This window comes from Bos mutus, chromosome 15 (genome assembly GCF_027580195.1).
Source record: "Bos mutus isolate GX-2022 chromosome 15, NWIPB_WYAK_1.1, whole genome shotgun sequence".
Taxonomy (NCBI): domain Eukaryota; kingdom Metazoa; phylum Chordata; class Mammalia; order Artiodactyla; family Bovidae; genus Bos; species Bos mutus.
In genome coordinates this window covers 66,627,653-66,699,741 of record NC_091631.1, presented here as the reverse complement: position 1 = coordinate 66,699,741, position 72,089 = coordinate 66,627,653, and positions in this window count along the sequence as shown.

The window sequence follows — 72,089 nt, the reverse complement described above, 5'->3', positions numbered from 1 at the left end:
CCCTTGGACTGAAAAGAGATCAAATCAGTCAGCCCTAAAGGAAATCAATCCTAAATTTTCATTAGAAAGACTGATGCTGAAGCTCTAATACTTTGGCCACCTGATGGGAAGTGCCAACTCATTGGAAAGACCCTGATGCTGGGAAAGATTGAAGGCAGGAGGAGAAGGGGAGAACAGAAGATGAGATGGTTGGATGGCATAACCACCTCAATGTACATAAGTTTGACCAAACTCTGGGAGATGGTGAAGGACAGGAAAAGCTTGGAGTACTGCAGTCCATGGGGTTGCAAAGAGTCGGGCATGATGAGTGACTGAACATGAGTAAATTAGGCTAGGAGGTGTTAACTGTCCATTCTCTGTGTCTATCCCCCACTACTACCCTGCCAATCAATACTAGTAATACTCTTAAGAAATAATAGTAAATACTCTTCAGAAACACTATTGCTTATCATTCTCTTGTCAACTCAATAAAACAAAAAGGTAAATTAAAATTTAATTAAGCACTCTGGGTGAAAGGAGAAAGTATACTAAGTCACTTCAGTCGTTTCCGACTCTGTGCGACCCCATAGACGGCAGCCCACCAGGCTCCCCCGTCCCTGGGATTCTCCAGGCAAGAACACTGGAGTGGGCTGTCATTTCCTTCTCCAATGCATGAAAGTGAAAAGTGAAAGTGAAGTTGCTCAGTCGTGTCCGACTCTTAGCGACCCCATGGATTGCAGCCTAACAGGCTCCTCCGTCCATGGGATTTTCCAAGCAAGAGGACTAGAGTGGGGTGCCATTGTCTTCTCCACGAAAGAGAAAGTAGGAAGGTCTTAACTTGCATATTTTCAACAAATTTTTCACAAGAAATAATTAAAAGTCTCTCTGTGGGTCACTTAAAATAGTGGTAGGGCAGAAAACAAAAAGAGAATGGATATACATTGTGATCTAAACATCTTTGTATATTTCTCTATTTATATTATGTGACATAAATAAGCTTTTGCCATATATGCATTCATAATATCAGCTAATGGCTAGCCTAATGAAACAACAGCCTGATGAATTATGAATTTATTTCCATTTTAGAAAGCTTCTCTATCTCTTAATGTTTGAGGTTTTTAAAAATTAATTACCACAATAGTTGATTTACACATGGTGACTTGAGCACCTAACTTAGTCTTAAATTTATTTTAAAATACCAAAAATAGACTATAATATAAAATAGGTAGACAAGCTTGCACAAGAGGTGTCAGAGTAAATAATTTTTATCATTCCCCACTCTGAAGCCCTTTGAGATGAAGAAAAATAAACAAATAAAAGAAAACATAACGGAACTACAGGACACTTCCACACCTATTGCTCCAAGTCCATAAATAAATCTCACTTTCAATTCTAATACTGTGACAATAGTGTCATATTAAGTGAAAACACTGGTAAGTGGTATACATCTCTTTTTGTTGAGATGCACCTACAAAAGTACCTGGCACATAATATATGAAATCTAAATGCTTAGTAATAAATAGCACTATTTAAATGTTAAAAGCTAAAACTTAAAAAATATATAAAGATGAAAATTATAGCATTGCAATGGTACTTGTAGGTGTAATATTCATCATACCACCATTAGAATGTTCTTTATTTTTGATAGTACCAAGAATACTTTTGGGGTTCCCTGGTGGCTGAGATGGTAATGAATCTGCCTGCAATGCAGGAGATACAGGTTCCATGCCTAGGTCAGGAAGATACCCTGGAGAAGGGAATAGCAACCCACTCCAGTACTCTTGCCTGGAGATTTATGTATAAAGGAGCCTAGCGCGCTATAGTCCATGGAGTTGCAAGGAGTTGGACACAACTAACACACACACCCAAGAATATTTTTAAAGCTGTAAACATATCAGTCTCTGAAAAAAATGTGAAAGATATAAAAAAGTCTTTAAATAATATAAAATTTTATTAACACAACAATAAACTGGAATTAAATAACAAAAGTACTAATAACAACAAAATAGAAATATTTTTAAAGAAACCACTAGACCAAGGATATTCATATAACAATTACAAGAGTAACTGAAAAATAGCGATGAAAATGTTATATATCTAAACCTGTGGGGTAGCTAAACTGAGGAGTTATCCATAGATCAAGAATGTTATTGCAAAATAATAAAATCTGGATTTCCTGTATTAGTAAAAGAAAATCAATAAAATGATAGGCAAATTCTAGAACAAATTCTTTGAATAAGAAAATATATTCATAAGAAAGATATTTGGCAAAACTAATACAATTATGTAAAGTTTAAAAATAAAATAAAATTAAAGCTTGAAGAAAAAAAAAAAAATATATTCATAAGAAAGATAAATCAGAAGACATTTTAATAAAGATAAATAGAAAATCATAAATACATAAAATTAGTCAGGACATTAAAAAGTCACAGCTACAGATGACCTTTTATTATTTTAATTGCTCATTAAATATGTTTGTTTTTTTTTATAACTAAGAGAATGTATTTTACCAGTAGCTTCCTTTGGCTACTGGAGCAATATAATGAATAGAAATAGCAGTAAAGACTATTGACACACACAGCCTCAGGATCTCTCAGCCACTTGAGATTTATGTCAAGGACACCATAAATATTAAGCAATGTCTTGATCCATGCAAAATTCAAGCAAAGGAATAATCACAAAGACTTTTTAAGTTCCACTCTGTCCCATCATCATCGTTATTCACAAGGGCTAAAATGTTGTTCCCAAAAATGTTGATAATGTTTATCATTGACGACGGGTGATAAAGTTTTTGATCTTTATTTTACTGTACTAGACAAGATTTATGATCTTAATATTAAAAACTAAAAGTTTTTTTTTATTATTTTTACTATTATTATTGCAAACCTAAGGACATTTCTCTGAATGCAAACAAGAAACAGCAAAATAGAAAGGAGTTATTAAAGGCAGGCATTGCTCACATCTTCTTATTGTGGCTTGTATTTGCTGCTGTATGGGAACTTTTGAATTTATTGGAATTTGCAATAATGTTTGCCAACATATGACATGAAAAACTTGGCCAGAATTTTTGCCAAACTCCCTTTTCAGAAGGATAGTTTCTGAATCAAAGTGACAAAAGTATTTTTCGAACTAGGAGTTCATGGGAGGGTATAAGTTAGCAATGCAATATATAATTCTAACAGTATTTGCTATTAAACAACTTTTATGTTAAAATATTAAATGCACTTGGTATCAGTAAATGAACTAATATCTATATAAAGGAAAATTACTGTGTGTGTTGCCATACAGAGCCCATTTGACCATCTTAACTTACTTAACCAGTAAGTTAATTAAATGGAAGTTTAGTCAAGCAAGTGTTAACAGTTCATTTGTGTGCGCGTGTGTGTGTGTGCACATGTGAGCGAGTATTGGAGACTGGGTTCTACTATAAAGCGAAGGGAAAAAAACTAACAGCTGTTTAATATCCAGTAAGAACCTAACATTGTTATAGACCCTTATCACATATTTTATCTCATTTTGTCCTCATAACACAGCTGTTAGGTATTATAATTCCCACTCTATACATGATGAAACTGCAGCTCAGAGAGTTTAAGTAATTTGGCCAAAGCTATAAAGCCAGCAAGGAGCAAAGTCTGAATTCTAATCTAATGTCACTTTGTTACTGATTAGCAAAGAACATTTTCTTTCCATTATACTACTACATTAATAGAGGTAACTAATTTGATTTAATTGTTCAATGACTTTAGAGACACTTCAAATCTGTTACAAATGATACAGCTACTTATAGACACACCTAAAACAAGTAGCTCAAATTAGAAGATATCCAGTCCTCTCAGCAAGATGAACTTTACTTTAAAACACTGTGAAAATTTGCTTTTCACAAAGCAAGCTAAACTAAAGAAAAATTCATTCATGTCTTCAGATTTTAAGTATGGAAACTCATTAAAAAAAAAAAAAGTAGACTAAAATAGTATGAACATCAATCTACCTTGACTAAAAGGTAGAATTAGAAGTTTAATTCCACTGTCCCTTTGTCTCAGGATGACAAAGAACTCAGTTCAATCTCTCAAAACAAGAGTGTTGCACTGAAGAAGCAGTGAATATTAGGTATAAGTCTATAATCTATACTTATCAAAAATCAAAATCTTCAGTTCTCTTTGCATTTGGCTAAAATCCCATGCATAATTCCAATTACCTTTACTTTAGGTGCTCGATGAACTGAGTTTAGAGTAAATGAATCTTTAGTATTTGTTTTCTGAGAGATGGCCATAACCATTAGTTCATCCCTCTGATTATAACTTTAAAGATTTGACAGTCACTGTTATTTATACTTTTTATTGATTTCACAAATGTGAATTGATTTATTCTGCCAAGAAATTTAACTTGCCCAAATTGCATCTTACAACACTTAGAAGATAATATTTCACTTTTTTCATTTTGTTTAGTCTGGAAAGCAGAAGGAATGACAAATGAATAATCCTAAGTAAATAATAAACTTCAAATACTTAAGACTGGAACTCAAAGAATCCATCAGTAATTTTCTACTATACAAAATGTACATGACTCATTTTTTGAATTTGCATAAAAGTTCAAAATGAGATATCCACTTTCATGATACAAGCCGAACTATTAAAAATGTGTTTTGTGAAATCTTATGAAAATCATAAAGAAACATATCTGTTTCCATTTATGCTGTATGCTACCTACCTTTGTTCTATTTGACCTTCATCCATTGCTTTGTATTTTTTAGCTTCGGTGCTTTAAAATTAAGCCAATATAATAATAATTATATTACAAATTCAAATGTTTTTCAATATTTCCATTTCTTTTGCATGTTTCAGTTCTAATCTCCAAGCCATTTACTTAAAAATTTGACTTATCATAAATTAAGTTGCAGTTACAGTAAAAATTGTTTTTAGATAAAAGTTGAATTGAAAGAACTACAATTCTCAGACATCTCTGGACAGCAAGTAAGTTTATTCTCCTCAATAATTAACAATTTTAGAAGTGCCAAAGTTTAAAGGAGGAACCCATGTATCATTTCTTCAAACTAAGCCTCAAGTCTTCAACTTCAAGGACATGCCTATGCATAAATCAGTTTTCCTGAAGGAGTTAAAAATGATTAGATAGTATATATTTCATGTAGAATGACTGGGCAAATGAACTTTATATAATGAGTATTAAATGGTTAAATCATAAATAAGAGGAGCCAGAGGCAGAAAGTATGTGTGATTGCGAAAGAATCATAGAGTTCGATGGTTCCTATAACAAATCATAGCACAGGAACCAGTTTTCTCATCACTAGAAAGCTAGGAGTTTAGAATACCCTCCTGTCACTGTTGTATGTCTCAAAGGCAGTGGAATAATAAAAAGAGGCATAAAAGGTGTATAGAAAGTTACACATGAAAGTTTTAGATATGAAGAGTGCACAGATACATCAAAAGGAATTCAATGACTGGGATTGATATTTCCAGGCACTAAGAAGCTCAGATGGTTTAGTATGACAGTGATTAAGTTACACTGAGTTAAAACAGTCATAACTGGAACTACAGAAATAAAATCAATTCAGATTTTGTGTTTAAATCTGAACTTTGAAGAGTTTCTGAAGAAAAGAATATATAATTCTTGCCTACAAGCATTGAATAATTCAAGTAAAAGGGACTGCTCGTGAGAGCAATATTCTGCAAGAAATATTCTGGAGTCTAAACCCTCTCGGGGGCTCTACTTTGAAAATCATGTATACAATTGAAAGAGGGAGAAGAAGATATGCCTTCAAAGGGAAAGGGGTTAAATTGATAGCTTAGATGGAGCCAATGCTAGAGACATAAATCCTGAGTAAGGTGGAAGCGTATATGGAAGTGAACTGAAAGAGGAGTCATTAAAAGTGACTGAAAGCACCAAGTCATGACATAATGTGGGTGGGTTAAGCTACGAATTTCAAGACCTAAGACAGAAGTTGTGTGGCAGGGGGAGGGGGGCAGGGAGGGTGTTTCTGAGAATTTCCTTTTATAAGGACACTGTACTTGTAACCTTGCATGGCCAAGGCAAACTCTTAAAAAGTGATCAGATTGGGTCAACCAGATGGGAGGGATGGCTGGGGAGACAGACTGATTTAGAATTTTGTTCGATTAGTATAACATATGCTAAGATAGGGGGTTCCCTGATAGCTCAGTTGGTAAAGAATCCACCTGCAATGCAGGAGATTCTCGTTCAATTCCTGGGTTGGGAAGATCCCTGGAGAAGGGATAGGCTACCCACTTCAATATTCTGGCCTGGAGAATTCCATGGACTGTATAAACCATGGTGTTGTAAAGAGTCGGACGTGACTGAGCGACTGTCACTTTCAAATTTTTAAATACTTATTAATTCAACAATATTCAGCAACTATTTTGGGGCCCCTACTATATGATTGTTGTTGTTAAGTCATGTCCGATGTTTTTCCAATCCCTTGGATTGTAACCCACTGGGCTCCTCTGTCTGTGGAATTCTCCAGGCAAGAATATTAGAGTGGGTTGTCATTTCCTTCTTGAGGGAATTTTCCTGATCCATGGATCAAACTTGTATCTCCTATTTTTTAGGCAGATTCTTTACTGGTGAGCCATCAGGGCTACTCATGGTTAGCCCCAAGCCCTATTCTAAGTCCTGCTCGTGAGAGTACTATTCTGCAAGAAATATTCTGGGACCTTAAGTTGGTTTATAGTTTTGAATGAGGGAGAGGAAGATGAGTTTTCAAAGGGAAACTGTTAAAACAGTCATAACTAGAACTACAGAAATAAAGTCAATTCAGGTGTTGTGTTTAAATCTAAACTTTGAAGAGTTTCAGAAGAAAAGAATATGTAGTTCTCACCTACAAGGTTTGAATAGTTCAAGCAAAAGAGGCTGCTCATGAGAGCACTAAACAATTTTTATCTAAGAAATTGGGGGAAAAAATTTTGTTCCTGGAAAAATTAATAGATGCTTCACCACTAACCTCCACACCCTCATCTAGTTTGTGAACACTTGTTTCTACCTTTTCAAGATATTCTGAAATCTCTGTGGCTGCACTGAAAATGAAAAAGGATTTGATAAGCTTGTGTTAGTTGCTCAGTCATGTTGGACTCTTTTGCGACCCCACAGACTATAGCCCACCGTGTTTCTCTGTCCATGGAATTACTCCAAGCAAGAATACTGAAGTGGGAAGCCATCCACTTCTTTTGGGGATCTTCCCAACTCAGAGATAGAACCCAGGTCTCCTGCATTGCAGGCAGATTCTTTACCAGCTGAGCCACAATGGAAGCCCTGGGCTCACATAAAGTATATCTAGTATTTTGACCTTAGATTCTAGGAATATAGTTGCTTATATTAAAAATAAACCAGATTAAAAAAAATTGTGAGGGTACCAGAAAAACTCAAAAGTGCCCACTCCAAAGTGTAACTGGCTCCTGAACATTTATGTTATACATATCTTAATTAGTACTGATTGGCAATGTAAAATTAATTCTGTCATCTATCTTCATTTTTAGAAAGAGCAAAATGATTTTGTCAATGGGTTTTTTCCCATTGTATTTATTATGATTGTGAGAGTCCAAAAATAATAACAAACACCTGACAAATGGTAGATGCCCTGCAAATATTGATAAAATGAATGAAATTAATGAATGAGCCTCTGTTCAAATGCAAAATACTCGTTTAAGTTTGTAACTTAGAGATTCTAACTGCTCCCCTGGAAGCACAGATCAGTAGATCCCATGTTAGAAGACTCAGCTCCCTCACTCCTAATAGGAACTGTAGTTCTAAAGAGCATCTTGACTTTCCCTCAGTTTCCTTTATCTCTCCAGAGGTTTTATTTCCAAATTCTTTACTCACACTTTGCTTTTAGTTTTACCTCCCTTATCTAATTCAATTTATCAGTTTCTTCTTTTTCTAATCATCCAGCATTATGACTCAAAATTAACCTATGCTGATGTTAAGTTGTCAATATTATGGAGAAAGCATAAAGATATAAAACCACATGGTGGCTCAGATGGTAAAGAATCCACCTGCAGTACAGGAGACCTGGGTTTGACCCCTGAATTGGAAAGATCCCCTGAGGGAGGGCATGGCAACACACTCCAGTATTCTTGCCAGTATCACTGCCATGGACAAAGGAGCCTGGCGTCTCAAAGACTAACACACACACACACACAACATACAATTTAACCACAATCAGGGAGGATTTAATCTTGACAACTCTATAGGAATTAAAATCCTTGTAGTTTTTCTAAAGAACTAACTTTATAAACTCAGTCTCTCTTTCCACAATCTGACTGCCTTATTTGGGCCATCTCTTTTATCAGGTGTGATCTCAGGGAACACAAACTAATTGCAATTTAACCAGACATAATTAAAATGGCAATTACTCCCTGCCTCCCTCCCCTTAATACAGAATGTATTTTTAATTGATTTGGGATTATAATTGTCACTTATTTTCCCTTGAGCAGATAGTATGAAGATAAGTATATATGGAAACATAGGAAAGAAGTATGTGTTTATTATTTAGACTCAACCTAAATTGTTTGCAGCAAGTTGAACTTTCTTTCCTATTTGCTTACCATGACACAGATTTACTCTACCCCTGCCAGAAAGCAACTCTGAATTATAAAATAAAGAAAGCAATTTATCTAGTGAAAAGTTAAAGTGTTAGACGCTCAGTTGTGTCTGATTCTCTGTGGCCGGCCAGGCTCCTCTGTCCATGGATTTCTCCAGGCAAGAATACTGGAGTGTGCAGCCATTCCCTTCTCCAGGGGTTGAGCCCAGATCTGCACTGCAGGCAGATTCTTCACCATCTGAGCCACCAATAAGGCTTAGACATTGGGACATCTACCTAGCTCTCAGATCACCTACTCTGGAGGAAGACATGCCTGCAGGACACTCAAGTAAACTTTGGAGATGCCCTTATGGCAAAAATAAAACTATAGCTTCTTGAAAGCATCCAGCATTAATTTGCCAGATGTGTGTGAGCCACTTTGGAAGTATGTCCTCCAGCCCTACTCAACCCTTCAGATGGGCAGCAACCATAAATGCCATCTTATTATCTACAATTGTAAAAGAAACCTTGGGCCCTAACCACCAAATTAACCCACTCTCAAATTCCTGACGGACGGAAACATTTATGTGAGATACAAATGTTTTTAGTTAACCAGTTAAAGGTTGGGGTAACACAGTCATGAATATCTAAAAAAGGTTTTGTTTGAGTTAGGATAACCACTCTGCTATGCATTCTGGGATGTCCTTCTGCACTTTAGTCTTCTTCCTTAACTGTATTCATGTGGGTAATATACATGAGTATTCCTGCCAATAAGGGGACGACATTCGCTGTGTACCCTTCCTCACTGTTTTGACCATTCCAAGAAAACAACTTGAGACAAATCTGCATCTCTATAATTTTTATGCTGTTATAATTTTCCCATTAATGTACTCTGAATTCCTTATTTCAAAAAACCCATAAAAGAGATGCCCAAGGAATTCTGCAATTTATAAATTATATCAGAAGCATATTCCAAAAAATTGTTGTAAAGACATCAAGAAAAGTTATGCAGAACTTCATTCCTCGGAAGAAATGCCATAGGAAATAAGAACAGCTCATTGGGTAAGAGGAAAATCCTTTCTGTTCAATCTAATAAATCCCCATATTCTTTTAGACAAGGACCTTGGGTCATCACATTTTCTTCTTCATAGAGCTCCTCTGTGCAGCCCTGAAGAGGGGAAATAAATCAGTTAACTCAATGGGAACTTAATCTCTTTCTAAGGCCAGGAAACACAGAGAGGAGATTAGGATTCATGGTAACGTCACTGAAAAGATCTAGACCATGTAAGTTTGTAATTTCCTGAGGATGTTTTCATTTATAGCTCTTGTTAGATAAAAACAGCTAAGCTACCTAATAAAAGGTGGAGTTTAAAAAAAAAAAAAAACTCCTAATTTCAAAGGTGAAATATTAGTTTCATTAAATCTTTTGCTTCAGATACTATTCAAGCAATACTTATATTAGATATTGGGCTTCCCTGATGTCTCAGATAGTAAAGAATCTGCCTGCAATACAGGAGACCCAGGTTCAATCCCTAGGTTGGGAAGATCTCCTGGAGAACGAAATGGCTACCCACTGCAGTATTCTTGCCTGGAAAATCCCATGGACAGAGGAGCCCGAGAGCTACAGTTCATAGGGTCTCAAAGAGTCAGACATGGCAGAAGGACTAACACTTTCACTATATTTGGTAAAATAATCTCACTTGACAAATTTTCTTTGGCCACTAATTTACCACCCTTCCACCAACTTTACTAGAGGAAACCTGTTGTTACAGCTTTCCTTGTGAACTTAGGTTTAGTTTTGAGTCTACAGAAAGGAATAATAAAGAAAGTAATAGGAGAATCGGAGAAGGCAATGGCACACCACTCCAGTACTCTTGCCTGGAAAATCCCATGGACGGAGGAGCCTGGTAGGCTGCGGTCCATGGGGTCGCTAGGAGTCAGTCACTACTGAGTGACTTCACTTTCACTTTTCACTTTCATGCATTGGAGAAGGAAACGGCAACTCACTCCAGTGTTCTTGCCTGGAGAATCCCAGGGACAGGGGAGCCTGGTGGGCTACCGTCTATGGGGTCCCACAGAGTCGGACACAACTGAAGCAACTTAGCATAGCATTAGCAATAGGAGAATGTTGGCCTTTCAGGAGGAATATCTGCATTTATTAGTACATACCCAGGTAATGAAGGTGGCAACCAGGTGCTAAGCTCACAGAGAAGCTCAAAGCAGTAACAGCATAAAAGAGGTGAGGAAGACCTAAAAGAGAGGGCATTTTCTCAGCCCTTTTTTTTCAGAGTTTAAACTGATGGATGGGACACTTGGTCATTTTCACAGCAGGCAGCACTTGCCAGTTATTCTCCTGTTACTGACTCCATGAATCAACTTAATGAGAGGAGGTAGAGGTTAGAATTTCATTAAATGCCACTGCACAGCACTTCTGAACATGCCCTATTAGCAATTTAAACCATGCTGAGACTCACTTCCTCTCCTTCCTTTTCCCTCCCCAAAGAGAAAAAAAATACCACCCCCTTTTTGTCCCCATTTTAATCCTACTGCTATTTATTCTTTTACTAATCTACCATTGTTATATCCATAATCTTTTTATGCTTCTTTCACCCCCTATGAATCTATTATCCAGAAATCAAGAGACATAAATACAAAGAATTTTGCTACTTTGCATGTGTTGAAGTTTCATTCAATAGCATTCTCATTTTGGGGAAGAAAAACCCTGCTTTTCCTTATTAGCAAACCAGCAATGTTTTAACCTACTTTCCATCACTAAACACAGCTTTGCTTTTGAAAATGCTAATATTCAATGAAATTAAACCAAGGCATCCTGTCTTTTAAGATATTTTTTCCTTTCACTCATGAAATGCATAATACTAAAGCTGATTGCATGGCTGACTCCATTATTAGATAACCCCAAAATGTCAAATGGTACTGTTTAAATTAGGTGAGCAAAGCAGAATTACTAGTCCCACACAGGAAAATTGTGCACCATTATAGAATCAGTGAAAAGAAGCTTATAGGAATTTCACAGTTTGAAATTAATAATCGAGTTTTAGCTCCTGTATTTTTTTTTTTTTTCACCTCATTTCCATTTGGGTACTGGAAGCCAATACATTCAAAAGGAACAATTAAACTCTCTTGACATCATGAACCTCCTGCAGCTGGGTCAGGACACTGTGGGCAATTAGATGGCCCAATGTAGGTCATTCAAAGCATAATCAGTTTCCTATTGTTTTCTTGCAAGAGACAGTGAGTACCCAAAGCTCATCACCATTGTTACTTGGTTGGGCTTTTGTTCATTTACTTTTGGTTGTTTTTAAATCTTATTCAGGTACATTTCCATTCTTAACTAATTTCGCATGGAAAATGAAAGTTGTTCTGTTCTTTCTATTCACTTGTGACTGGGGCAGAATTCATGTAAACTAGAATCTCTCCATTTGTGCTATACTACTATGGAGATTGTGGGAATTTTTCAAAGAAAGTAAATTGTTGCAATCAGATACTGCTCATTCAAAAAGGTAATACTTCATCAGACACATTCTATTCCAGGTAGTTCTAAAAATGCCTACACCTTAACTGGTCCAACTAATAATAGAAAGTTAATTAGAAAAGTAAGCCTTAAGAGTTCAGTGACTTTGCAGCCATGAATAAGTGCAATTTTCTACCCAAAATAGTTTCCTAAACAATAGAAACTGTTAAGCTGGAAAAGAAAACGTTGGCAAGATAAGAAACCTTAAAAACAGGACTCCAAAGTAACCATAATTTTCCAAGGAAGCTATTCTATAGTCATTTGCCTTTTGGCAATGCTCCCAAATACTGAACATCCTTTCAGAGTGCCAAAATGAAGGGGCATTGTAACGTGAATTTTGACATTTTATATTCTCTAGGTATGAAGTAACCGATTTTCTGGAGAAATTAAAAAGGGAAGGGGCCAGAGAGAGCTCTAAACCAAATATCCTTCTGTCCAGGAAGTTTCCAAATATCTCTACTCAGTGATAGTTTCTACCTTCTCTGGGCCACTTTAGGACTTTTCTCAGACCTCTTTGAAAGTATTTGAATGCTCTAGGACTAAGAAAGTATGTCTTGGCTTTCCCTGCTAGATAGCTGCTCAACTCTTTAAATACAGAAATTGGTATTAGTCAATTTTGTATTTCTAAAGCCTGATTTAGTATCTGGCATTTATTAAATTCAATAGCAATAAATGCACATTTCTCCTAACATGAATTCATAATCTAGCAGAAATTTCCAGAACTTGCTCTAATTTTTCAAGTTCAAAAAAAACAAGTATTGATTTGTACATAATTCTAGGACATAGCTTTTTCTTTAATTATTCTCTTAAGATATTAACTTATCCAAGAATGAACTTAAATGACAATGTAATAATGTAACCAAGCTAACAAAAATTCAAGGGATCTGCTCACAATGAGGGCAAACTTCTCTTATATCTAAAGTATTCATTTTGCTGAAACTACAAATATTCATCATCTGAATATATCTCTTATCAACATTAGAAGCATATCAAATTTGATTTCCATATGATATATAAGAATAATTATGAATAGATTTCTGAGTTCTGGTTCATGATCCCAGGCTTATGACCTAGATTATAAGAGCCTAAATTAACTTACACATCCTTCTTTCTAATATATACATATATATATATATATATATATATATAAAATGAAAGATTCAAAGTACATGGAAGTGATTTGAAAATCATAAAATACCTCACAGCTGGGCCCTCAAAACAGAATGGAAGAGCTAAAATTTAAGTCCTTAAAACTAGACATGAATGATAAAGTTTTCAAATATCAAATCCCAAGAAATAATCAGCTATAAGAGTTGATCTATCACTTCATTTCATTTCACATGTATTGCTATAGATCTTTCACTGAATATATAGCATATTGACCTGAGTTATTGCACTTGTGAGCCCTTGTTTTTCATGAAAGAAATGGCCTACTTTCCAGAAATCATTGAAACATCTCTGGGGAAATTATACAAGATCCCAGCTGTGAGGGGGAAAAAATCTATACGTGATGTAAAGAAGAATAAATATTGTTGATGATGGGTCAGGAAAGGTTAGTAATAAGTTAGAGATCACTATCAGTATACAATAAGGAATCTATGGTATTCTTAAGTAACAAGTGAAAAAATAAATCTCACAATATTTTGTCAATCAATGGCTTCCAAATCAATAGAAGTATACCCACTTGTTCTGCTAAGTTGAAAACTGGTAGTTCGTTTTGTTTTTTTTTTTTAATCAAAAACTGTTGAGGGTTTTGTAGGACTGAAACCAGAATAGAAGGTATCCAGTGTAGTATCTTAAAGTATGTTTATCCAAAACTTCTAATTTTAACAAATTAAATTCACATGTTAAACAATTTAAAAATGCAGAAAAAATTAACAGCTGTTTTTGGAGTGGTTTAGGTTTGAAAAATATCTCACCATGCATGTAGCAGTATATAAGTTCAAGTTTTACTTATTGCTTTTTGATAATTTAATATCCTAGAAATAAAATCTAGCTTTTCCTGTGGTTGGAGTAACTTGCTTGTGTTCCTACAGCAACAAGCTAAAAACATAAGGCAGAACAAGTTCAATTAATAATTCCTCTTCTCATATACCTCAGAGTGGGGGAAAAAAGGATGAGAAATTGATATGCTTTCTGATTCTAGAGATTTATGACACTAAAGATGAAAACAGTCAGTACAGATCAGTCATTTAATGCTACATTATATTAAAACTTTCTAACAGATTGTTACTCTAGATTTTTCAGGTTAGTATGAGATATTTTTCAATAAAACAGTTTTTTATTCTTATTTTATTTTGAAGTAAAGCTAGAATGCTGAATTTTTTGGATTTTTAACAATAATTCTATTAAAATTATTTATTTTCTAATACAAATATCATGCATGCTTCTAATTATGCAATGTGTTGCCTATATAAGATTGTGTGTCATCTCATCACATGTAACTGTATATATAAAATATATATATATATATATATATATATATATATATACTTTGTATAAAACATATTAAGTGCATTGTATTGAATGCATTTATATATTGGGTTGCCCAAAAAGTTCCTTCAGTTTTTAAGCAAAACTACAAGACAAATTTTTCATTTTCACCAAGAACTTTATTGAACAATATATTCACCATTTTGATCTACTACCTTCTGCCATTTTTTGGGCAACTTCATAATTCTTATCTTTCCAAAACTTTTTATCTTTCTGAAAAAAAACTGTTCCAGGTTCCTTTTACAGTCTTCTAATGAATTGAATTATATTTTTCCACTAAGAGAATTTTGTAAAGACCAAAATAATGTCTGGTGATATGGCAGATGTCTGGTGATATGCCTGGTGATATGATGGATGAATAAGACTCTCCCTCCAAGCTGTAACAGTTTGTGCCTGGTCATCAAAGAAAATGCAGTCTTGTGTTATTCTGATGGAAGACTAGGTGTTTTCTGTGGACTAATTCGGGCCACTTTTCACCAAATGCTGCTTTCAATTGGTCTAATTGGAAGCAATACTTATTGGAATTAATTGGTTTTCTGAAAGGAGTTAATAATAGAGGACTCCCTTCCAATCACACCATATATAGAACATCACCTTCTTTGGATGGAGACCAGACTTTCATGTGGTTGGTGGTTGTTCATTTCACTTGCCACACCATCTCTTTCATTCTACATTATTGTACAGTATCCACTTTTCATCATCCCTCACAATTTGCTTTTAAAACATAACAGTTACCAATACAATATTGTAAAGTAATTAGCCTCCAATTAAATTAAATAAACGTATATTAAAAATTAAAAAAAAAAAAAAAAACAGTTTCAGTAGAGAATTCCAGGCAGAAAAATGGTAAAGGAGGGTTTTTGTTTTTTTTTTTTTTTCACTTATGTGGATCCAAACAACAAAATAATTAACATAACCAAGCTGGTGTAAATGATTTTCAGTGCTTGATTTGAATATTTTTAATATATAGGCTATCTCCTATGTGGTGTAACATTGATTGTTCTCAATTCATGTCTGGATTTAATTGTTATCAATTTCCACCAGTCTACCTGACTGTGGAGCATTGTCCAGCAAGAAATCTCCAGCATAAAACTTCACAAACCACTTTTAACATGTTCAATCAGTCACAACACCTTCTTCATACACTACATAAATCTTTTATTTTTTTTACTCCAGTTGCATTTTTACCTTTCTTGAAATAATAAGGCATAATATGCTAAAAATGTTGCTTTTCCTCCTATCTTCAAAATTAAAATGTCTACACAAAAATTCACCAATTTTGATGTTTCTTTTAAAATGCACACTGATATGACAGCTGCGCAAATGCAATCTAACAAGATCATTTCAAATGAAGTCAAAGGCAGCTAAGCACTACTTGAGCCATCTTATGGAAAAAATAGAATGAACGTTTGTCCAACCCAATATAGTTCTGTAATTGTTGGGTTGGCCAACATATACTCTTTTAGAATGCATCTTACTGTCTTGCTCACTGTCATTACTCTTAACATTTATACTTCATACCTCTACTTCTTCTCCTATAATTTTCTCTTGATACTCTAGTCAAGTTTTGACTCTATTATTCTCTATTATCTCACTGAATGTGCTCTGTGCGAGATCACCTTACATTGTTGTCTTTAACCATTGACTATTCCATCTTTCTTAAAATGCTTGCTTTGTTTGCTTTAAGAGCCTCCATACTTGTTCTTATTGCTTTCCCTCCTTGCTGGCCATTCCTTTTTAGTGTCCTTTATAGAAAATTTCACTTTGTTCTGGTCATGTGACCCAGAGCTTGGTTCTTGAATGCAGTTAGTTTTCTATCTGTATTTTGTCTCCAGATTATCTCATTCAGTCCTTCTGGCTACAAATATTATCTATAGTTTGATGTGCTCTTGTGCTCAGTCACTTTAGTCATGCCTGACTCTTTGCTACCCTATGTACTGTAAACTGCCAGGCTCCTCTGTCCATGGGATTCTCCAGACAAGAATACTGGAGTGGGTTGCCATGCCCTCCTCCAGGGGATCTTCTCAACCCAGGGAATGAACCTGCATATCCTGCATTAACAGGTGGATATTTTACCCACTGATCCACCTGGGAAGCCCAGTATAGTTTAATACCCTCAAGTTTATAAACCTCCTGCCCTGCCCTCTCTCCTGAACTTTTGATTTGGATAAGAAAAATAGTTACATGGCATTTCCACTTGATTTCTAAAGGCATCTCAAACTCAACATGCCCCAAACTTAATTCCCTTGTCTTGTTTTCCAATTTTTAGTAATCAACATGTTTATTTATCAACCCCTCTCTTGTCTCTTGGGCTTCCCTGGAAGCTTAGATGGTAAAGAATCCAGCTGCAGTGCACAAGACCTTGGTTCAAATCCTGGAGAATCGAATGGCTACTCACTCCAGTCTACTTGCCTGGAGAATTCCAAACCCAGAAGAGCCTGGTAGACTACAGTCCATGGTGTCACAAAGAGTCAGACATAACTGAGTGACTAACACACACTCTTAACTCTTTTAATTTACATTCAACTCATGAGCACAGCTTCTTGATTCTCCTTTCTCAATAAACCCCATAAGACTAAATGTTCCCAAAGTTTCAGTACAAAGCACATTAGCTTTGGGGAACACTTGTGTAGAATTACCACATGAAGACTGGCTCAGATCATAACAGGGACATATATAAAATCGTAGTAGCATGCACTATCTCTTGAAGGGATGAGCCACTGAGAGTTGCCATCTTCTGTCTCTTCATAGTCCCCTATCTTGACATCTAATAATACATATGAGGAAAATAATAAATAAATATTAGAAATATTAAAAAATGTAGTCCAATAATACTCCTCATGTTTTGAAAAGTGCCATCCCAACTATTATTTTGTTTGACCCAGGAAACAATATTAAAAAGCCACTACCTATGTCAGTTCTGTTCAATTCAGTCACTCAGTCATGTCCGACTGTTTGCGACCCCATGAATCGCAGCACGCCAGGCCTCCCTGTCCATCACCAACTCCCGGAGTTCACTCAGACTCACATCCATCGAGTCGGTGATGCCATCCAGCCATCTCATCCTCCGTTGTCACCTTCTCCTCCTGCCCCCAATCCCTCCCAGCATCAGGGTCTTTTCCAAAGAGTCAACTCTTCTCATGAGGGCTATAATATTTTTAAAGATGAGAAATTTTTATACATTTGAGGTAGAAAATTATTTTCTTAAGTCAAAACCAAGAAATTAGTCAAGTGTAGCTATCAAGTCATGTTTCTGATCCTAAAACCTTAACTACTGACATATTTGAAAGGTGGTAGTATATCAAGACAGACAGAATCTTATTGTCACATTTTGTATTGGTGCTGCTTATTTATTTTTCCCTCCTCTCCAGCCCTTTCTGTGTCATACAACCATAACAACATCATATCCAATCCATTTCAGGCTTTCTAACATACTTGTTTCCCTCACTCTGTAATATTCATTCCTATCTTCTTTGCCAGAAAAATGTATCATCTGCCAGGTCTCAAATTGTAACCTACTCTAGAAAGAGATGCTCTGGAAAATACAAGTTACTTTATTAAGTAGTCTCAAGGTGCACAATATTCAAATAAAAATCAAAATTTGTGTTTTATCTGTAATCTTTCCCACCGGAATCATAAATTCAACAGCAACAGGGTCATGTTTGCAACGGACTTGGTAAATCCCACAGCCTTGAGTTCAGAGAAGCTTTATTAATAATGAAGAATGATGAGTGGTCATAATGTGAATATCAAACCTCAATGAAGTGTATCCCGCTCATATATCTATCCATAATACTTTATAAACAACAACTGTTTTGTTTTGTTTTTCTCTGACACGTTAAAAGCTTGGAAGTCATCAATTCCAATCTTAACATAGGAAAAAGCCAAAGAAACTGAAAATCAATAACTTTTCTCAACCCACCATAGATATGAGATTGCAAGGCAAAGCAAAACCCCCTAATTCTGAATAAGCAGGTTGAGAGAGTTACAGCCAAGATCCATGTTCGTGGGAGTACAGCTGCTAGAGAAACCACGAACAGGAAAAAAGCACTTATTGATGATTATGATAAAATGATGTGGGAGGGGGGTGTAGATAAATTTAAGGTTGAGAAATTCCTGAGGGCTGTAGTCTTAGAGTGGCTTTATACTTTTGTAGCTTTTACCTCTATGAATCCAGAAGCTTCTTGCAATGACCAGCTAATAAAAATCCCCTTGTGACACTGGCAGGGAAAGGAGAAAAGAAACCATTGTGAAATACAGTATAGTGTTCTCTATAACAAAATTATACATTCTAGCGGAAAAGACTTCACTACACCCTTATCCCACCTAGGGAAAAAGGCATTTCCCTAACTCCAGCTCTCTCTATCCTTCCTGTTTCACTCAAGGGGAAAAAATAAAGCTCAGAAATACCTCTGAAAGTCACAGCTCAGGGACAAGGATCCACTAAGATATAGATATTTCATTAATGAAAGTACATAATGCTTCCCTTTACCACATATTATACCAACAACAGTAGTGGATTATAGCTACAAGAGCTTTGAGGCAAACTGTCTCTAGGGAAGAATATTCCGGTTCAGTTCAGTTCAGTTCAGTCACTCAGTCATGTCCGACTCTTTCCAACCCCATGGACGGCAGCACTCCAGGCTTCCCTGTCCATCTCCAACTCCCAGAGTTTACTCAAACTTATGTCCATTGAGTTGGTGATGCCATCCAAACATCTCATACTCTGTCATCCCCTTCTCCTCCCACCTTCAATCTTTCCTAGCATCAGGGTCTTTTCCAATGAGTCAGTTCTCCTCATCAGGTGGCCAAAGTATTGCAGTTTCAGCTTCGACATCAGTCTTTCCAATGAATATTCAGGACTGATTTCCTTTAGGATGGAATGGTTGGATCTCCTTGCAGTCCAAGGGACTTTCAAGAGTCTTCTCCAACACCACAGTTTAAAAACACTGATTCTTTGGTGCTCAACTTTCTTTAAAGTCCAACTCTCACATCCATACATGACTACTGGAAAAAAACATAGCTTTGACTAGATGGACCTTTGGTGGCAAAGTAATGTCTCTGCTTTTTAATATGCTGTCTAGGTTGGTCATAGTGTTTCTTTCAAAGAGCAAGCATCTTTTAATTTCATGACTGCACTCACCACTGAAGTGATTTTGGGGCCCCTCAAAAAATAAAGTCTGTCATTGTTTCCACTGTTTCCCCATTTATTTGCCATGAAATGATGGAACCAGATGCCATGATCTTAGTTTACTGAATGTTGAGTTTTAAGCCAACTTTTTCACTCTCCTCTTTCATTTTCATCAAGAGGCTCTTTAGCTCTTCTTAACTTTCTGCCATAAGGGTAGTGTCATCTACATATCTGAGGTTATTGATATTTTTCCCTGCAGTCTTGATTTCAGCATGTGCTTCATCCAGTCCACCATTTCTCATGATGTACTCTGCATATAAATTAAATAAGCAGAGTGACAATATACAGCCTTGATGTAGTCCATTACTGATTTGGAACCAGTCTGTTGTTTCATGTCCAGTTCTAACTATTGCTTCTTGACCTGCATACAGATTTTTCAGGAGGCAGGTCAGGTGATCTGCTATCTCCATCTGTTTAAGAATTTTCCACAGTTTGTTGTGATCTACACAGTCAAAGGCTTTGGCATAGTCAATAAAGCAGAAGTAGATGTATTTCTGGAACTCTCTTGCTTTTTTGATGATCCAACGTATGTTGGCAATTTGACCTCTGGTTCCTCTGCCCTTTCTAAATCCAGCTTGAGCATCTGGAAGTTCACAGTTCACTTATTGTTGAAGCCTCACTTGGAGAATTTTGAGAATCACTTTGCTAGCCCGTGAGATGCGTGCAATTATGCAGTAGTCTGAACATTTTTTGGCATTGACTTTCTTTGGGACTGGAAAGTAAACTGACCTTTTCCAGTCCTGTGGCCACTTCTGAGTTTTCCAAATTTGCTGGCATATTGAGTGCAACACTGTCACAGCATCATCTTTTAGGATTTGAAATAGCTCAACTGGAATTCCATCACCTGCACTGGCTTTGTTCATAGTGATTCTTCCTAAGGCCCACGTGACTTCACATTCCAGGATGTCTGGCTCTACATGAGTCATCACACTATCATGATTATCTGGGTCATGAAGATATTTTTTGTACTGTTCTTCTGTGTATTCTTGCCACCTCTTTTCAATATCTTCTTCTTCTGATCATACTTAGGGATGATCAAAGTCTATAGAGAAAGCGAGAACAAGGGAAATAGATTGCTGGCTTCTGGTGCCTACAGCTGCAGCAAATAAGACACAGAGCTAAATTCCTAGCCAAATTTTTCAAAAACCTTCAATTATAGTCCTGTTTATCTCAACTCCTATTAACCAATAAACTATATACAGAACAACTCTATTCTGGCTTGATTAGCAATGCAAAGAAAATTATTTTCAAATTAAAAGACCAGTTTACATGTCTACCAAAGTTCTGAGAATTACTAGAAAAACTATTTGTAATTAAAGACTCTAAAACTTGGGCCTATTTTCACATAAAGATCATGAGTGTCTCATTAACTTGCACACTTCTTTGAGATTGTTAAGCAGATTATTTCCATTAATGCTGAATCAAGAGTAGAAATTAAAGTCACCATTGCGGATGTTTAAATAAAATATTTTAATAAATTATTAGTTGCTCAAAAGACAAAAAAAAAAGACATTTTAAATATAAAGTCTTTGACAGGTTAAAAGTAAAGTGGAGAAAGACATACCATACTTATACTAATCAAAAGAAGCTAAATTTGATAATGAATCTCAGATGAAACAGTTCTTAGAACAAGGAAAAATATAAAAAAAAGAGTGGAACTACTGGTTAAAAAGTCAATTCTCAATAGGACACAAAATTTCTAAACATTTATGCACCTAACAACTGAGCATCAATGTAAATGATACAATTGAAAGAGAAATAGAAAAATTAATAATTATAGTATAATATTTCAACAATTCTGTCAGTAATTAATAGATTAAGCAGGCAGAAAAATCAGAAAGACATAGTTGACCTGAAAAGCACTATCCATCATTTTGATTTAATTGACTCTTAGAGAATAATCCATCCAATAACAGCAGAAAACACATGCTTCCCTACCTCACATGAACCACCCACCAAGCTGGACATTGTTCTGGTCCTTAAAACACATGTTCACAAATATAAAACAAAATAAATTGTACAAAGTATATTCTCAGACCACAATGGAATTAAACTATAAAGAAACAATAAAAATATGACTAGAAAATTGCTAAATATTGGGAAATAATACAACACACTTTTGAATAGTACACAAGGCAAATAAGAAGTCTGAAGAGTAATTAAAAATATTTTTTTTCTAATTTTATTTTATTTTTAAACTTTACATAATTGTATTAGCTTTGCCAAATATCAAAATGAATCCGCCACAGGTATACATGTGTTCCCCATCCTGAACCCTCCTCCCTCCTCCCTCCCCATACCATCCCTCTGGGCCGTCCCAGTGCACCAGCCCCAAGCATCCAGCATCGTGCATCGAACCTGGACTGGCAACTCGTTTCCTACATGATATTTTACATGTTTCATTGCCATTCTCCCAAATCTTCCCACCTTCTCCCTCTCCCACAGAGTCCATAAGACTGTTTTATACATCAGTGTCTCTTTTGCTGTCTCGTACACCGGGTTATTGTTACCATCTTTCTAAATTCCATATATATGCGTTAGTATACTGTATTTATGTTTTTCCTTCTGGCTTACTTCACTCTGTATAATAGGCTCCAGTTTCATCCACCTCATTAGAACTGATTCAAATATATTCTTTTTAATGGCTGAGTAATACTCCATTGTGTATATGTACCACAGCTTTCTTATCCATTCATCTGCTGATGGACATCTAGGTTGCTTCCATGTCTTGGCTATTATAAACAGTGCTGCGATGAACATTGGGGTACACGTGTCTCTTTCCCTTCTGGTTTCCTCAGTGTGTATGCCCAGCAGTGGGGTTGCTGGATCATAAGGCAGTTCTATTTCCAGTATTTTAAGGAATCTCCACACTGTTCTCCATAGTGGCTGTACTAGTTTGCATTCCCACCAACAGTGTAAGAGGGTTCCCTTTTCTCCACACCCTCTCTAGCATTTATTATTTGTAGACTTGGATCGCAGCCATTCTGACTGGAAATGGTACCTCATAGTGGTTTTGATTTGCATTTCTCTGATAATGAGTGATGTTGAGCATCTTTTCATGTGTTTGTTAGCCATCTGTATGTCTTCTTTGGAGAAATGTCTATTTAGTTCTTTGGCCCATTTTTTGATTGGGTCGTTTATTTTTCTGGAGTTGAGCTGTGGGAGTTGCTTGTATATTTTTGAGATTAGTTGTTTGTCAGTTGCTTCATTTGCTATTATTTTCTCCCATTCTGAAGGCTGTCTTTTCACCTTGCTAATAGTTTCCTTTGATGTGCAGAAGCTTTTAAGGTTAATTAGGTCCCATTTGTTTATTTTTGCTTTTATTTCCAATATTCTGGGAGGTGTGTCATAGAGGATCCTGCTTTTATTTATGTCGGAGAGTGTTTTGCCTATGTTCTCCTCTAGGAGTTTTATAGTTTCTGGTCTTACATTTAGATCTTTAATCCATTTTGAGTTTATTTTTGTGTATGGTGTTAGAAAGTGGTCCAGTTTCATTCTTTTACAAGTGGTTGACCAGATTTCCCAGCACCACTTGTTAAAGAGATTTTAATTACATATTTTAAACATGCATTTTAGAAAAGAAGAAATTTCTAAAATCAATAATCTAAGCTTTCACATTAGGAAATTAGATTTTTGAAAGTGAAATTGAAGCCTAAAACAAGAAGAAAAAAAGAAATAGCAACAATTAGCAGATAAATCAATGATGCTGAAAGCAAGTACATAATAATTACTTCAGTGATACAAAGCTGATTCAACATTTACAATTTAAACAATTATAATCCACCAAATTAACCAGCTAAAAAAGAAAAATCATATGGTTATATCAACTGATGCAGTAGAAGCACTTGAGATAATCTAACACTTGTTCATGAAAAAAATTCTCAGCAGTCACTCATGATAAAAATTCTCAGTAAACTATAAACAAAGGAGCGTGGCCTTGATTTGATAAAGAATATCTCCACAAAAACTTGCATGTTTATAGCATTTTTATTCACAATCATCAAAAAGTCAAGCAACTAAGATGTCCTTTAATAGATGAATGGACAAACATGTATGGTACTTCTGTACAATGGGAAATCATCCAAGGACAAAAAGAAAAGAACTACAACAGACATGGATAAATGAGGCATATTGCTAAGTGCAAGAAGCCAGTGTGGAAAGGGTAAAAACTATTGAGTCCAATTGCACATTATGAGAAAGTTTAGACAACAGAGGTGGAAAAAGGAGAGATTTAATAGGTGAAGCACAGAGGACATTTTAGGGCAGAGAAAAATATTCTATACAATATTATAATTGTTCTATACAATCCATGGTATTACACATCTTCAAAGCCATAGAACTTTGTACCACAAAGAATGAATCTTAATGAACATAAATTCAAATTTTAATTTTGGAAGACAGAACATCAAGATGAAAAGCAGACAATGACAAAACAATTTATGCTACAAATATATGAAACAATCTCACCAAAAGGGTGATGCATAAGGTGTTGGTCTAAGTAACAAAAAATAGTGGAGACTAAAGTGAAAACTAAAGGTAAAAGGAGCAAGACATGAGCACTGTACTCTTGTTGATAAACCTCTTTCCCACGGGATATAGTAACAGTTCTGATACTACTATACATTTATACTGAAATTGAATTGTTAAGAAAATGTTAGTAAGGGGTGGAAGTCAGACTTCTCACTGTTGAAAAGAAGGTTGCAGACAAATTAGAACAAAAACTGGATTGTGTTGTACTGTGTTGTGCTGCATTAGAGCTGGAGCCATCAGGATGAACCCATATACATCTTAGTATATATGGATGATTAAATATGGAAATAATTATAAATATGTACATATAAATAAATTAGTATGCCCATGATTTCCTTTTGCTGTCTTAGCTGAGAGGACTGAAAGTAAGGATACTTAGGAACAAGGACCATACCTGGGCCCATGTACCAGTTTCTATTTTCTCCAGTTAAAGGAACCAGAGTTCCTTGGAAACATGAATGATTCCAGGACGAAAGCAGGAAATATGGAGGATGAGACTGGAGTTTCTTACAGTGCCAGAAAGTAAGGGTATACTGAATTAAAACACAATGATGGAATATGTCAAAATGACACACAAAAATAACAGAAAGAGATTCTAATCACCAAGACTAGAACAATTTGAACAACATAAAAACATAGTATTGAATTATAAACCAAAGTATAAAATAAATATCTATGTGTTAAGATATAAATGAATGATGTAATAAATAATAAAGTGAGATAATAGACAAATCTTCCATTCAGAGACTTCCAAATGGTTAATGTACTGATCAGATCAGATCAGTCTCTCAGTCGCGTCCGACTCTTTGCGACCCCATGAATCGCAGCACACATAATAATAGTCATTTCACGCTCAGGAGCTAATACATAACTTTCCACTTCACTGTATGAGCTACACATTTTGACTTTCTTCCAAAAGTACAATATGACAGGGAAAAGAGATACTTTAGTGGAGAAACCTGAAAATTGCACCTTAGCCAGGTGATCCAGGTTTACATCAACAGCAATAAGCCATGTCTTTCATATTAATAGTGTACCCTCAATCTGATATGATGAAAATGGCAGTTTATGATCTTCTCCCACCAAAATATGTAACTAAAACACCCAGAAAATTACCAGCTGAGGAATGTTCTACAAAACATTTTTTTGTTGTTTTTTGTTTTTTGACTTCTTTTTTTAAATTTTATTTTATTTTTAAACTTTACATAATTGTGTATTAGTTTTGCCAAATATCAAAATGAATCTGCCACAGGTATACATGTGTTCCCCATCCTGAACCCTCCTCCCTCCTCCCTCCCCACACCATCCCTCTGGGTCGTCCCAGTGCACCAGCCCCAAGCATCCAGTATCACGCATCGAACCTGGACTGGCAACTCGTTTCTTACATGATATTCTACATGTTTCAATGTCACTCTCCCAAATCTTCCCACCCTCTCCCTCTCCCACAGAGTCCATAAGACTGTTCTATACATCAGTGTCTCTTTTGCTGTCTCGTACACCAGGTTATTGTTACCATCTTTCTAAATTCCATATATATGCGTTAGTATACTGTATTTATGTTTTTCCTTCTGGCTTACTTCACTCTGTATAATAGGCTCCAGTTTCATCCACCTCATTAGAACTGATTCAAATGTATTCTTTTTAATGGCTGAGTAATACTCCATTGTGTATATGTACCACAGCTTTCTTATCCATTCATCTGCTGATGGACATCTACAAAACATTTAAACAAGAGTACTTAAACATCTAAATCATCAAAATCATGGAATTTGAGAAATTTCACACAGCCAAAGATACCTATGGAGAAATGGCTGCAAAAATGTAATATGATACTCTGTATGGAATCTATGAATAATAAAAAAAAATGGTAGGTATGAGCTAAGGATATCTGAACGAAGTCTGGAACTTACTAAATGATTTATTAATATTGTTTACTAACTGTAACAAATATATCATACTAATGTAAGCTGGCTTCAACAATACGTGAACCGTGAAATTCCACATGTTCAAGCTGATTTTAGAAAAGGGAGAGGAACCAGATATCAAATTGCCAACATCTGCTGGATCATTGAAAAAGCAAGAGTTCCAGAAAAACATTAATTTCTGTTTTATTGACTATGCCAAATCCTTTGACTGTGTGTATCACAAAGAAAACTGTGGAAAATTCTGAAAGAGATAAGCATACCAGACCACTTTACCTGCCTTTTGAGAAATCTGTATGTAGGTCAAGAAACAATAGTTTCTTGTTTTGGACATGGAACAACAGACTGAATCCAAATCAGGACAGGGGTACGTCAAGGTTGTATTTGTCACCTGCTTATTTAACTTATATTCAGAGTACATCATGAGAAATGCTGGGCTGGATGAAGCACAAGCTAGAATCAAGATTGCAGGGTGAAATATCAATAACCTCAGATATGCAGATGACACCACCTTTATGGCAGAAAGTGAAGAGGAACTCAAAAGCCTCTTGATGATAGTGACAGAGGAGAGTGGAAACGTTGACTTAAAGCTCAACATTCAGAAAACTAAGATCATGGCATCTGGTCTCATCACTTCATGGGAAATAGATGGGGAAACAGTGGAAACAGTGTCAGACTTTATTTTGGGGGGCTCCAAAATCACTTCAGATGCTGACTGCAGCCATGAAATTAAAAGACACTCCTTGGAAGGAAAGTTATGACCAACCTAGACAACATGTTAAAAAGCAGAGACATCACTTTGCAAAAAAGGTCCGTCTAATCAAGGCTATAGTTTTTCCAGTAGTCGTGTATGGATGTGAGAGTTGGACTATAAAGAAAGCTGAGCACCAAAGAATTGATGCTTTTGAACTGTGGTGTTGGAGAAAACTCTTGAGAGTCCCTTGGTCTGCAAGGAGATCAAACCAGTCAATCGAAAAGGAAATCAGTCCTGAATGTTCATTGGAAGGACTGATATTGAAGCTTAAACTGCAATACTTTGGCACCTAATGCGAAGAGCTAACTCATTTGTAAAGACCCTGATGCTGGGAAAGATTGACGGTGGGAGGAGAAGGGGACAACAGAGGATGAGATGGTTGGATGACATCACTGACTCAATGGACATGAGTTTGAGTAAACTCTGGCAGTTGGTGATGGACAGGGAGGCCTGACATGCTGCAGTCCATGGGTTCACAGAGTCAGACAGGACTGAGCGACTGAACTGAACTGAAAGAATGTAAGCTGTGTCAAATGACAATACTTAAAATAATTCAGTAGTGAGTCTGATGTCCATTAGTCAAGGGAAAACAACCCATGAATTGGGGGAAACACAGTGCCTCAGAATCAGTGGAGCACTATCAGTTCAGTTGCTCAGTCAAGTCTGACTGTTTGCCACCCCATGGACTGCAGTACATCAGGATTCCCCATCCATCACCAGCTCATGGAGGTTGCTCAAAATCTTGTCCATTGGCCAAAGTACTGGAACTTTGCTTCAGCGTCAATCCTTCCAATGACTATTCAAGACTGATTTCTTTTAGGATTGACAGGGTTGATCTCTTTGCGGTCCAAGGAACTCTCAAGAGTTTTCTCCAACAACACAGTTAAAAATCATCAATTCTACAGCACCCAGCTTTCTTTATGGTCCATCTCTCACACCCATATATGACTACCAGAAAAATCAGAGCTTTGACTAGACGGGCTTTTGTTGGCAAACTGATGTCTCTGCGTTCTAATATGCTATCTAGGTTTGTTATAGCTTTTCTTCCAAGGAGAAGTGTCTTTTAATTTCATGGCTGCAGTCACCATCAGCAGTGATTTTGAAGCCCAAGAAAATAAATTCTGTCATGGTTTCCATTGTTTCCCCATCTATTTGCCATGAAGTGAAGAGACCAGATGCCATGATCTTTGTTTTCTGAATGTTGAGTTTTAAGACAGCTTTTTCACTCTCCTCAAGAAGTTCCTTAGTTCCTCTTCACTTTCTGCCATAAGGGTGGTGTCATCTACATATCTGAGGGTATTGATATTTCTCCCTGCAATCTTGATTAGCTTGTGCATCATTCAATCAGGCATATTGTATGATGGACAATGCACAGAAGTTATATAAGCAAGGTGGCAATATACGGCCCTTTCTCAATTTGGATTCAGTCCATTTTTCCGTGTCTTGTCTGGACTGTTGCTTCTTGACCTGCATACAGATTTCTCAGGAGGCAGGTAAGGTGGTCTGGTGTTCCCATCTCTTGAAAAATTTTCCATTTTGTTGTGATCCACCTAGTCAAAGGCTGTAGCATAGTCAATGAAGCAGAAGCAGATTTTTTTTTTTTTTTGGAACTCTCTTGCTTTTTCTATGATCCAGTGGATGTTGGTAATTTGATTTCTGGTTCCTCTGTCTTTTCTAAATCCAACTTGAACATTTGGAAATTCTAGATTCATGTACTGTTGAAGCCTGTCTTGGAGAATTCTGAGCATAATTTTGCTACCATATGAGATGAGTGCAATTGTGCAGTAGTTTGAACATTCTTTGGCATTGCTCTTCTTTGGTATTGGAATGAAAACTGACCTTTTCCATCCTGTGGCCACTGCTGAGTTTGACAAATTTGCTGGCATACTGAGTGCAGCATTTTCACAACATCATCTTTTGGATTTGAAGTAGCTCAACTGGAATCCCATTACTTGCACTAGCTTTGTTCACAGTGATGCTTCCTTAGACCCACTTGACTTTGCATGCCAGGATGTCTGTCTCTAGGGGAGTGATCATACCATAGGGTTTATCTGGGTCATTAAGATCATTTTGCACAGTTCATCTGTGTATTCTTGCCACCTCTTCTTAATATTTTATGCTTCTGTTAGGTCCATACCATTTCCGTATTTTACTGTGCCCAGTTGGGCATGAAACATCTTCTTGGTATATCTAATTTTCTTGAATAGATCTCTATTTTTTCCTATTCTGATGTTTCTCTCTCTCTCTCTTTTTTTTTTTTTTTTTTGGCATTGATTACTTAGGAAAACTTTATCATCTCTCCTTGCTATTCTTTGGAACTCTGCATTCAGATGCTTATATCTTTTGCTTTCTCCTTTGCCTTTCACTTCTTTTCTTTTCTGAGCTATTTGTAAGGCCTCTTCAGACAACTATTTGCCTTTTTGCATTTCTTCTTCTTGGGATGGTCTTAATCACTGCCTCCTGTACAATGTTACAAACCTCCATCCATAGTTCTTCAGGCACTCTATCAGATCTAGTCCCTTAAATCTATTTCTCACTTCCACTGTATAATCATAAGGGATTTGACTTAGGTCATACCTGAATGGTCTAGTTTCTTTCACTACTTTCTTCAATTTAAGTCTGAATTTGGCAATAAGGAGTTCATGAGCCACAGTCAGGTCCCAATCTTGTTTTTGCTGACTGTAGAGAACTTCTCCATCTTTGGCTACAAAGAATATAATCAATCTGATTTTGGTATTGACCATCTGGTGATGTCCATGTACAGAGTCATCATTTGTGTTGTTGGAAGAGGGTATTTGCTAGGATCAGTACATTTTCTTGGCAAAATTCTGTTAGCCTTCGCCCTGTCTCATTTGTACTCCACAGCCAAACTTGCCTGTTATCTCAGGTATCTCTTGATTTCCTACTTTGGTATTCCTGCCCTCTATGATGAAAAGGACTTTTTTTTTTTTTTGTTAGTTATACAAGGTCTTGTAGGTCTTCATAAAACCATTCAACTTCAACTTCTTCAGGATTAGTGGTTGGGACATACACCTGATTACTGTGATATTAATGGTTTGCCTTGTAAATGAATAGAGATCATTCTGTCATTTTTGAGATTGCACCCACGTACTGCATTCCAGACTCTTTTGCTAACTATGAGTGCAACCCCATTTATTTTTAAGGATTCTTGCCCACAATAACAGATATAATGTTCATCTGTATTGAATTTGCCCATTCCGGTCCATTTTAGTTCATTGATTCCTAAAATCTTGATGTTCACAATGCCATCTCCTGTTTGACCATTTCTGATTTACTTTGATTCATGGACCTAATATTCCAGGTTTCTATGCAATATTGCTCTTTACAGCATTGGTCTTTACTTCCATCACCAGTCACATTCACAACTGGGCACTGTTTTCACTTTAGCTCAGCCTCTTCATTCTCTCTGGAGCTATTTCTCTACTCTTCTTCATCAGCATATGGTCACCTACCAACCTGGGGAATTCAACTTCAATCTCATATCTTTTTGCTTTTTCATACTGTTCATGGGATTCTCAAGGCAAGAATATGGAAGTAGTTTGCCATTCCCTTCTCCAATGGACCACGTTTTGTAAGAACTGTCCACCATGACCTGTCCATCTTGGGTGGTCCTACATGGCATGGCTCATAATTTCACTGAGTTAGGCCAGGTTGTAATCCATGTGATCAGTTTGGTTAATTTTCTGTAACTAACTATTCACAGCACTATTCCCAAGGATATTGGGCAGGAATGAGTTTTATAGAAGAGTAGCAAAGGCAACATGGAAACAGAAAATGTTTGGCTGGGAGGGCAAGGATTTCCTTATAAGGCTGGCAGGTCCTATTCTCTAGGGAGAGGTCAGGTAGCTGAAACTGAGTTGGAAGATCATGGCATTTGTCAGGTTTCCTTGACAAGTGATTCCCATAAGAGAATGCTGACTTAGGTATAGATCAGTGATCTAGGCTCAGCCACTGGGATGACCTTCACTTTGTGAGCCCCAGTATATCAATGGATTTTATTAGATGTTAAAATAATGAAACTGTATGCAAGGTATATGGGAACTCTTTGAATTATTTTTGTAATTTCTCTGTGTTCTAAAACCATATTTTCTATCATCTAAAATTGTTCCAAAAAAAAAAAAAAATTAAATAACTATCTGTAGGCACAAAAATGATTAGCAAAATGACTAATTTTATGAGATAAGAATAATATGTACTTAGCCATAAAATTATACAGAACAACCTATAAGTTATGTATGTAGAACACAAATCAAACTTCATTTCCTCCTAAATTAAGTGTTAAGACAGTTTGCCTTTGGTTCAATCTGGTGTTGTCTAGGATCCATTAGATTTTTGTGTTTCCCAAGTTCTTATTGTTGCACAGTAATCCACATACGATATAGCACTTTCTTGTGCCACTGCCCATGTTCTCAATCTAAAAATATAGAAAATCTAAAATTTTGTAGAATTCTACACTGGAAACCACATATTGTTATGTATTCTGAAGTTGCATGAGGATACCTTGTTAAGGATAGAAAAAATAGCAAGAATTCAGTCAAAAGCGTTACATTCAGTTTTGGTACCATATCCCCCAGAGGTGGAGGGAAATCTACTAATTAACATAGAGAAACCTTGTTGCCCAATGATGCTTTGAACTGCTCTTTGCTTTATTTATTAGAGCAGGGTGGTCTCTGCTGCATGTTGCAAGTCTGCTCTCAAACACTGTGCCCTCTTTCCTTAATTTTCTTAAAAACTTGATTTATGAATGTTGTATGTAAAAAGAATAAGTAAAACATATATGAAATTATCTCCAAAATCACTGTGGAAGATGCCCATAGTCATGAAATTAAGAGAGACTCCTTGGGAGAGAAGCTATGACAAACCTAGACAGTATATTAAAAAACAGAGACATCAGAGACACATTTGCCAACAAAGGTCCCCATTGTCAAAACTATGGTTTTTCCAGCCTTGATGTTTGGATGTGAGAGCCAGACCATAAAAGAGGCTGAGGACTGAATAATTGATGCTTTCAAATGAGGTGCTGGAGAAGACTCTTGAGAGTCTCTTGGACAGCAAGGAGATCAAACCAGTCAGTCCTAAAGGAATCAACCCTTCTTTGAAAGAACTGATGCTGAAGCTGAAGCCCCAATACTTTGACCACCTGATATGAAGAGCTGACTCATTTGAAAAGATTCTGATGCTGGGAAAGTTTGAGGTCAGGAGGAGAAGAGGGTGACAGAGGATGAGATGGTTTGGTGACATGATCGACTCAATGGACATGAGTTTGAACCAACGCTGGAGGTAGTGAAAGAGAGGCCTGGAATGCTGCAGTCCTTGGAGTTGCAAACAGCGTGACTGAGAGACTGAACAACAACAAAACATATATGTAAATTAGAAAGAATAATAACAAAATTAATAGCTCACTAGCTTGTATAAGCTGAGAAGGCAATGGCACCCCACTCCAGTACTCTTGCCTGGAAAATCCCATGGACGGAGGTGCCTGGTAGGCCACAGTCCATGGGGTCGCTAAGAGTCGGACACGACTGAGCGACTTCACTTTCACCTTTCTCTTTCATGCATTGGAGAGGGAAATGGCAACCCACTCCAGTGTTCTTGCCTGGAGAATCCCAGGGACGGTAGCCTGGTGGGCTTCTGTCTGTGGGCTTCCGTCTTTGGGATCGCATAGAGTCGGACACGGCTGAAGCAACTTAGCAGCAGCAGCAGCAGCTTGTATAAGAAACCAAAAGTTAACAGTTCTGAAAACCACTCCATGCATTTGAAAATTGGATCCCTTCCCTCTTCACAGAAGATACTATTATCTTAAATTTTGTTTCTCTTTCAATTATTTTAATAATTATACTAATGAATGTGTGTGTGTGCATGATCAATATATTGTTTTGCTCATTTACACATTATAAACTTTACCCTATTCTCTATACTTTTGTATATAACTTCATTTATATATTATATTTCTAAAGTACATTATTTTTAGTGCACAGAGCAGTACATTTATTTGTACAACTGGGTCATGTTTCATTGTGATTGTACCTCAGTTTTCATCCAGTCTCCTGTCAGTGAATGAGTTTCCCCTCCTGGTATATTTTTCCTTCCTGATCATGGTTATCAAGAACATTCTTTTCTGTTTCTTTGTTCAAATGGGCAAACATTTCTATTAATCATGTGCTCAAGATTGGAATTATGACATTCTATGCTAGGCTTACTCAACTTTATTAGATGATAGCAAATTGTTTTCTGAAGTGGTTTAGAGGAGAATTCACTTCCAAGTGTTTTGCCAACACTATCTAAATTAGACTTTATATTTGCCAGAAATTTAAGCATAAAATGTTTCTTTGTGATTTTTCCCAATTCATAGTTAGGCTAAAAATATTTATAATTGTTTATTGGACATTTTATAATGGAACGTCTGTTCATAATTATGATTTCTTTTCATTGAAGTTGTTTTTCTTTACTTATAACTTGTATAAAAATATATATAAATGTAAATATATACACGTGTGTATAACAAATGCTATATGGACAAATATAGGTATTAAAAAGCTATCAGCTGTTAGTTTTATAAATTGGAAATTTGTTCTTCAAATTTCAGCTTGTTCTACCACCTACTTAATATTCTATTTGATGAACAGATATTATTTTTAGTAATATAATGAATCACATCTTTCATTTATAGTTTCTGCTGTTTGAATTTTATTGAAAATACTTATTGTTGTAACATATATTCTGTTTTCTAAACTATACAGTCTTTATATTTATATCTAACTCTTTCATCTGTCTTGAATTAATATATTTTGGTATGATTCAAGATAATCATTTAACTTAAAGACATTTATCAAAGAAATATTTTTCTCCTAGATGTCTTCTCATAAGTAAGTTTGGTTTAGGCTTCTGGGATTGCTATTCTGATCTATCCTTTCAAACACACATCCTTGTGCTAATACCTCATTTCTTAGCTCACCTCTAATTAAGTCTAGATATTTTACAAGTAGGTTCCTAATCTTATTAGTTTTTGTCAGATGTATCTTGACAATTCTTTTACTCTTCTGCAAAAGTTTAAGAATTAGCATTATCATGATACTGCAAGAATAATTGAAATAACCATTGGAGGACACTTTATGCCTGACTTGGCCTGAGTTTCTCTTACTTATCTTCCCCTAAGAAGTGCTTTTAAGCTCTAACATTGCAGTTTCTTATCTATGATGTGTGCTATCTAATGACTTCCCTTTTATCTTAAACTATTTTAGTCCCCCTTTGTGATTAGAGAACATCTAGAGTTGATTACTTAAGCTTTCTTTTTATAGATGAAACTTTCTCTTAGCATTTCCGTATATGTCATGTTGGGTTTATTTAATTGTGTATCTGTGTTATCTCTCCCAAAGGCAAAGACTATGCCTAGACCTAAGCATATCCTAATGAGGATTTTTTTTTTTTTTTTTTTAGTGTAGAGAACCAGCAGGCATGTTTTCAGTTACTAATAGTTGAGAAATGGAATGTTTCCTGCCATATCAATAAACAAGGACGGCACAGTCATCAGTGATTCCTGCCCTCCAAATGTGAATTTCTGAGCCCAGAGGAAGGTACCAAGGAAAATAATACCTGCCATCAGGCAGCTATCAGATTGCCACCACTCCCTACAATAAGTAAGGAACTAAGAATGTGAAAAATCAAATCACAGAATACTGGCCCCAGATAGCTGAGATGCATATGAAAGAAACTATTTCAGTAAGCCCAGACTCTTACATCTTCCCATACATAGAAAAGTGCTAAATTTCTTGAGATATCAGTTTTCTTTAATTCACAGAAATACTTGTGATGTTCAGACCTGCCCTTTGTTGCAAACTTCTGTATAACCTGACTTCTCCCTCTTCCTCCTCAGTGAATTTCTCTTAGGTTTACTTGAGATGCTGTCTCCTGGGCTTGAAGTCCTAAAAATTCCCACCAAATAAATCATAACTCTCAAATTTTAGTTGCGTGTATTCTTTAAGTTGATATAGTTGAGCCAGATGTATCAAACTTGTCAATGTTTTTCAGAAATATAACATTCTCCAGGATGGTTAAGGAAAAACAATTTCAAATTAGGAGTGTTGGTCTCATCAGTAGGCTTGAACTTCAAACTTTCCTGGAAACATTCCCATTGCTGATTACTGTATATTGATTGATTTTGTTTCAGGAGAGAGTTCAACTGAAAAAAGCCCATGAAGTTGTTATTACTTGATGACGGGTTTTATCTATTTTTTAAGACTTCATTTGAGGTGCTGCATCACAAAATCACATAATACTAAAGCATATCATGAAGGCTATAAAATTTCCTGGGCTTCCCTGATGGCTCAGAAGGTAAACAATCTGCCTACAATGCAGGAGACCAAGGTCTGATCCCTGGGTCTGGAAGATTTCTTAAGATTCTTTGAGTCATTCTTCTCTTTACTTTCACTGGTTACACTGAAGACCCCAAGGAGGTTATAACTACCCACTGGAAGAGGCGGGAATGGGGGTGGAGACAGAGGGATGGGAACTGGAAGAGAAAAACAACAGCAGTATTCTATTAATAACTATGTGTGATACAGCAAATATGTGCATAATTTATCTAATAACAGGAAATAAAAATAAAGTGTTAATTAATTTGCATGGCTCAATTCAAAGCCTTTTTTTCATGTTTATGATGAAAAGAGGGGTCGATTTTGAAAATTAATTTTATCCATTATAGAGACAGAAAGAAGATAAAACAGAGAAAGAGAGACAAACAGCTAGAGAGAGACAAAGAGAGACGAAAGCACCCTTCTACCAATTAGAAGTTTCAGTGGAAAATTTTTGTGTTCATGACTTTTTTTTATTTTATTGATCTTTTAAAAATAATCATTATTTTGTATTTCTATCAGTTTTATTATGTTTCCTTTCATCTTTCACTGTTCCTAGCATTTATTTTTTGTTTAATTTTCTGCTATTGTTCCAGTTTCTTGAGAAGGATGTCTAATTTATGGATTAATAAACTTTATTTTTTTTCTAAGCTATACATATAAACTTCACCCTATTACATTTTACCTACATCCCACAACTTTTGACATGTTGAATTTTTAATATTTTCAATTCAAAACAGTTTTCTAAATTCAATTTTCATTTCCTCTTTGATAAATGTCATTTATAAATGTTTACTCATTTTTAAACATATGGGGGTTTTAAAAATCTTTCTTATTGACTTCTAGCTTAAGCTCACTATGGTTAGGAAAATGTACCCTTATAATTTAAAACATTTGCATTTAATTGAGAGCAGCTTTCTAACTCAGGATGTAATCAATTTTTACAAAACTTTTGTGTGTACTCAAAGTAATGGGTGGTCTGCAGTTGTGGGGTACAAAGTTCCATATAAGTCAATTATGTCAAGTTTGTTAAATGTGATGGGCAAATTTCCTGTATTCTTATAGCTTTCACATCTGCATTTTTCAGTCAGTTCCTGAGAGAGGTGGTTAAAATCACCCACAATGATTATAGATTTTTCTATTGTTCTTTCAATTCTGTCAATTTTTACTTTATATATTTTGAAAGTATGCAATTGGATAAATAAAACAGTTTTGAAATATTATACCTTCCTAGTGGATTTAGTTATGATCATTCTGATGTATTATTCATTATCTCTAGCAATGCTTTTTGCCTTAAAATCTACAGTTTTTCTGAAACTGATATAACAACATTGGCTTTCATTTGATTAGTCCTTGCATGGCATAAACTTTTCATTCTGTTATAGCCAAATGCTCCAGGAAACAAACTCACTCAGAGGACAGCATGGATAGTGTCCTTGCAGTTTATTACACCAGCGGGTCCGAGGCAGAGTTCCCTTTAGCCAGGGACCCCGACTGACTTTTCTGAAAACCTTATATACCTTAGGTGCATGGGCTCAATCCCCCATCCCCAAATTCCTTAAACCTAGCCTAGAAAATGTTAAATGGAGATACAATCAGGTTACAGCCATGATTCATAATCAGAAGGGTCAGCTGTTTATACATTGCTGCCTACACCAATGGGTGCCATAAAGATTACAAAGATGGTTGGCTACAGGGGGATTATTACATTATTTCTGATGATTGGAAATCTTGGTATGGAATCCAGTATTTAACAGTCTGGGAGGCCTGTTCTGCTATAGATTTGTTATCCCCATGGCTACCAGGCACATAGTCCGAAGTTTACTGAAAATGCAAGCAGGCGTATAGTCCAAAGTTCACTGGGAATGTAAGATGGCATTCTTCCTTTTCAAGATGGAGTCAGCTCAGCCTGTTCCTTTCCCCCTTATTCCTCCATCTTGATGCTCTCAACTTCCAGTGTGAGCATCACTCAACACAATGTACTGCATTTTAGGTTTCCTGGTACATATTTGGGTAAATGAAGTTGGCAAGTCCTTGAAGCAGCAGTTGATTGCAGAGCTTCTTCTCTTCTTCTTATTTAAGATGATCTTGGTTTCACGGGGATCAGTTCAGTTCAGTTCAGTCTCTCAGTCACGTCCAACTCTTTGCAACCCCATGAATCACAGCACACCAGGCCTCCCTGCCCATCACCAACTCCCAGAGTTCACTCAAACTCATGTCCATCGAGTCGCTGATGCCATCCAGCCATCTCATCCTCTGTCATCCCCTTCTCCTCCTGCCCCCAATCCCTCCCAGCATCAGGGTCTTTTCCAATGAGTCAACTCTTCGCATGAGGTGGCCAAAGTATTGGAGTTTCAACTTTAGCATCAGTCCTTCCAATGAACACCCAGGACTGATCTCCTTTAGGATGGACTGGTTGGATCTCCTTGCAGTTCAAGGGACTCTCAAGAGTCTTCTCCAACACCACAATTCAAAAGCATCAATTCTTCAGCGCTCAGCTTTCTTCACAGACCAACTCTCACATCCATACATGGATCAGCGGGGTCCTTTTGTGTAGTCCACTCGGCATCCTCTGGGTCTGCATGGTGTGCTCTTTCCATCCTCATGTAGTGTATCCAGGGAGTGACACCTGAAACTTTAACCACTGTAGGTGTGGTTAGAACAGTATATGGACCCTTCCAATGTGGAGCCAAGGAGTCATGTTTCCAGTCCTTGACCCATACCTGGTCACTGGGCACAAACTCGTGAATAAGTTCCCCAAGGGGGAACAGCACATTTTCTTGTACAAACTTAGTTACCTGATTTATTACCCAGTTGTTCCATCTGTTGTGATATCCCATCCCCCTTTACCTGTGGCAAATTTGCCTACACCTGTCTTACTATGGGAGGGGTCTCCCATAGACAATTTCATAAGGAGAATAACCGTGGTAATGCAGAGTTACCCTTAATTTGAGTAAGGCTGCCGGAAGCAAGTCTATCCATGAACAGTCAGTCTCTATGATCCATTTTGAAAGTGTCTCTTTAAGAGTTCGGTTGGTTCTTTCCACCATTCTGGAACTCTAGGGCCTATATGCCATATGTAATTTCCACGTGATATTTAGAGCTTTACATATTGTTGAATTAAATCAGCTACAAAGGCAGGGCTGTTGTCCGATCCTATACTGGTTGGGAACCTGAATCTGGGGATTATTTCTTGAAGCAGACAGCAAGCCTCTTCATTGCTTTTTCAGTTCGGGTAGGAAAGGCCTCCACCTATCCTGAGAAAGTACATACCACGACCAGTAAATAACGATAGTGTCGGCAGGGTTTCATCTCAGTAAAGTCCACTTCTAAATGTTCAAAAGGTAGAGTGTCTTTTAACTGTATTCCTGAAGGTTTTTGTTTATGTCCAGGGGCAGCATTGACCTGTGAGCAAGCAGAACAGTTCCGGGATTCCATTCTACATAAAGAGAAAAGTCGTGGAATTAAGAAATATTTTTGAATTAATTCTTCCATTTGGTCATACCCCAGGTGAGTTGCCTAGTGAACCTGAGACACCACTGTGGGGGCTAATGGGTGGTGGCCCTTTCTGCTTCAGCCAGCTGTTCTTGGGCTGGGGTATACCGTGGGAGAGTCAAAGTTAACTCAAGCATTTTTGAGAGTACAAAGGTTCTGATAGATCCCCCACCAGCAGCCCCAAATTGCTCAGCCACATGTTTTGTGGGTTTATCTGCTAGTCAGTTTCCCTGTGCTTGTGGGATGTCTTCCTTTTGGTGACCCCAACAGTGCATGACTGCCACCTTTTCAGGTTCCCATACAGCATCTAATAGAGTCAAGATTTCTTTCTTGTTTTTAATGTCCTTTCCGTTGGCTGTCAAAAGACCTCTCTGTTTATATAAAGACACGTGTACATGCAAAGTAGCAAAATCATACCTAGAGTCTGTGTAAATGTTTGTCTTCTTTCCTTTTGAGAGCTCGAGGGCCTGGATTAGAGCATATAGTTCTGCCCTTTGAGCAGACCAGTGAGCTAGCTTCAACAACGGTTTCTTCTGTGACTATTGCATATCCCTACAGTCGTTGTCTTTGTTTCACCAGGCTGGTGCCATCGGTGTACAGGACCCAATCTGGGTCTGAGAATGGCTGGTCTCTCAAGTCAGGTCTGCTGGCATAAACTTCTTCTAGGATTTCCTTGCAATCATATGAGTGCCCACCTTCTCCCACAAGAAGGAGAGTGGCTGGATTCAGGGCCTGACAAGGCTTGATAGTGACATGAGGGTTTTCACGTAACAGTCCCTGGTATTGAGTAATCCGGGATGTTGACAGCCATTTATGGGGGTCCCCTCGCAGGAGAGTGTTGACCTCATGGTGGACTTTTATGATCAAGTCTTGGCCCAAAGTCAGCTTGGTTGCCTCCAAGACCAGTAAGGCAACCACAACAACTGCCTATAAGCATCCCAGCCACCCAGCCACCTGGTAGCAACTTTGTACAGTCGTTTCAAGAGATAAGTCACGGGTCTGTTCCATGTCCCCATATCTGGGTCAACACATCCATAGCCACCTTGTCCTTTTCAGTCATGTAAAGAGTAAATGGCTTAGCAGGGTCTGACAGGCCCAAAGTGGGTGCTGATGTATTTGCCAGCTTTAGTTCCTCAAAGGCCTGTTGCTGTCTCTCAGTCCAATTTAGGGAATCTCCTTCTGGTCCAGTTAGGAGTTCATATAATGACCCATCTGGGAATAGCCCAGAATCCAAATCCTAAAAAACCAAGTGGCTCCCAAGAACTCTCAGACTGTCGTCTGGTTCTTGGTTGTGGGATTCTCAAAATGACCTATTTTCTGGACTGGTTTAACAGCCTTGTGTCTCCTCTCAGAACAAACCCCAAATATCTTACCTCCTCTTTGCAGATCTGTGCCTTCTTTTTCAAGACTCAGTAGCCGGACTCCATCAACAGCTCTAGTAAAGCCTTGGTCCCTTCCCAGCAGTCTACTCCATTATAGACAGCCAAAAGCAAGTCATCCATATATTGTAGCAACCAGGATCTGAACCTCTCTGGATAGAATGAGTCCAGGTCAGAAGCCAAGTCTTCCCCAAGATGGTTGGAGAATTCTTAAATCCTTGTGGGAGGCGAGTCCAGGTGAGCTGTTTTTTGGTGACCCCTGCTGGGTCTTCCCATTCAAAAGCAAAAATGGGTTGAGACACCAGAGAGAGGAGTATACAGAAGAAGGAATCTTTGAGATCTAGACAAGTATAGATCTTAGCATGCTGTGGGAGGAGGCTAAGTAAAGTATAGGGGTTAGGAATGGTGGAATGTATTCATGGTGGCCTGGTTGACCAGTCTGAGGTCCTGCACAGGTCTATAGTCCTGTCCCCCTTTCATTCTTGACTGGTAGGATCAATGTGCTCCAGGCCGACTGGCATTCAATCAGGATGCCCACCTGTTTCAGTCTGTTTATCTGTGGCAAAATGCCAAGTCAAGCTTCTAGTGGAAGTGGGACTGAGGTTTTCTGACTGGAGTGGCACCGGGTTTGAGTTCTATAGGGCTTGTTGTTTTGCAAGCCCAGGGCGGCACGGGTGGGGAGGTTTGGGGGGGTGTCTTCTGCCCAGACCTCAGGGAATTGTTGAGTTAATGGTCCCTCTTGACCATTTAGCCCTTCTGGCTTCCCGTCCAGGAGATTGTGCAACCTCCATTCATCTTGAGGGCTTACCAAGAGGGAGAGTACATTGATGGTTTAGCCCACTTGAAGAGTGGGTTTCATGGAGGGGAAGGTCACTTGTGCCCCCAATTTACATAAGTCTGTTCCCAACAAAGGTACTGGGCATTAACGGATGTATAGAAATTCATGAGTCACTCAGCGTCCCCCCATCTGACATTTTTGGGGTAGGCAGAAAAGTCTAGTCAGCTTTTCCCCAGTTACTCTTGCTATAGCAGTGGCCTTTTTAAGAGGAGTGCCACCGGTTCAGTCACCATTGACATTTCTACTCCAGTGTCCACCACAAAGTCAATAATTTGGTCCCCCACTTTTAATTTTACCATGGGCTCTCTGGGACCTTGCATCTTTGAGCCCTGGCACCCCATTCAATCTCTAGTCCAGCCAGCCCTATAACAGCTGATGCTAAATCCTTTTCCCTACTATTTGGGGGGCATTAATTTTTCCATTGACCAAAGTCCCAGCACTCGGTACATTGATTTGGTTGTAGGGCGGCCCTGGGCCTTCTTGTAGAGGGTTTGCTGTGAGGATGGCTCCAGTTCACAGGGGGCCAAGGAGGTCTAGGAAGGGCTGAGGCCAGTACTGCAACCGTTTGGGCTGCCCTCTTATTATCTTCTCTCCGCCTTTTCTCAACTCCCCTTTTTATCTCCATGTCTCTATTCCTGAATACCTTATCAGTTATCTCAATTATTTGTGAGCTAGTCATGGCCAATATCCTTTCCACCTTTTGAAACTTGCGCCTGATATCAGGGTAGGCTTGAGACACAAAGGCTGCATTTATCACCATCTGAGATCCAGCAGCCTCTGGATCTATTGGCATATAAAGTCTATAGGCCTCATACAGTCTTTTGTAGAACTCAGAGGGTGATTCGGTCTCCCTTTGAATCACTTTGGAGGGTTTTGTCATATTCATAGGTTTTCGGGCCCCCCTCATGAGGTTTTGTAAAATAGCCACCCAAAATCTCTCCAGGTGGCCCCTTCCTTCCTCTGTGTATAGTCCCAGTTGGGCCTCTCATCAGGGGCAGCTAGTTTGCCCACCACTGTGGGTTTACGGTAGCCTCAGGTGCTATTTCTCCTAGCCATTTTCTAGCCTCAGTTAGGATCCTGTGTTCTCAGTGCTGCAAAGGGAGACTAGTAGTGGATTATGTCATTCCATGTAGGGCGGTGGGTTTGAAAGATAGTCTCCATTAGTCTAGTCATGGCTTGTGGCTCCCCCGAGTACAGTGGAGTGTGTCTCTGCCAGTTTAATATGTCTGTAGAGGAAAATGGCTGGTAGGAAAATAGGTTACAGGAGGCTGGTAGTAGATTGCATCAGCATCCTGGACTGAGGGCTGTTGTATCTCTCTCAGAGGCATCTGCAGCGGGGCTCTGTCCCTTTGCTTCTTGGCAGAGCATAGCCTTTGTCTAATTCCTGTGCTTCCTTCCCTCTTTTGGTCCACAATCACTGGAAGAGGCGGATACAATCTAGGTGGTCCCGCTAAGGTGGAATCCTGGGGGCATTGACCAGAGGTCTCCATCGCCAAGATCGGAGCCTGCTGAAAGGGCAGCTCTACAATCTCCAGGAGAGCTTGTGGAGGAGCAGCGGCTGCTGCGGGAACTTCACCTGGCCCTGGATCAGGCATTAAGGCGGCCTCCGGTCCTGGTGGAGCACTGGGAGGTGGGCCCGTCATCATCCAGTGTGGGGGAGGGGGCAGGTCATCCCCATCCAAATCCTGCAGAATTTTTTTGTCATTAGTCAATTTTTGTGCTGTTAATATTGTTCCTTTCCCTTTCTTGATATAGAATCTCATCCAAGGAGGGGAGTCTTGAGCTAACCCTAGCCATGAGTCAATATATGGAAACTGATCTGGATGTCCTGGCTCTCCTGTGACTACTGTATAGTCTGCTTCCACTATTTTTAAGTTCATGGTGTCCTCTGGTGGCCATCCTACTCCCACAGAGGGCCATTCGACCTCACAGAGTATGCAGAAGTGGTTAGGCATCATCTTCACCCCATAGTCTCCTCCAAATCCCTTCTTAAAACTTTTAATCATGCACTCCAATACAGTTGCCTTAGATTCACTTCCCCATCTTGCTACCTTCTCAGACTTTCTTCTTCCTTTCCTTTTTGTTCTATCTATGAAGTTCTCGGTACCCTATGTACTTCTGATATTCCACTCAATGAAACACTTAAATTGCCATTTTGCCTCCTTTCTAATTGGGGTGAGAAGAGTCTTATCTGCCAGATCCCAAAGGGAGAAGGGGGATCGGTGTGTCTTCACCTGCGAATCGGCATGGCCAAACCAGAACACCACGTGATTGAAGACTGTTTCTCCCTTGACTTTTAAGGTCCATTCTGCCCTGATGGGCTTGATCGGGTGCAGATGAAAACACAGATGGGTTAAATATCCCACATCCGAGGCCATCTCCAGAAAAGCCAATTCGTACCCACTTACGTATCCCCCTCCTTCTAGCCTGACAATTTTGAGAAGATAAAGAATTTCACAGCAGATAGCACACCTTTTTGGGGAGAGCAAAATACAAATGCGCAAAGACCAAGTTTCTACTCCTAGAAGCCCCTTCGCAATTGCCTGGTAACAGTTTACCCCCAGACAACACGGACTCCACCTCCTTTGTGACATTCACAGCCCTGCTTCCCTAAAACTTCCCCATTCGTCCAATAGCAATCTATCCCAGAACAATATGGATAGCACCTCTTTGTGACAGTCGTGGTCTATGTGCTCCCTATTCTCTGCCGGGGGGTTTGATCAGGCCCCCTCTTCCACCCTGCTGGCTGGGAACCTCCTTACTTGAGCGCTCAGTTCCCCTGCTGCCATCCACTATCCATCAACGTGAAAGGTCAGGGAATCGAGGAAGAGACTCTTTCCAGAAGGGTGAGGCACCTTCCCCGCTATAGAAGACTGAGTTGCAAGCCCTCAGAGTAGCCCCAAGAGGGACTTGTCTCCTCAAAGTGAGGAGCTTCCTGACCAACACACCAAATGTTATAGCCAAACGCTCCAGGAAACAAACTCACTCTGAAGGACAGCTTGAATAGTGTCCTTGCAGTTTATTACACCAGTGGGTCCAAGGCAGAGTTCCCTTTAGCCAGTAACCCCGACCAACTTTTGTGAAAACCTTATATACCTGTAGTGTATGTGCTCAATCCCCTATCCCCCAATTCCTTAAACCTAGCCTGAAAAATGTTAAAGGGAGATACAATCACGTTACAGCCATGATTCATCAGAAGAGTCTTCTGCTTATACATTGCAGCCTACATCAATGGGAACCATAAAGATTACAAAGCTTATTGACTACATAGGGAATTATTAAATTCTTTCTGGCAATAGGAAATCTTGGTATGGGATCCGGTGTTTATCAGTCTGGGAGCCCTGTTCTGCTATAGATTTGTTACCCCCATGGCTACCAGGCGCATAGTCCGAAGTTCACTGAAAATGCAAGCAGGCATATAGTTCAAAGTTCACTGGGAATGTAAGATGGTGTCCTTCCTTTTCAAGATGGAGTCAGCTCGGCCTGTTCCTTTCCCGCTTCAATTTTTTTTTTTGTACTTCCAAACTAATTATTTCAGATGTGTTTCTTAAATTCAACACAATATTTTTTTTCTTTTACACTTCAGGAAATTGACAGAAACTACTTGGGTGAAATGATGCTTTCAATTACTCATCTTGTTATTGAAATAACACTAAATATTATTTATATAGCTCACACTACATTCCTAAAATATAATCAACTGTTTGCCATATATGTTTTCACAGCTTGAAATTGTAATTAGTCTTCAGTTTTTACTTTTAGGAAAACAAATTTGCTTCATTAACTCATTTTATTTTTTTTTTTTAATTTTACATAATTGTATTAGTTTTGCCAAATATCAAAATGAATCCGTCACAGGTATACATGTGTTCCCCATCCTGAACCCTCCTCCCTCCTCCCTCCCCATACCATCCCTCTGGGTCGTCCCAGTGCACTAGCCCCAAGCATCCAGTATCGTGCATCGAACCTGGACTGGCAACTCGTTTCTTACATGATATTTTACATGTTTCAATGTCATTCTCCCATTACTCATTTTAAAACTTTGATAGCTTTTAAATGATTAGCCGCTACTGATCTATATAGAACATCAAATTCAAAAGTAGGTCTATACAGTACAGAGTGGACAGTGATTTTCAGAGTTAATATAGCATAGTAGTTAAAAGCACAGATTCTGGAGTCAAATTCTGTTTGTTTCACTTAGCTGTGTGCCATTGAACAAATTATTTGGTGTCCTTATATTTCAGTTTCCTCCTCTATAAAATAGGATGGGCTTCCCAGGTGGTGCTAGTGGTAAAGAACCTGCCTGTCTATGCAGGAGACATAAGACACAGGGATTTTATCCCTGGGTTGGGAAGAATCCTTGGAAAAGGAAATGGCAATCCACTCCAGTATTCTTGCCTGGAGAATCCTATGGACTAAGGAGCCTGGTGGTATACCATCCATGTGATCACAAAGAGTCCAACATGACTGAAGCAACTTCACACACCCAAACACAATAATGACATCTACCTCACAGAATTGTTGCAAGAATTAAGCAAGCTAATATATAAGAAATGCTAAGAACATGTACTAAGCACTGGCATGTAATAAGCACTCTTGTACATATTTAAGTAAAGCAGCAAAATTATATTATTAGCTATTAGATCCAATAATATTATGATGAGTTTTTAGCTTTGAAACCTAGTTTTATTAGCTCTTCAGGAATAATTGGAAAGCTTTGCCTCAAGCTTTCTCTCTGGGTTAGTTCTCTGTCATGCCTACACATATGAAGCTTCTCCTAACACATCTGGATGTTTCTGTGCTTTTGCATATGCTTGTGCCCCTACATCATCTCTTAAATCTGGAAGTTCTTATACCTCTAGAGTCCAGCTCATTATCAAATTACTCAAAATTCACTCTTTTAAATTCTGGAATCTGTGTTGTTCAATATGATGGCCAATAGCCACATGTTGTTATTAAACACTTGAAATGTGGCTAATCAAAATTGAGAGGCACTGGTAGTATCAAATGCATCCTAGATTTCAAGGATGCATTTAGTTCAAAAATAAGCCAAAAAATATAAAGACCATAAAGTATAACATTAATGGTTTTTATATTGGATTAAGTAAAATGTATCATTAAAACTATTTTTCCCACATCTTTTTTATTTTAGACAGTTTTAAATTATATGTGTCTTTGCATTGTAATTCTACTAGATAGTGCTAACTTACATAAATAATTCCCTTCACATTCACATGCTCCCACATAATTTAACAAATCTATTTCCTTATAATCACATGCATGTGTGAGTTCTCAGTCACTATAGTTGTGTCTGACTCCTTGTGACCCCATGGACTGTAGCCCAGCAGGCTCCTCTCTCCATGGGATTCTCCAGGCAAGAATACTGGAGTGAGTTGCCATTTTCCTCCTCCAGAGGATCTTGCTGAACCAGGGATGGAACCATCATCTCCTGTGACTCATGCATTGTAGGTGGATTCTTTCCCCACTGAGACACCAGGGAAATCCTATCATCACATATTATACCATTATCTCATTTTCCTTTACTTGGACATTTTGCTATCAGATTATTAGCCCTTCAAGGGCAGAGCCTACAGTTTATTCATTTTCACATCTTTGGTATACTGCTGATGGTATGACCCATATTGAGTGCTTAATAAATACCTGTTGAAAAAGATAAGATTGGTAAAACATTGTAAATGTTTCAGTGAAAGATAGTAAACAAGTTAAGCTAATAAGGATGATTTGGCTGAAAAGCAGAACAATTATATGTAACAAGTAATCCTGTTTACAAAACAATAGTTTCCCAATTATTAATATAGATAGAAGTTAGGATTGAATTCCTCAGAGCCTTAGTAGAACCAGTGAGATTTGATTGTTCAAAAATACCTGGCCCATACAGCCAGAATGCACAGAAAAGATGTATGTCCCTGCCCATTTTATCCAAAACTATATGGAGTCTTTTGAGAAAAGTCAGTAACCACCCACTCTACAACTACTTTCCATTTCCACCACTGGAGATATAAAATCTTTATTGATTTGTGAACTCTTAGAATAGCATTTGATCTTTTGTTTAAGATAAACAATCTGTGTTCTTTTAATCTTTTCTAAAGCATCCTATTTTCCAAACCTGTGATCACTATCAATCTAATTCAATTTAACAAGCTTTCTCCCATCTATAAGGCACTGTGCTAAATGCTGTGGAGGACACACAATGAAGATATGTGTCTGGCTTCAACAAGTTAATAATATATAATGAGAAATAGATATCTAAACTAACATTAGCCTAAAGCAGAAAAAAGATAACAGCTTTTCAATTCAAATCAAGAATTATGAGCATGAAAGAGAAAGATAAAGAATGGGACAGAAGTTTTACACCCTACAATTTGAGGACTTCAAGCAAAATAGAGCCAGGTTTTAGAAGGATCCATCTGGCCTTAGAGATTTTCTCTCAGTGAAGCATGGAAAACAGAGCATCATAAAGGGTAAAACAGGAAAAATGTAGCACCCTTACTTATAATCATTTATCTCTTTTTATGAAAAAAACTTCTATTCAAATGAATCAAACATTTTTTATATGATAGACACTGTGTTAGGCACAGGGATATGAAAAAAATAGATTGTGGACCCTACCTTTAAAGATATGAATTCAGATCTACAGTAAATGAACCTGTAAAAAGCAAGAGTGTCATACAAGAAGTATCATAGTAAACATATTTCTAACAGTAGGCTACATAGCTAAATTCCTCTAAGTCCTGGACAACCTAGGACTGTTTAATAAATAAATTAAATATTTGGTGTTTTCTATTCAGTTGCTTTTCTTTTCCACGTATTTGTCTAGTCTTCACCCTCTATCTTTAAATCGCACAAAGACAGGAAATATAGCCACTATTTTTTCTTTAAAATCAAAGTGCTATGCCTTTGTTCTCTGCCTGCCCGTTGACCACTCAATCCAATACTATTCAGGTTATTCAGACCAAAAAAAAAAAAAAAAAAACTCCCACTAGAATCTTTTCAGTACTGAGTAACACAATTCTTAAATAGTGGGAAACATGTCTGAGACCCTTCCTTCCTCAATGTACTTTTTGGATCCTCAGTTTAATACATTGATATGCCCTTTGGTGACCTCTCTGCCTTCTTTCATTGCCAAGTATTCTGACTTCCTGTGAAAAGGCTGTTCTTTTATTCAAAAGTCTTGGAAAACAAAACAATTTAAAACATGTTTAAGTTCCAACAGATATCTGTTGATTACAAGACATTGTATTTAAAAATAGACTCTTACCTAAGGCTTTCTGAAAATGAGTTTTGCCTTTGATAAAATAAAAAAGGCTTTGAGTTCCTCTGAACAGATTGTTGGGCAATTGTCAAAATGACAACTCTTTTAACCTCACTGATCTCAGATTGAAGGTTTTCACAGACTGCAGTAGCAAAGAAACACTTTCAAAACACAGATAGCACACTAAAAAAGAGTAAGTGATGGAAAACATAGCCCGTGTAGCAATATCCTCTATGTCATATTGTGCTAATTCAGGTCTGAATGTCTCCTTGACCTCTTTGTATTTTAGCAATACATGGTACTGCATTTCCAAGTCTGCAAAGAAGCAGGGTCAGGGAGGTGGTGAGGAGCAGTTCCTATTGAATGTAAGCTTGCAACAGTTTGCCTGTTTTTGAATGGAGGTGTTCAAAACCCTGGCTTTGTGTTTTGTATACCAGGGGAATTTGCAAAACAGATTATCTAGCGGAAGGTTTCCAACATTTACTTAACTATGTTCTTTTTCTTTCTTTTACTCAACTATGTCCTCTTTTCAGCTTCCTGAAGCCAGGATCCTTATTAGCAATACACACTAGATTCTCTTCAATTCAGGGTATATCACTATAAACCTAAGAATTCAATTTATGATTTGCCATGGGAAAATCCATGTAATGGTTACACAGCTGTTTATAATAGCTTCCACTAAGGATCAGATTTACTAAGGAGGTATGGAGAAATTGACTAAAGAGAGTCTATTTGTTGTCCATAGAAACTCATGCCAAGTGCTTTGCACAAGGCCAAGCAGAAAGTAAATAGCTGACCAGGTCCTTCGATCATATCTCTTTCCTCTGGTCCAGTTTGAGTTTACAACAGCTGCCATAAGAGTGTTGAATCTACCTTTGCACCTCATTTACATACACATGCACACACAAGCAAACATTCACACACACACTTGCAGCATATGCACAAACGTTAAAACAGGCACTGCAGTTTAAAAGATGGTGGGATAATAGGAGTGCTGGCTCTGAACAGTTTAGGAATTCTCAGTTTAGCAGAGAAAAAAAGCAGTAAGGAAGAGCATTATAATCTAATATGAATACTGTAAAACAATTATTTCCAAAAATGACATAAGAACCAGGAAAATGCATAACTGGCTCTGCTATCATCATGTTGTACACCTTGTTTGGTATTCCAGTGACTGTGATGCTCTGGTTCATGATATCATACAGTTAAGAAAGAGGCATCATGCCTTATTCATGTATTCATTCAGTGAAATTATGTGTAACATCAATCTTGCTAAGTACTTAGCATGAATTAAACTATGTCCTTATAATTGAAGAGCACACAGCCTAATAGGGGAGAGAGACATAAAAGGCTCTCATTTCAGTACAGTGCTTGAATACAAAACATTCTTACCATAGGAAACAGAATAGTGTAGGATTAACACTTATTGAGGCTATATTATGAGTCAGATACAACCCTGATAGGCTACCTCCACTCATGTATGGTCATAGCCATTGAAGTAGCTATAATTGCTAGCTACATTTTACCAGTGAAAGCACTGATGTGAAGAGAACTTAAATATGTTGCTTAATGTCATAGAATTAATAAATAGAAGAGATGGGATTTAAAAACCGAGGCCACAAAAACTGTGCTTTCAACTATTAAAATGCACTGCCTTTTAGAGTATATTATCACCTGCTCTTAACTTTCCTGTGGCACACATTATTCATCCATAAAATAAGGGTAAAAATTAGTTTCTCTAATAGAAATGTTCTAAGTATTAATTAAAATTATACACACACACACACACACACACACATATATATATATATATATGTTCTTGGATCCATGTCTGGAATTGTAGGGAATGTGGCCCATAAGTCAACAACAAATATTTGTTGACCACTTGAAAAGTTATGTCAGGAAATCTGAAGTATATATTATCATCTCACTAGGACTATTTATCTCTGAGGCAGTGGAACTGCCCCAGATAGTCCTGTAAGATTTCATCTAACCCAAAGAGTTTTGTTAAGTTTGAGGAACTCCAGGTGTCATGCAAAAACCCAGCCACAAACACTTAATCTGAATGCCCCTGGGTTTTACTCTGTGCAGATTACATCAAGATTAAGTGCCTTGTCTCTGCATCTGAAAAATATTATATGTGTCCTAGCTATTATTTATAGCTTCAGAAAGTTTCCAATGTGATTGCGTGTGACAAATATGTCCATTTCAATGCTGTGATTATGCAGGCACCTAGCAGAGAGGGGTGTTCAATGTGTAATATTAGTGCTTCCAAAGTCCCTTGGGGATGCATTTAGAATAGTGAATTCTTTCACCTTGCAATACTTTCCCCACATCAGCTGTCCTTCTTGTGCATGAATTCCAGGCAGCACCAGACATTTTATTCAGAAACAATGCATACGGACAGTCAACCAATTAGTTTTCAAGATGGAGAAAAAAAGACCAAAAATATATTTTGGCCAAAAATGTCTTCCTTGAAAAGAGTAAGTGCTTATGACAGTTTGAATTCAGTTGTTTTTAAATCTCAGAAAGATGAATTACTATATTTAGATGACCTCGTTCTAACACAAAGTAAAAATCTCCCATTCTTCTAAACTATAGCTTCTTTTCTGTCTCCTAGCACCCTTCTTTTCAATGGATATGTTCAAGTTGTCAGAGATAAAACAGGAGGAAGATTTCCTATAAATGGAACCAACATTAGCATTGGAACTAGCACCAGCAGCTGCAGAAAGAGATTGATAGCCCTGTAATTCCTATCTGGATGTCAAGATTAAGGCCATGAAATGAAGGGTCTTATATGAACATTTGTTATCAGTAGCATTTCACATGATCTTTGCTGAGAAGAATGCAGCTACGGTCTGTATATTTCATTATTCTATTTACAATAACCTTTAACACTAATGTCAATTTGTAGAATATTTATTTGCTAACTTAAATTGGAACAAAAATTAAATCTAAGAATCCAATTCTTTTAAAGTTTTTCACTGTAGTAAAGAAAATGTATCTATCAACCATCTGATTCAGAACTTCATTGTAGATCTAATGATAAGAGTCCAGTATCTTGACTTCAGTCACTACTTCTCTCCAAAATGTCACTGCCTCCTCAATTTATAAAACTTTATAATAAGGTCTTGCTAATGTGGAGAGAAAAATTCAAAAGATAACAAAAGATAATCAGGATATGTATCAATGCTGCCTTGCAGCATGCTAATTAAATTAGTGGGACTAGTACAAATGCTGGATGATGAACTGAAATAGTTTAAGAAACTCCTAGTTGCATGTTTAAAACAACAATGTGATGTTTAAAAGATGTATAGAAGCATTATTTAAAAAGGGGGGGGGTTGGATTATAGAAACTTAAAACCTTCAGTCAAGATTTACTGAGAATACCTGAAACACCATGCTTGCTATTGAGAATAGTTTTACTATACTATTAGCTTTGTAGGCAATTAGAAACATTTGCTTTTCTCTGCCTACCTTTACAGAAGTGAGGAGAAGTATGTTTATTTAAATTAAACATTAAATGTTTATTTAAAGAGTACATATAGATGAAGGCAGAGAGCCAGATCAGATCAGATCAGATCAGTCACTCAGTCATGTCCGACTCTTTGCAACCCCATGAATCGCAGCACGCCAGGCCTCCCTGTCCATCACCAACTACTGGAGTTCACTCAGACTCATGTCCATCGAGTCAGTGATGTCATCCAGCTAGCTCATCCTCTGTTGTCCCCTTCTATCTTGCCCCCAATCCCTCCCAGCATCAGAGTCTTTTCCAATGAGTCAACTTTTCGCAGGAGGTGGCCAAAACTGGAGTTTAAGCTTTAGCATCATTCCTTCCAAAGAAATCCCAGGGCTGATCTCCTTCAGAATGGACTGGTTGGATCTCCTTGCAGCCCAAGGGACTCTCAAGAGTCTTCTCCAACACCACAGTTCAAAAGCATCAATTCTTCGGCACTCAGCCTTCTTTACAGTCCAACTCTCACATCCATACATGACCACTGGAAAAACCATAGCCTTGACTAGATGGACTTTTGTTGGCAAAGTAATGTCTCTGCTTTTGAACGTGCTATCTAGGTTGATCATAACTTTCCTTCCAAGGAATAAGCATCTTTTAATTTCATGGCTGCAGTCACCATGTGCAGTGATTTTGGAGCCCAGAAAAGTAAAATCTGACACTGTTTCCCCATCTATTTCCCATGAAGTGATGGGACTGGATGCCATGATCTTCGTTTTCTGAATGTTAAGCTTTAAGCCAGCTTTTTCACTCTCCACTTTCACCTTCATCAAGATGCTTTTTAGTTCCTCTTCACTTTCTGCCATAAGGGTGGTGTCATCTGCATATCTGAGGTTACTGATATTTCTCCCAGCAATCTTGATTCCAGCTTGTTTCTTCCAGTCCAGCATTTCTCATGATTTACTCTGCATATAAGTTAAATAAACAGGGTGACAATATACAGCCTTGACGTACTCCTTTTCCTATTTGGAACCAGTCTGTTGTTCCATGTCCAGTTCTAACTGTTGCTTCCTGACCTGCATACAAATTTCTCAAGAGGCAGATCAGGTGATCTGGTATTCCCATCTCTTTCAGAATTTTCCACAGTTTCTTGTGATCCACACAGTCAAAGGCTTTGGCATATCAATAAAGCAGAAATAGATGTTTTTCTGGAACTCTCTTGCTTTTTCCATGATCCAGCGGATTTTGGCAATTTGATCTCTGGTTCCTCTGCCTTTTCTAAAACCAGCTTGAACATCAGGAGGTTCATGGTTCACGTATTGCTGAAGCCTGGCTTGGAGAATTTTGAGCATTACTTTACTAGCATGTGAGATGAGTGCAATTATGCGGTAGTTTGAGCATTCTTTGGCATTGCCTAAATTCTAACATCTTACATCTGCTGAGGTCAAGGCAATCTTGAAGTCTGAGTTGATCTGATGTCATGCAATATGCATTAGCTTTAGAGTTTTTAAATGGAGCTAATATCTATATCTCAACATAACTTAATTGAATTTCTTATGAAGACTTATCTTTTGTATTAGAAAATATTTTTAGCCAAACAACTGATTGCATCAGCATTATATTCTATTTATTTCAAAGACAGAATGTGGTCCACTGGAGAAGGGAATGGCAAACCACTTCAGTATTCTTGCCTTGAGAACCCCATGAACATTATGAAATGGGAGCCAGAAGTCCATACCTTAACAGATATAATCAGACAATAATTGTGAAAAACATTACCCAAAGAGCCAATGTATGCTGCATGCCTTTTCTTTCTCAGAGAAGTTTTAAAGTAGTGAGAGGATCTGTATTGAAATGACTCAAACAAATAAAAGACCATATCCTGGAAGGTCTAATAAATTTGTCTGATAACCCCAAATACTTTGAAAAGAAACCACAAAACATCTGTTTCTTTTGACTTAAATAATTAATCAGAAAGAAGAGATAAAACATGTTACTGATGATAGTGCTTATTGCAGTATTATATTATTTTAATTTTTATGTGAGGTATAATATATACAAAGGATGCACATCTTAAGTTTATACTTCAGTGAACTTTTACTTATATACCCATGTAATCTCCACTTAGGTCAAGATATAGGCCATTCCAAGTATGTCAGCACACTCTTTTGTCTTCAGTGTTAATACCACCAACACCAGGTACCCACTATTCTCATTTAAAATACCATAGATTTGTATTTGTATGTTCCCAAGATTCATATAGATTGAATAAATTTTGGACAGACATCTTTTACTCTATATTACAATCTATAAAATCTGCAAGATCTATTACATGTATTAAGAGTTTTATTTTCCTTTGTGGCTTTCCATTGCATTAATATACTATAATCTATCCACTTTCTGATGAGCCTTTAGATTATTTCTAATTTTGAGATATTATCAATGAAACTGCTATGAAACAATCTAGTACATGTCTTTTCTCTTCAGGGAACATTTAAAGGAGAAATTGCTGGTTACATATTCCTTTTTAGTAGGAAAAAAATTCCACAGCAACCTACATGTCAGGTAATAGAGAAATCATTATGTAAATCACAATGCTTATTTTCTAAAAATTTTAATAATATATATAAACTTTATAGTAATAGATACTATGAAGCAGCAACTTAATACTTATGATGCAACTTTAAATTAAGTCATTAGAAAACAAAATGCTATCCATACATAACACTGTATGCAAAAATATATTATGTAATACATACAATTAATATCATAGAAAAAAATAATACAAATGCCGTAAGACTAAAAATGAACAAAATTTTTATCATAGTTGATGAAACAAGCCAAAATGTTATCTCAATGTACAGGGTAAACACACAAAAAAAGATCTTTTAGGGAATGAGGAAAGAATAATCCAGACGGCAATCAGAGGAAAAGAACTAAAATAGATGGAAGCAGAGCTAGCTATATAGTTTGTGATTGTCTAACTTAGAGGCTGAACATTGACAAATAGATTGATAAATTCATACAACTAATTGTCTTTGATACAAGGAAAAATAGATAAGATGGTTAGAGAGCATCATCAATTCAATGCACATGAATTTGAGCAAACTCTGGGAGATAGTGGAGGACAGAGGAGCCTAGAGTATTGCAGTTCAGGGGGTCACAAAGAATCAGACATGACTTAGCAACTGAACAACAACAACAATGATATCTGGGATATGGTACTACTCACAAACATAATGGGGTACAAAATTTACTGATTATCATCTCAGTCCCTGAGAATATGTATTATATTGGAAAAGTGGTTTCTGTTGGTAAGGTAATGAAGAATGATACTTCAAATTTTACCTGTTTGGTGTTTTAAATATATTTTATCTCTTCCTCAACTGTATGGATTCACAAAGCTTTGCAAGATCATTGAATTGTTAAGACCACAAGATTAAGTGAAAAGAAAACATATGGATAATGACTTCCTGTGTAAGAGAGTACTGGGGGAAACTGGGTTGGAGCTTCCTATTGAGGTCATACCTCTGAACACTGGTCAGAAAAGGAAATGAGTTTGCCCTGAGAAAGATTACACACTAAATCAAGGCACTCTATTGGTACATACTAATAGTTCAAATAACCATGAGTGGTGGAACTAAAAGTAACTGACTTGGTAAAAGAATATAAGAAGATACCTGAAGGAATATGCACATAATTAAAGTGCTTTATAGAAACAATCTCTAACTTCATTGGGTGGTTCAAAGTCTGGTGGCCTTCAAGGTACTAGTATGCTTAGTTCTCTGTATTCAATTTTGCATAAAGTGTTGTAGGACAAATAATGAGAAAAATAACTAACAAGTATGTTGGAAGGTGATATTGATTGAGGTCAAGAGGATGGGCAGAGGGCAAAATGGTCATAGAAACTGTCCTGGAATTTGTTTCTTTACCAGTAATGGAGGAACATTCTTGGGAGGTGGGAAGTGTGGGGAGTCAGGTGTTCCAGTAGAAGATTTTTGCAAATAACTCACCTTAGATAATAGATAAAAAAATAATTGCTAATAGAAGAATGTTTCTCTATGAAGTTCTCTTAGAAGGATGATCTTGGTTTAAAATTTCTTATGGTAAAGAATCTCTAAGAAATCTTGATTCCAGCTTGTCAGTCATAAAGGAAATCAACCTTGAATATTCATTGGAAGGACTGATTATAAAGCTGAAGCTAAAGCTTCAATACTTTGACTACCTGATGAGAAGAATGACTCATTGGAAAAGACCATGCTGCTGGGAAAGATTGAAGGCAGGAGAAGGGGACAACAGAGGATAATATGGTTGTATGGCATTACTGACTCAATGGATATGAGTTTGAGCAAGCTCTGGGAGATGGTGAAGGACAGGGAAGCCTGGTATGCTGCAGTTCACATGGTCACAAAGATAACCACTGAACAACAACAAAGAAACCTAGAATCTATGGAATTAGGAGGCACACTCCTGGAAAGTGTCATGATATACCCATAATAAGCTGGATAAAAAATAGAAATATTTCATAACTCAGATGCTCACACTGGTATGGTGACATGCATACCTCACTTGTTAGAGACCTTTTCTTTTACTGTAGACCAGAAAGTATGTCTGATACAGAAAAAGAAGACCAAGGAAGCCCCATGAAATATCCAGTCTCTCCCTGCTTTGCTCATGCCACAGAGACCTTGTGTTCTTGAATAAGTAAAAGCTCAGATTTATGTGAGCATGGAACAACAGACTGGTTCCAAATAGGAAAAGGAGTATGTCAGGGCTGTATATTGTCACCCCACTTATTTAACTTATATGCAGAGTACATCATGAGAAATGCTGGGCTAGAAGAATCACAAGCTGGAATCAAGATTGCCAGGAGAAATATCAATAACCTCAGATATGCAGATGACACCACTCTTATGGCAGAAAGTGAAGAGGAACTAAAAAGCCTCTTGATGAAAGTGAAAGAGGAGAGTGAAAAAGTTGGCTTAAAGCTCAACATTCAGAAAACGAAGATCATGGCATCTGGTCCCATCACTTCATGGGAAATAGATGGGGAAACAGTGGAAACAGTGGCAGACTTTATTTTTCTGGGCTCCAAAATCACTGCACATGGTGACTGCAGCCATGAAATTAAAAGACACTTACTCCTTGGAAGGAAAATTATGACCAACCTAGATAGCATATTGAAAAGCAGAGACATTACTTTGCCTACACATGTCCGTCTAGTCAAGGCTATGGTTTTTCCTGTGGTCATGTATGCATGTGAGAGTTGGACTGTGAAGAAGGCTGAGTGCCGAAGAATTGATGCTTTTGAACTGTGGTGTTGGAGAAGACTCTTGAGAGTCCCTTGGACTGCAAGGAGATCCAACCAGTCCATTCTAAAGGAGATCAGCCCTGGGATTTCTTTGGAAAGAATGATGCTAAAGCTGAAACTCCAGTACTTTGGCCACCTCATATGAAGAATTGACTCATTGGAAAAGACTCTGATGCAGGGAGGGATTGGGGGCAGGAGGAGAAGGGGACAACAGAGGATGAGATGGCTGGATGGCATCACCGACTCAATGCACATGAATTTGAGTGAACTCCGGGAGTTGGTGATGGACAGGGAGGCCTGCATGCTGCAATTCATGGGGTTGCAAAGAGTCAGACATGACTGAGTGGCTGGACTGAACTGATCTGAACTGATACGACAGTCAGATCCTTTATGTTATCTCATTGTGAATGAACCATTCATTTGAGTATAAACTTTCATAAAAAAAAGGATGAAAAGAATCTCATCATGGAGTGTTAAGAAAATGTAATCCTTAACACAAAATTGTAGCCAAGATTCTGACATCATATTTTCTTTAATTATAATATCTACCTATCTATCATCCTCTATCTATCATCAGTCATCTATCTATCATCTATAGTAAAGTTATAAAGACCATTTTGGTCCCTGTCCATAAATAGAAATCTAAAATTAAGAAGTCAGAGAAAATATGTACATATTAATTATAAGGCTTTTTTTCTAGTTGTCTTTTCATCTCAAGATGATTAATTAGATGGTATTGATTGATGAAAATGGAAACTGTAAAGCTAAGGGCTGGCAGATATGTATAAGAGTAAAGTGGCCAGTACATTGTTTTTCTTTTCTTAGAGGAGAGTTTTTGCTGAGTTGCAAACCATTCATTGAATCAATAAACATGTGTTAGCAGCATCCTCTATGCACCAGTTACTGTGCTTGATTTGGGGGTGAAAAAGCAAGACAAATGACATACACATTATTTCTAGTAAAGAGATAATCTCTATAGTAGTATGAAGAGGTGGGTAAATCAAATTGCAATATGGTACAGCAAATGCTATGGGCAAAACATCTCAAGAGATAATAGATATACCCAAGAAGAGCATCAAATGCAGACATGGGGTAGGTGAATGGGAAGGAACAGTGGAACACAATCAGAAATATGTTTTATTTATTTCATTAGTTATAAATGGTAAAATACCCCTAGCTGCACTGTAAATTAAAATTATCTGTTATCATGCTCTATATAGCAATAACAGAATGCAATGAAGGTGTGTGTTGGGGCTCACTGCCTAGGAGTCCTTCAGACTCTCTCACTTAAATATAATATAAATAGAATTGAACATATCAGTTTGTTATTATTATAAAATCATATCACTACTTAGTTGAAATATTTTAGAGATTCAAATACAAAAATGTAACAGACTGCAGCACTCTGATTTTTCTCATCTGCCCTAATGAATGTACCACATGGAAGCTTTTTGAATCAGAATTGTTGGCAGGGGAGAAACTCTAACCTTGGCACAAGATGAAGCCTGATGTTTTTAGAAAATACATATTTTTTAGAATAAGGAAGATAAAATGCAATCTGGTAAAATACACATAACCATAGTTGACTAACACTAAAAATTCAGATTATTCTCTCTCCCATTATATCTCTTTATTTCAAGAAGTTATCATTCTCCTCTGTGGATTCTTAATTGTGTTGGCATCTATATATAAAGGGAATAACAAGACAGGTGCTTCTAGTCTTTATACATGTAACATTCATTTATGGAAAATAACAATTTTCTAAATCCTCTCTGATTTACCACAATCTGTATTTCCTGGATCTCTATATTCATTTATAAATAGCTTCAGATGGAAAGCATCTCTCTATCTCCATTACAAAAACTACCAGTTGCTTTATCCAACTCTGAAAAACTGGTAGATTCAGAGAAAACAAAATTCTTGATGTCTAATCCAAACTGATTATTTGAAATACTCTCTGGCTAACTAACTCATTGGAGAGGGCAATGGCACCCCACTCCAGTACTCTTGTCTGGAAAATCCCATGGACAGAGGAGCCTGGTAGGCTGCAGACCACGGGGTTGTGAAGAGTCGGACACGACTGAGGGACTTCACTTTCGCTTTTCCCTTTCATGCATTGGAGAAGGAAATGGCAACCCACTCCAGTGTTCTTGCCTGGAGAATCCCAGGGACGGGGAAGCCTGGTGGGCTGCCATCTATGGGGTCACACAGAGTCGGACACGACTGAAGCGACTTAGCAGCTTAACTAACTCATTTCATAAATGCATAGGTGTTAGGAATTCAATAGGGCATGCTTTGGACTACTAGATTAAACAGTGATTTAGCTTTTCTCTTTTGAGTGATGGTTGTCAACTCTAATACGAATTGGGAAAATCTATTGAGCATCTATATGTGGCAGGCATTGTACTAAACACAATGGATAAATTAACTTGTTTAATCATTAAAAATAACCTGTGAAGTATTATTACTTTTCATTTCACATATGAGGATACTGATAATAAGACAAGTTAACTTCTTCATTTGGAAAGTGATAGAGCTGAGATTTAAACTTAGGCTCAAAATTTACCCCTCAGATGAGTAACAGATATATCCCAAAAGCTTCTTGTTAGTAATACAGGAAGCTCATTGAGGAATATAGATGTATACATACAAACACATTTCTGATGCTACAAAATAATAGGTGATAGACATATAACAATGTTAAGGCCATTAAGGTAGCATATTTTTTACATAATCATATATATAATCTTAGGTGGCGCTAGTGGTAAAGAACCCAGCTGCCAATGCGGGAGACATAAGAGAAGCGAGTTCGATCCCTTGGTTGGGAAGATGCCCTAGAATAAGAAATTGCAACCCACTCTAATATTTTTACCTAAAAAATTCCACGGACAGAGGAGCCTGGCAGGTTACAATCCATGGCTTCTCAAGGAGTTGGTCATGATTGAGTATGCACACACACGCTCTTTTTATGCTTACCAATTGCATCTTATGAATACATTCTAAATTCTACCCTACATAAAAATAATTGCAGAAAAGGACTTTTGGATGATTGTGATAAGACATTCTCAAAGGAAAATACAAATAATAATATTGTACTTTCCAGCAACTAATTGCAAGTAATCTCAAATATTTAAATTACTATTTAAAATTATTCAAGCTTAGTTTCTCTGCATAATTTTTTCATAGCATGTAATGTCCATAAATCTTGAGGGAGGGAGTTATTTCATACCTAAATATCAAAATTCTCACAAATTTGCAAACCAGTAGCATGAGTAAAATAAAAAGAGTAATTATCTCCAAAACCATGGCCAGAATGCAATATTTTCAAACTAATTGTGGAAAGACATAAATGATCAATTTTCTTTTCTAATCACCCAAATCACCTCAAGATAAATGATGCGGTATAATTAAATAGAGGAAAGTTTACTTTGCTCAGATCCATGGGGAGCAGTAAATCTTTAACATTTACTGAATTTGTGTTAATTGGGTATCCATGAAAGGCACTGTTGCTGTTAAAAATGATTGTAGAACTTCAAAAAAGGAAAAAATAAATTCTGTTTAGGTTAGTGGAAAAATTTTTAAGTCAAGTATCAAAGAAAAAGAAAATGACTCTTGTTCTTATACTTTTATCAAAATAAGCATAAACAGCAATAGAGATACATCAGCATCAAGGTAAATGGACAAGTAGAAATAACCAAACAAACATATGCTAGTGTTACTTGGCATGAAACAGGTTTAAAATGCAATCTTTACCCACCAAGAAATGCAATTTAACTGTAAGCATACTTGGAATGGGGGGAAAAAAACGTAATTCTATGTTTTCTAGTGCCTGGGTCATACAAAGATTTATTTTGTTGTTTGCCCTTTTTGGAACTTCCCTCTCCACTTTGGTAAAGAGTCAGAATAAAATACAATCTTGTAAGGTTTTTGCCAAGATCACGTGAAATAAGGAATGTGAAAGCACTTTGAAAACTGCACAGTGCTATAAAAATATAGCACATTTTTTATTACTTTGTAGAGTGAAAATTATACAGAACTAAAAAGAAGTGTATAGCAGTGTGAAAACAAGAGAAGCCAGAGGGGCTGAATAATCCATTTAGGAAAATCGACATTTAAAAGAGTTTTAGCCCATCCCACTGGTCAGATTAACTTCATGATGCAGTCATTGTCAATGTAATATGGGGTCTCTGTCCTATTTTCTCTCACTTGTCATTCAGTGGGCTGGACCACTTTGGAAAATGAAGAAAGAAGCACATGGGGAAGCTGTTTAGATGATGACATGTCTGGTATTGAAACTGTATAGGCTCTGTTTCATTCTAGATAAAGGAATGTCAAGGTTTCTTAATCTTCCAAACCCTGAAATAAACATGGCCTGTTATGGACAAGAGAATTGTACAGAAAGAGGCTTTTATTCAGTAGTGTTATGTGGATCCCAGTTCCAAGTATCATCTTAATAGACAAGTCCCTCTTATAGCTAAATGATTACAGGACAATAATATTGTATTGATGACATTTTACTAGAGCAATATTTTGCCTTTAGTTGTAGACGGGATGCTTTGAGGAGCCATGATGTCCTACATACTCAAAACAATCCTTGACCTGAGTTCCATATTGATGAGCATCATTGCTTTAGCTTTTCTATTCACAGCCAAATAAAGGATTACATGTGACCTCAGTATAGAAAAGAACAAAGGAGAAACATCAAGGAAATACAATGAGGAAGGACTGGAATTTATAAAGGGCCAAATAATATTCTTTTTATATCCCTACCATGTTCCAGGAACTTTATAGTAATTTGACTGAAGTCTCTAACTTTAATCTTTACAACTATATTGTAAGAATATTTTTTTAAAATTACTTCAAAGCTGGGCTTCCCTGGGTAGTCCATTGGTTAAAAGTCCACATTCATAATGTTGGGGCCATGGGTTCAGTGTCTCATCGGGGAAGACCCCATATGCCATTTGGCAGTGCCAAAAGAAAAAAATATTTCAAAGCTTTCAGAAAAGAAGAATTATGTTTAGAAAGGTTAAGTTGCATAAGTAATAGCTGCTGAAGTTGGAATCAAGTCCAAAATCATGGCCCATATTCCTGTCACTATCACAGTGCTTCTCAGACATTGTGAAATATGTGCATTCATTTTTGTTATAATTGCATTAACAGCAGGGGAACATTTCCATCCAAATAAAAAGAATCTTATAGAGAAACTCAACTGTAAAACAGATATAAAAGTAGTTAATCTGATTGTGAGTTAGGTCATGAAGAGGAGACCTTCATTAATCACCCAACACCCCTGCACTGACCACTATGACATTTTTTCCAAAGCTTTGTTCCTTTCCAGGACTCAGAAAATCATTCAATTCAATGAGCTAGCTCACTTGAGTCACGTCTCTGGAAACAGCTCTTGGTGAGTGCTGATGGAGGTCATGGGGATGCCATGGAATAAGATTTCTTAAAGGGAGAGAGAGGCAGCAGAAAGGAGACAAGAATTTGATCACAAAGTTAATTTGCCTAATTCACAGTTCAGCCTATGATCAGTCCTGGATAAATGACACTCAATGTCATTTATGCTAATAATTTAAATGCAAATTTATTTTAACCAGCATTCTTTCAGATTACAAATCATACATTTTCCTAGTTACACCTTACATTAAAGAAATGCCTGACTTATAATTTATGCATTTGTCCTTAAAGAAAAAAGATGAATAAGTGCATTTTAAAAGCACAATTAATGAGTAAAACAGCATTTTAATTAATGTGCCTTTAATTAAGGAAAATATATTTTCTTCACAAGATCCTAAGTGATTTTTTTCCACCCCCTCTAGGCCAAACAGCAACATTAAATGTTTTAGTCCATTAGGTTTTAAAGTTTTAAGTGACAGAAAAGTTGGATTCCTGAATCTATATCACAACTCACTCACAATGGAAAATTAATAGCTCATAAATGAAGCTTCTGTTGAAAGTAAATCACATCAAACATTTTTCTGAGATAAGCATTTTCAAAAATTAAACTAATTTTAACTTCTGTCCTCTGCCCCGGATGGTCACAGCTCAACAAAGGAACGCAGCAGCTACAATGGACCAGAGTAACTTGAAAACCAAAAGTTTGCACATCTGCAACTCCAGCTTCTCATGCACCATCTATTTTTCTATTCTAGCCCAAGGCATAGGCCTTATAAATTATTATTCTATTCTATTTACAAGTAAACACATGGTCTAAGTAAATGTGACATAAGTGTCCACAAAATATGGGTAAGAAATTTATCTTTTAAAAGAATAGACAATTAGCAAACAAGACCTTCAAAATAAACACCTTCTGTGAAATGTGGACAAAGTGAATTTTCTGTTTCTACATCTGGGGAACATCCACTGTAAGAATTAAGAATATTATAATGATAGAGGAAAGCAAAATTAACTTTGGTGTCCCTGGAACAAGTTGAGAGATAACATTGGTCTTCAGGTTCATGTTTCAAGTTTTGCAAAGTAGTATCCAGTCATCAAATATCAGGGAAATTCAAGGCAAACTCTAATCTCTGACATGCATAGTCAATACAGTGTAATTAGAATCCTTTGTCTTCCAACTAAGTCAGTGGTTCTTGAACTTTAACAAACATAAAACACACCATGGGGTGCTATTCAAAATGTAGGATTCCCAACCCCATTCCAATTCAATGGACCTGTCAGAGGGCTTAGAAAAAATCAATTTATCTTATGTTATTCTAAAGCAAGTAGTCTCATGACCATAAAGAAACAGACCTATAAAGATGCTTTTTTCTGTATATATACTTTTGTAGAAAAATTGAAAAATACAAGAGAAAAAATTCTGAAATGAAAACATAATTACTCATAGCCACATCACTCAACATAACTACTGTTACAGCAGTACATCAACTTCTATATATATATATATATATAAATATAATTATTCACAGTTTTTTTATGCTGTATATCTTATATATATAATATTGCACACTTAATTTAATACTACTTTTCAAAAACTTTCCTTAACTCATTAAAAATAGATGTGTATGTATAAAATTCTGTGGTGAGTATACTTTTTTATTAAGACTTGAAGACATTATTCCATGATCTTCTAACATAGTGCTGCTAATGAAAAGTCAAAGATAGATTTCTAATTGTTCATAGGTGACTTTTTTTAATATCTGAAAATGTAGGTGATTTTATCTTCATGTCATGAAAAAAAAACAAAAAAACCCCAAGGATCCTCTACCCAGCAAGCCTATCAATTCAGATTTGAAGGAAAGATAAAGAGTTTTACAAACATGCAAAAACAAAAAGAGTTCAGCACTTGAAACTGACTTTATAAGAAATGTTCAAGGTTCTTCTCTATTAGAAAAGCAAAGGCCATAGCTAGAAATATGAAAATTATGATAGGAAACATTTCATTGGTAAAGGCAAATATATAGTAAAAATAGTAAATGAACCACTTAAAAAGCTAGTAGGAAGGATAAAAGTTAAAGGTAGTAAAATCATCTATATTCCACTTATTGTGGAAAAAACAATTGAGGGATACAAAAACAAAAAGATGTACAATATGATATCAAAACATTAAATGTGGGAGGAGTAACTAATATGTTTTCTAACTTAAGAAATCATCAGTTTAAAATAATTATATATATATAAAATAATAATTTTATATTTTTATTAATTATATATATAAAAATTATTATTTTATATATATATAATTATTTTAAACTGATGATTTCTTAAGTTAGATAATATATATATAATAAAAAAAAAAAAAAAATAATATAAAATATAAAATAATTTTATATATATATATATATATATGGCTTGCCATGGAGAAGGAAAAAGCAACCCACTCCAGTGTTCTTGCCTGGAAAATCCCATGGATGGAGGCCTGGCAGGCTACAGTCCATGGGGTCACAAAGAGTTGGACACAAATGAGCAACTTCACTCACTCACTCACTCACTCATGGCTTGCCATATATAAATGTCATGGTAACAACAAATCAAAAATCTATAATAGATACACACACAAAAAGAGAAAAAAATTAAATATAACACTAAAGACAATTATCAAATCACAAAGAAAGAGAGCAAAGGAATAAGGGAATAAAAAATAACTAAAGAAATACCCCCAAACAAGCCACAGAATGGCAGTAAGTGCCTATCTATCAATAATTGCTATATAACCTAAACTGACTAAATGCTCTAGTCAAAAGACATAAAGTGGCTGAATGGATATAAGAAAAAGACCCATGTGGTATATGCTACCTATGAGAAAGTACTTCAGGTTTTTGCTTCATTTTACTGCTAAGATTTTCACTCAAGGGAGGGATTTGTATTCTGCCAGATGAGAAATCTGTATGCAGGTCAGGAAGCAACAGTTAGAACTGGACATGGAACAACAGACTGGTTCCAAATAGGAAAAGGAGTATGTCAAGGCTGCATATTGTCTCCCTGCTTATTTAACTTCTATGCAGAGTACATCATGAGAAACGCTAGACTGGAAGAAACACAAGCTGGAATCAAGATCGCCGGGAGAAATATCAATCACCTCAGATATGTAGATGACACCAGCTTTATGGCAGAAAGTGAAGAGGAAAAAAAAGCCTCTTGATGAAAGTGAAAGTGGAGAGTGAAAAAGTTGGCTTAAAGCTCAACATTCAGAAAACAAAGATCATGGCATCTGGTCCCATCACTTCATGGGAAATAGATGGGGAAACAGTGTCAGACTTTATTTTTCTGGGCTCCAAAATCACTGCACATGATGACTGCAGCCATGAAATTAAAAGACACTTACTCCTTGGAAGGAAAGTTATGACCAACCTAGATAGCATATTGAAAAGCAGAGACATTACTTGCCAACAAAGGTCCGTCTAGTCAAGGCTATGGTTTTTCCTGTGATCATGTATGGGTGTGAGAGTTGGACTGTGAAGAAGGCTGAGTGCCGAAGAATTGATGCTTTTGAACTGTGGTGTTGGAGAAGACTCTTGAGAGTCCCTTGGACTGCAAGGAGATCCAACCAGTCCATTCTGAAGGAGATCAGCCCTGGGTGTTCTTTGGAAGGACTGATGCTAAAGCTGAAACTCCAGTACTTTGGCCACCTCCTGTGAAAAGTTGACTCATTGGAAAAGACTCTGATGGTGGGAGGGATTGGGGGCAGGAGGAGAAGGGGATGACAGAGGATGAGATGGCTGGATGGCATCACTGACTCGATGGACGTGAGTCTGAGTGAACTCTGGGAGGTGGTGATGGACAGGAAGGCCTGGCATGCTGCGATTCATGAGGTCGCGAAGACTCGGACACGACTGAGCGACTGAAATGAACTGAACTGAGACACAATTCATGCAATGTACAAAGTAACATGGAAGACAGTGAATGCCCAGGCTGCCCTCAGCTGCCCCTGGAAATCTCTGATGACATTTCTGACCCCTATTCATTAAAATCCCCTTACTCCTCTCCTTTCAGGGGAAAGGTGTTTTTACAACATAGGTTCTCCTTTCACTATTATTTGATCAATGAGTAATTTCTGCTCTGCTATACTAAACCCAATTTCCTTTGATTGGCATTTGAGATTCTGTGCAAAAGACCCATCCAGGGGTCACTGACCCATTAGGGATCAGTAACACACCTGCCATAAAAACTAAGAAGGACAGTAAAGGATGCTTGGCACAATGGGCAGAGCCCCGAGCAATGTGGATGGCTTTCCAGGCCATCCCAATAAGTGAGCTGTGCTATATTTTCCCTGACTCATGGGACTGTAGCTAATAGCTTGGCTGTTTGATCAGGCCACTGGGAAGCTTCAGACTTCCATATAAACAATGTCTCCCATAAGAATAAGGCATTCATATAAAAACTAGTTCTACCTCTAATAAGTTTTTTGTTACCTGTGCAGATGCTTATCAGAAAGGCTATTACACTAAGGACAGCATAACCAATGAGCAAACTGCATTTGTCAGCTAAATGTAAAGACTATAATTCAGGACAAGCAGATGTGCATTCCATTGCCTCCTGGATCTATCAGAAATCAGTCTGTGGAAATTCAAACATCAATCTAGCCTCTGGGCATAGACTGCCACTATTGCTGAAGAAAAACAGCCTGAAAAAACTGTCCTATTTGCTACAGGCCATGTCCAAAGCTAAAAGTACTGACCAGGAACAAATCTCTCTAGCTAATAGTCCAGGGAGTTCTTGACAATAGATTACATTCATTCTCTGATCCCATCTGAAGAGTTCTATCACCAACAAAGCCACTGGGGTTCCCAGGAAAAATAAGATGGAGTCTATGTAATAAGATGAGATTTAACTTCTCCTTTTGTATTTAGTCTAGTTTCACTTGACTGTAGGGCGCCTTGTGCAGAGGCCTTGCCCCTAACATGTCAGATTAGAATCCCTAGCATAGACCACAGCTTGGCAGGTCACAGGAGACGAGCGACCACAGCACTTACAACGTGATGGTGATGGTAGACCATGTGCAGACCACATGCTACACCTAGCACTTTGATCTGGAGCCTTGAGCACATAAGTACACCTGACCTGCAAGAACTTTGCCCCCCACTCCACAGATGAGAACACTACAAACCAGACCCACCATCAGCCTATTCAGGGAAGTGCATCCTTTAGAACACGAATTCATACCTCTCTAGTCTTTGGTCAAATGATAAAACTTTCCTCTGCTTCTGAACTGAACCTGGTCTCACTCTATTGATGAGAGTGACACTGGGCAAAGAGGAGACTGGTTGGGGCTTGACTAGAAGACTCTCAAGAACAGTTCCACCAGACCTTGACTAGAATTGACGTTTTCTCTGGTTTGAGCCATCTGTGTGAATTCCACTGGCTTGGACCACACTGTCCAGGTCACACAAGATCATATTTGTATCTCGCTCAGGTTTCATGAACACGTATCTAATAATGACCCTGAATTATAGCTCATGTTCCACATCAGAGGGCCCAACCCAAGCTGCAGAAGTGATTGAGCATTTTAATGGACAATTAAAAGACAGGCTTAAATGACTGATGGGAAGTGTAAAGATAAATTCTAGCCTGAACTATACATCTCAAGTGATCAGTCTCAGGGTGTCAATATAACAGTTCCCTAAAAGGATACTTCTCATTTGCACTATACATTTTACCAGGCTGCTGGCCTCTTCCTCCAATTGTATAATCTTTTACAATTATTGACAGTTTGGTCTCTGTAGGGAACCCTCCAAGGACCTTCCATCCCCTTCAAGCACTTCCTGAAGACTCAAATCAATGGGGGATTAGAAGGGCTATTAAACAATGAGGTGTGGAAGCAGTCCTCCTTCTCTGTCTATCACTCAGATGCAAAGAATGGATTTTTTGCCAACAAGGAAAATGATGATCAATAATTAAAATAATGATTATCAATGTTAGGACTCTAACATTTTCCTTAAGGAGGCCCTGCTGCTTTGCCTCATGTAGCCCCATGGAATCAATATCAATATATAGAATAGAAACATTTATTGAACCACAGGAGGAGCCAAGCCAGATGATTTGGGTACCTCACCCCACAAAATGGATTAACAATGCTATCCTTGCCCATATTGCCACATCACAGTCAAGGGGATGTCTCCTTAAACATTTAGGATGTGAGCTCCTTCAAACCTAAGAGCTTCGGTTGAGGAAAGGGAGGGTGTTCTCTCCTATAGAATACCCTGTGTGACTTCTGCCTAGCTGAATTTGGTGATAAATCTGCTCCAGGCAGATGCCACTGCCCTGAATGTGACACACTGTTGGATACGTCACTCACAGCCCGATCCCACAAATAAACATTTGATAGCTGTGCCACTCAATACCAAGAACAGACATTTCTCTAACTGCAGACCTTCTGATACCTCATGAAACAAAACCTTATGCATCTTAACTAATGCTTTGCCACAACTAGACTCGGACGCTGTAGAAAGTAAATGCCATTGGACTTGCACTGGGAACAGCTGGGAAAGAAAGCATAGGCTCTGTCATCAATTTTAGGTGGCAGATTAGGTCTGGGTAGTGGCAGTCTTCTCCTCCAATCTTCCCCTACACTCACCCCAGTTCTAGACAGAGGCTTCAACTCTGCTCAAGAATTCTGCCCACTAGGAGGGACTCTGAGCTGGTTGACCCCCATGTATTCAATGACTCTACCCTCTTAGCACTGTGTGTGTACCCTTTGGGGATGCTTTATTTGCATAAAGCAGACATCACCTGTCTTCCTGCTACCAGTTTATGTACATATCAGCATTAATAAGAAAAGCTCCTTCAATTGAATATGTCACATTAAACTGACTCAGGTGGGAGCTCCAAAATCAGGCAGAGTCCAATTACTAGATGGAATTGGCAGGTGGCATTCTGAACTCTGCTCACAGGTATGCTCATGTGATTACTCCCACCATCAGGGTCATTCAATTAGAACATGTTTTGCACAACCTGTCCCTGAACCTCACTGAGATCATTAATGATTCTACCTCTGGTTTGTAGGTAAAAAGATCAGCTCATTTTTGTGGCCCAAGTAATGTTCAATAACTACACAGCCCTCAACTTCCTGCCAAGGACAGGTCTATGTGATTTACAGCACCTCATTTTTCACCTGGATCAATAAAACAGGCAAAGTGTAACAGTCAATTATGAGGCATGAAAAAAGCCTCCTGAATCTCTGAAGTAAGCCCTGCTGGACTATAGGACATCTTTTTCTGGCTTTGGAGTGATTGGATCCATATCTCTGTGCAGGCCTGATCATCTTGCTTTGAGTGACTTTGATCATGATGCTTGTTCAGTGTTGCCTCCAAATAATTAACCAGTTATTGTCACAACTCCTTAGAAGCCCATCTATGGACCCATAGTGGGGTAACCTGTTTTTCACTCTGGCTTGGAAAGAAAAAGAGATAGTTGAAAAATCTGGCTCCTGCCCCAAATCCTATGGATTATCTTAAATTGTGTGAAACTTAAGGGAAAATCTAGTGTATTAGCTGATATCTACAGGGTTTTCCTGGTGTCTCAATGGTAAAGAATTTGCCTAATATGCAGCAGGCTTTGGTTCAATCCCTGGGTTGGGATGATCCCCTAAAGAAGTAGATCCCAACACATTCCAGTATTCTTGCCAGGAAATTCCCATGAACAGAAGAGCCTGGTGAGGTATAGTCCATGGGGTTACAAAAAGTTGAACATGATTTAGTGACAAAACACACACACACACAGTTTCTAAACATATTCCATTTGGGAGTAGAGGGGAGTTTTGCCAGGCCATTACTTCTACTCGGTTATTATGAAGCAAACTCATAAATATTCAAGTTCCAAAAAAAACTTTCACACTGTAATTTTGACCTGAGACTGGTTGACTTTGTCAACTATCTGTCCTTGTCTCTGTGGCTCTTTGTCCTATTTGCTATACTTAAAGCTTCTCCTCTATCCATACATTAAGAGCTGTCTCTGACTTAAGGGCTTCCCTGGTGGCTCAGACGGTAAAGCCTCTGCCTACAATGTGGGAGACCTGGGTTCAATCCCTGGGTTCTGAAGATCCCCTGGAGAAGGAAATGGCAACCCACTCCAGTACTCTTGCCTGGAAAATCCCATGCACAGAGGAGCCTGGTAGGCTACAGTCCATGAGGTCGCGAAGAGTCGGACACGACTGAGTGACTTCACTTCACTGACTTCAAAGGTTCTGATAATTCTGCTTCTTTTTTTATTGGTGTATAGTTATCTTGCAATGTTATGCTGTAATTTGCTATACTATGAAGTGAATCAGTCATATGCTTATGTATAACTCCTCCCTCTTGAGTCTTCCTCCCACCTTCCTTTTATCCCACCCATTTAGGTCACCACAGAGAACCGAGCTGAGTTCCCTGTGCTAAACAGTAAGTGCCCGCTAGCTATTCTCTATGTCTATGTCTCTATTACTGCCCTGCAAACAGGCTCATCTCTACAATTTTTTTAGATTCCATATGCATGCTTTCGGAGAAGGCAATGGCACCCCACTCCAGTACTCTTGCCTGGAAAATCCCATGAATGGAGGAGCCTGTAGTCCATGGGGTCGCTGGGAGTCGGACACGACTGAGAGACTTCCCTTTCACTTTTCACTTTCATTCATTGGAGAAGGAAATGGCAACCCACTCCAGTGTTCTTGTCTGGAGAATCCCAAGGATGGGGGAGCCTGGTGGGCTGCCATCTACGGGGTCACACAGAGTTGGACATGACTGAAGTGACTTAGCATAGCATAGCATAGCATGCATGCTTTAATGTATGATATTTGTTTTTTTTTTTCTTTCTGACTTCATTCTGTATGATGGACTCTAGGTCCATCCACATCTCTACAAATGATCCATTTTCATCCTTTTTATGGCTGAGTAATATTATTTTGTGTATATGTACCACATTTTCTTTATCCACTCATCAGTTGATGGAGATTTAGGCTGTTTCTATGTCCTGGCTACTGTAAATAGTGCAGCAGTGAACATTGGGGTACATTAATCTTTTTGAATTATAGTTTTCTCAGGGTATATGCCCAGTAGTGGGATTGAAGAGTCACATGGTAATTCTCTTTTTAGTTTTTTAACGAATCTCCATACTGCTTCTTATGTAAGAGTGTGGAAAATTCCAGGGATCTAGTCTCTAGTGAAAATAATGAAAATTATCTTAAACTCCAATTAATTGAAATCTCTGGAAATGGCACAATACACAGAAATCAGGAGAGAAAAATATTCAAAAAAATTTTATTAAGAATTATGAGAATCTGTGGTACTTGAACCACAACCTGTACCCTTCTTCCCCAGACTCAGTTTATTTTTTTTTTCCTAATTTTATTTTATTTTTAAACTTTACATAATTGTATTAGTTTTGCCAAATATCACTATGAAGTCTTTACCCGAAACTGGGGCAGCCAAGGAGTCTATGATTTTTATATGCTGAATACTGAAATTTTTATTACTATATAATATCTCCTTCAGTTCAGTTCAGTTCAGTCACTCAGTCATGTCCGACTCTTTGCAACCCCATGAATCGCAGCACGCCAGGCCTCTCTGTCCATCGCCAACCCCCAGAGTT